The 72089-nt window shown below is 41.6% G+C and overlaps 1 protein-coding gene across 2 annotated transcripts; it reads left to right on the top strand.

Moving 5' to 3' along the window:
- The first annotated feature begins 13897 nt into the window (after positions 1 to 13897).
- LOC114571970 (ribosomal protein S6 kinase beta-2) lies at positions 13898 to 39458 on the top strand. 2 transcript variants are annotated; one of them, XM_028603306.1, is made up of 16 exons: positions 13899 to 14232; positions 14922 to 14976; positions 15876 to 15913; positions 16016 to 16130; positions 16913 to 16981; positions 17228 to 17375; positions 17616 to 17673; positions 20503 to 20603; positions 26161 to 26251; positions 26485 to 26575; positions 29365 to 29472; positions 34775 to 34837; positions 36541 to 36618; positions 38507 to 38614; positions 38837 to 38949; positions 39099 to 39458. In XM_028603306.1, the coding sequence occupies exons 2-16, from the start codon at positions 14923 to 14925 to the stop codon at positions 39274 to 39276; spliced, it is 1413 nt and encodes a 470-aa protein (XP_028459107.1). In that variant the 5' UTR covers positions 13899 to 14232; position 14922; the 3' UTR covers positions 39277 to 39458. The 2 variants fall into 2 exon arrangements, with proteins under 2 accessions (XP_028459116.1, XP_028459107.1); XM_028603315.1 differs by lacking the exon at positions 14922 to 14976 and having other exon boundaries at positions 13898 to 14232.
- The last annotated feature ends 32631 nt before the right edge of the window (positions 39459 to 72089 follow it).

Genomic DNA, 72089 nt, shown 5'->3' with positions numbered 1-72089 from the left:
AGTCGGGTGACAGCTCTTCAACAAGTTCATATATATCCCTCCGACAGAATCGAAACCTCTCTATCAGCTCCTCATCATTGTATATGTCCAATGGATTGCTTCTGTCCCTAATAACTTTCTCCCATCTAAAAGCCCGCTCATTGTAAAATCTGTGTATAAGGCGCGCCATGTCTATACTGTCTTTAGTTATGTGGTTACGAAATGGTTACTATAGAAACATTATCTATCGGATAACGGCTATTAACGCTATTATATGCCTAGATTTTGAATTTATGCCTGCTACTGACTAGGCGTAAGATTTACGCCCGGTCTTAGCGAGAAGAAGACTTAAGCCTGGACGGTGCAACTGTCGTAACTTTTAGGTTGGACTTAGAATGCTGAGTTAAGACCTACTTACCTTAAGACCAGGCGTAAGCCCTGTTGGTGCAACCGGCTCCTGGTGACTAGTTTGAAAAAGTCAACTTATATACAGCTGTATCTTAGTATCTTTGTATCATATAACAATTTTTGACTCTCATGTCAATTTATTTTATTTTTTGTGAAAGGAATTTTTTTCTTCCCTTTTTTGCTTTAATTTTGGTTTTGTCAATTGTTTGTTTTGCCTGTGGGCCTTAATTAGCCTTTCGCCAAGTCCCGCCCCCCTTAGTTACTGTTGCTACGTCTGACAAACAAATGGTCAAACACGACCAGCGCGACAGATTGCCATGACGGGAAGAGGTATACCCGTGCGCGTCAGTGACCTTTTTTGGAGCAATACCTCCGCGATATCCTCCAGATCGAGGAAAAAGGGGTTACAGTATGCAGTGGAGGGATGTATTCAAATGTTCGACTTTGTTGTAAACTGACGAAAAATAAAGTTGGGGAACTCAAAGACCCAACACAACAGCAGCTAATGTAGGTAGCGTTAGCTAACATGTTAACTAATGTTGGCTAAAGCTAAAGGGCTCGTTAAACTTAGCTTAGAGAGGAGGTTAACATTCTGGCAATGATATCCATGGTAATCATAACTTTGGTCCAATTTGTGTTCTTGCCTCTAGTTAGTAGATCTAGACAACACGGTAACTAATTAGCTGTTAGCCTTACCTTTGAGCAGACATATTTATGCTTCGTAATGTTCGACACATTTAACTGGGAGTGGGGCCGTCCACACTGTTTTATCCATTGTAGGCACCGCTCACGTTGGCCCTCATTTATGAAACGTTTTCTCTTGAACGTGAACGATTTATTTCTGCCATTGACTGAGTTATTTTGGCTTGTTTTTCCAGCCACTCTGCTGTCAGGAGACAGGGTCGGGGTGGTGGTCCAGCACGGGGGGCGGAGGACACGCACTCTCCCTTAGCTGTTGCCTCGTTCTGACTCATGAAAAAAAACGAGTAAAATAAAAGACACTACATAAACTCTGCTACTGTGTGTTTATTTAAATATAAGTACACCTACATGTAGACCTAAGAGATTGCAATATAAGCCTGTATATTACCATTAGGACTATAGAATACAGGTGTCAAGGATGTAGGCTATAAATTAAATAAACTTCAGCTGGAGTCCGATTTACTACGGCAGCACTGTTGATCACATCAGTGATCTCTTTTCATCCCGCATTCTTTCTCCAGCCTTTAATACCAGTTTTCAGGCTGCCAAATAGTACACACGTTAGTGCAAATGAACCGGAGATATCAGGGTTCCAATCTCCACTTCTGAAAAGTGCCGCTTCTCAGCCAGATTACGTTTTGCCATGTCGTAAATTGTAGGGGTGAGGCTTCAAAAACCGAGAATAAATTGGGGCGTGATATTTAAACACAACTCCTCCAGACAATCTCTCGGGGTATCCATGGATGTATTAAGAGGGGGTATCTAGTGTCCGATTTACAAACGCCGTGGGCGCACCGCTTCACCATCTTGTTTGGAGTCAATGTTTGTCGGACCTGCTCACATAGTAACGGTTGCTATGATGTGTGATTGGACAATGGCCGTTTTGGGGGAGGGGCCGGCGAGAGGTCAATTGGGAAAGTCATAATAAAAGCCCATCTTTTCTACATCATCTTTGACTCATTCTGAGTGTCTACACCTGCTCATGACTACTCTTCTACATCAACCCTCAACACTCGTGTTGCACTCTCTCTGATGACGTGCTTGATTTTAACTGAACGTCCCAATTTCGGTAACCTCTGACTGGGTCGGTCGGCCCATCTCGGGACAAAATGCTTAATATTTATATTATTATTAATATACTTATTATTCTAACCATAGTGAAACTGTGCAAGCGATAAAAACCTGTCTTTATTTGAAAATAAAAGTGACCTTTCTAAACAGTTGCATTACCAGAGACCCAAAAAGCCGCCGAGTTGGCTAATTTCCCCTTGAACAGGTTAGCATTGAGCTTTACACTTATTTATCATGGCTACTAGTAGGGATGGGCATTTTCAGTAATTTCAAGATTCCTGTACTCACATTTAATTATATAGAGTGCTCAAGTTAGTTACTCAAAAAAATTGAGACACAGCCAGTGAAGTGATCACGAGTGGTACTGGCTAAAGTCGCGATGCTAATTGCTAACGTTACCAGGAGGACCAGGCAAGCGGGCTACAGCTGGTCAACGTTACAACCACCGTGACAGACATATGACAGAAACCACAAGTTTGACTTCCTCATAATTGAAAAATGCAATTTACGTTGGCAAAACAACCATGTAGCCAGAATTGCTGAATTGGGACACAGCTTACGTTCTTTTCATACCATACGTATGTTACGTTATGGAATATTCTTGTGGCTAAAGTTACCATCGCCAGCTTCACGGTTGTGATATGTTGGAAAGTAAGATGATTCCCACTTTGTTACAAACTGACATGCAACCGTAATGTGTAATGTACAGCGTAAAGCTGTTTTTAGTATATTCTTCAGTAGATCATGCAACAACAAATATTTGTGTTCATCTACACAAACGCATACACATAGACAAAGTTATAATCTTTATGGAAATAAGCATATATGTTTATTTAATTTTATATATAACAGGGTTGAGAAAATAGTAGACTCAAAAATCTCCCCTCTGCCCAAATTCTTGCCCCGCTTCTGTTCAGTCTGTCAGTCTGTCAGTCAGGTACAGAGGATCGTGAGGTCCCGGTCTTTTTAGTGGTTGTTATTATGTTTAGCTGATAAAAGGTGACTGTCAGCCGGGTACAGAGCCCTGCGGCAATGGGAGACTAGCATCTAGCCAACATTGACATTGTAGGACGTTGGGTTTAGCGTTCTCAATCTGAACATCCGAGTCTGGAGGAGACGACTTTCCAGTATTTTGAGTTTGAACAAAGAATTTCTAATAAGGGAAGAAGTTTCACTCTCTCGTTACTTCCGGCATCTGAACTGGTTGCAGCGAGTGCAGAATGAATGGGACTCTATGGAGCTATACCCCTCAAAATCCACTTTTCTCAGGATATCATTTTTTGTCTAGTAATTTGAATGTTGCATTCAAAAGGGGAGGCTAAGAAAATACAACCCGCTGGGTGTTAGATTTTTTTAAAGTGGCTTTTTTGTTCGAAAAAGCTTTTTAAAATGTCAATGATGTCATACACATATACGGCCAGATACAGAAGAGTCACTTCCTTTGTTCTCTCGAGGCATCGCCAACACAGCTGACAGGTTAGGCTCTCCCTGTCAATACACGTGCTAGAAAGAGGTTTGGTTTGCTAATGTTTTAAAGACCACGCTGAAATATTCACTCCAATATTCTGGTTCTGCTTCTGATGCCGCCTGATCGTAATCAGTCCTTCAATGACCAATCAGCATTCATTAGCATGTTATGGGCAACAACGACTCAACCTGTAAGAAATCAAAAGGACATAAGTACTCGTTCATTCAAATTTCAACCTATAACCCATGTTGAACTTGCAAAAACTACAATGAAATCTGAGGTTTCTCAACAACAATCAGGCGAAAGAGACACATTTAGCTGTCTAGCTCCATAGACTCCCATTCATTTTGCACTGGACCGCGATCACCCCCAGTGGAACTCTGGTGGAACTGCAACCAAATTCGGTACAATGGGGCTGAATAGGGAGTGGAACGGCTTTCTGTAGACCAGCTTTGGTTTGAACTGCAGTAACCAGTTATATTTAAATGCTAGCTGTCAGTATTACATATTGCAATCTAGGAGCAATGATTCGCCAAACCAACTTAACAAACTGAACAATGAAAGAAAATGTATCGGTGTAATATTATACATTTTATTTAGGTAATGTATTGAAGTAAAAGTGAAAGTTTCCAGAAATATAAATAACAAAGTAAAGTACAGATACGTGAAAAGAAATTCTACTTAAGTTCAGTAACAAAGTATTTGTACTATGGGTGAGGAATAGCGGACTTGGACCCAAAAGTGCAGAGACGAGTAGGCAGTGGAATGTTTAAGGATTTAATAAAATAAACGGTAAACAACAAAGGGAGTCCTGAGGCAAGCAGGCAGGCAAAACAAGGTCCAAAAAACACTGAGAAAACTCAAGACACAAAAACCACAAGGACAGCAGAGACAGGAGGAGGATGCAACAACCACAATGATCTGACAACAGACAACAAAAGCACAGAGACTAAATACACAGGTAACGAGGGTAAAACGAGGGGCAGGTGACATGAAGGCTGAAGAACAGAGGCCTGTACTACGAAGCAAGATTTGGCGTTAACAAGGTAACTGCAGGTTCAAACCGGGGTTTTGGGTCTCTAGCTATGTTTCCATCCACACGTTTTTATCCGAATTAAGTGATATCAAATGAAAAATGCCTTATGGAAACAGTAAAATTCGATAGAATTTTATGAATATCAACTCAAAGGAAATACGTTGGGTCTCATTGGATTTTCTCTTGATCGATATACGGCTTATGCGATAAACGCTGATGGAAACGTTATTTGCCGCATAAATTAATGAATTGTGATTAAGTTTTAGGTCATTTTATGGTTGCAACCTGCCACAAAACGAAGAAGAAGTTCTATTTCATTTCCGCCCAGTATTTCCGCTCTGTTTGCACACATGACAGGTGTCAACAAAGACAGAAGTAAGTGGACGAACGAGGAGACAAAAGACTTTTTGAATTTAATTTACGAGCAAAATATAACGGCTATTTTAGATCGCAAAAATCTAAGAAATGCCATCATTTATCAGGAACTCGCGAAGGAAATGACCAACAAAGGTTACGACAAGCCGTGGGACGTCCTCCGGAATACATGTCTCAAAAAAGAGGTGCCGCAGCGATGCCGGAGGGAAAATAAAAGGCAAGTTCCACCTTTTTGATGAGGTGGATCAGATCCTCGGCCAATGGCCCATCGTAGCTTCCTTGGCTTCTAATATTAACAACTACTTTTGTCTAGCAAAACTTTGTTCGCAAATGTTTGCTTGAATGTTGTGCGATTCAGTGCGAAAATGAATGGAAACACCTTAAAATGTCTCAAATCAATTCGATATACCAATTTAATCGCAAAACAGCATGAGACGTCAATACGCACAGGTTTTTATTCACTTTAAAGCTGTTGGATGGAAACATACTTTCACCAGCTTTATTTGCATGAGTTTTTTTACCGAACTTAAGATAATTCGATTGACAAGTGGATGGAAACTTAGCTACTCTCTCCAACATATCTCCAACAATTTCCAACATAACCTGAGGCCTGTACTACGAAGCAGGATTTGCCGTTAACGAGCTAATTTAAGGTTCAACCCAGGATTTTCTGTACCACGACGGTGGATTAGTTGTTACCGGGTTCAATCGCCGTGGTAACTCATGCTGAACACCTAACCTGGTCGGGAGCAGGTTAAATTGGAGATTAGAGATCAACCGGTGTAAAAGCACCGCCTACTGACCAATCGATACTCGATTGATAACGGCGTCACCATTCCTTAGAAGATCAGGCGGAGCTCGGTGCGCGGAGAGAGAGAGAGAGAGGTGCGCTCATAAAAGTTAAAATATTTAGAGACCGACAACCCCGTTAACATTCCTTGATGGGTATTTTTATGAAAGATATAGATTTTCAGCGGAGGGAATTACGTATAGGCTATTAGTCGGCTTGTTGAGCCGTGTGTTGCCAATGCCACACATCGGTTTGAATTATGTTTTTATATTTTTTATTTGCTCTCACGATGGCTTCCCACTGCCAGGGTTGCAACTGATAATATAATAGGCTAAAGCAACGGCAGTTTATGGAAAGCATAAGTGTAATTGTAGTCAGCTCTTGTGCCTGACTGATGGGGAAGTGATATTGATAAGAGTTGTGATTTACACTTTTTACCTGTTTTAGGAAGCAGCGACTGTATTGCGTTTTTGTTTTGGATGAAACAGGGTAGTAAACAACAAGGAAACAGGGAATACATGAACACAATAAAACAGGATAAACTGCAACTGAAAACCACAACCATGACAATTGCAACACTGGTTCGGTATTAACCTGCCAAAGTAAAGGTAGAAGTTCCAAAATAGTTTCTTGTTGTGTGACTTGATTACCACCCAGGCCACATCCAGATGAAGTAGGCTAGCTTACTTCAGAGACCCCAAGAACAGCAGCATTATACATACCTGTTATGAGCAAAAGCACCGTCTGAGATCCTCAAGGGGTTTTCTCGGCCCTTTCATTAACACACCTGATTACCAAGGTGGATTAGATTCTCTCAGGATGGTGCCCAAAGATCTGAAACTCCCTTCCTGAGTACCCCAAGTCAGACAATTCAGTAGCATGCTTTAAATCTTTTCTTAAAACTCACTTGTATATAAAAGGCATTTTTGCAGTTTTGTTACCTTTCTTTTATTTACACTTTAACTTTGTTTCACTTGGTTTTTTAAAACTAATTATAGCCTATTATATTGTTTTATCTTTCCCATATTTCTGTCATATTGTAATCTATTTTCTCAGACCAGAATATAATAAAACTATGATTACATTATCATCACTTTGCTCCCGTTTAAGATTTGAAATGACCAAAGAGTCAACATAAAACCGAACCATCCTTCTGCTACCGCCAGAGTCCAAATTGAGCTGTGATTGTGTCATTCTAACCATTAGTCGCTGTCTCATGTACTGTACGTCGGACTCAACCTTCGTCTAAGGGAAAACATTTTCCTCACCTACCCCTTAGGATTGACTTTATCTGTCTATCCAACATTATTCTATATTTACTCACCAAGAAGAATTGCCGTAATCCAGTAAGACTTCATTTCTTGTAGATTTATTTTTTCCTGTTCTTGACGTCCGTGACATTATGGTCTAACAGACCACAGACTTCCTTTGTAGCTGTCAAGCCCCTGTTTCCACTGAAGGCCCACTTCTATATTTGGACCCAGTCTCTTTATCTGTTACCACTTTCGCTTTGGCTATGAGAGAAGTTTGCCATTTAGTTTTAAGCTTCAAGCATTTGGATCAACCTGCTTGAGAATCAGAGGGAGCTAAACATATTTGAACTAACTGCTAACTTAAAACCTATATTTAAACCAATCTTTTGCTTGAAATGTATTACATAGCAAATACTTTGATTTCCATCTTTTACTAATGCAATAAAATATCCTCATCTGTATTGTGCTATATATTCTAGTTTGATAACCTACAGCTTAAAATACATTACATAGAAAGGTGTACTATAATGATGTTTGTACTGTGGTAGAAGGGTTATTTTCCGAAATGAGCGTGTTATTTTGACAGGCCTAGTTTAAAAAATAAAAGAATCTTCCCTGTCTTATCTTTGTTATTGCTTTATATTGTTTTTACTTTTATTTTAAGTTACTTTTAATCATATTGTTGTGCATTCATTTCATTGTCTTACTGCTTTGATAATTCTACTGTTTTAGTTTTACAAACACGTAAAGCACTGAACTGTACTAACAGGAGTGAAATGTGATAAACAAAGAAGGAGAGACTGATCAATTCAGGTTTGAATGCAGTGTCAATACATCCGGTGTGGACTGACTTCAACTTAAAAACCACAAACACCAGGTAATCTAAAGCCACATTCACCCTGACATCAGAACTGCAAAACATGTCTGACTTCTGTGTTAAAACTGAACAATGTAAAGGGTGAGGTGAAAATGTATGTACAAATGTGATCATGTCATCACCAGTTAGTAGTGGGCTCCAGTTGTGAAGGAGGCTGTCAGCCTGTCAGACCGAGGAAGGAGCTGTGCCATGGACTGTTTTTTGAAGAAGACTTGCATTTGAGACCAGGTTCTACAACGAGAGCTAAACAAGATGAAATGAGCAGAGTGGACCTGTACGTGATCACCACAAAGACCCAGCAGCGCTTCTACCCCATTGTTTTCACCTGAAGAAGGAGGCCTTTCGGAGGCTTGGGTGGCCCAGGGGGTCTCCTGAAGCAGCAGACTGGTACCAAGAGGAGAGAAGAGCTGTGGCTGATTTACAGATGTCTCTTTCGCCACGTACAGTAAGTCTATGGGGGGGGAAAAGTCTTTTTTTGGGCCCCATGGCATCACATGACAAACACGGAAGTTTCAATTCCACTGTGTGGCCGCAATGTGAAATTGGCTTTAAAGGTCCCATGGCATGAAAATTTCACTTTGAGTTTTTTTAACATTAATATGCGTTCCCCCAGCCTGCCTATGGTCCCCCAGTGGCTAGAAATGGCCATAGGTGTAAACCGAGCCCTGGTCCTGCTCTGCCTTTGAGAAAATGAAAGCTCAGATGGACCAATCAGGAATCTTCTCCTTATGAGGAGAAGGAGCAAGGTTACCTCCCCTTTCTCTGCTTTGCCCGCCCAGAGAATTTGTCCCACTCATGAGAGAGAGACATCATGGCTTTCAAATGAGCAAAGTGGCAGTTGGTCAAGGCCACACCCCCACCCTCCACCTTGCCCCCCCTCTCTCCTCCTCAATAGCTACAGACACAGAAATGGCACATCCTAAGGAAAGCTCATTGTGGGACTGGCTCTAGTGGCTGTAATTCTGCACCAAGGCTGAATTTTGGGAAAGAGACTTCAGATACAGTATTAGGGGACCACTAAGGTCTATATAAAAGAGACTTCAGATACAGTATTAGGAGACCACTAAGGTCTATATAAAAGAGACTTCAGATACAGTATTAGGAGACCACTAAGGTCTATATAAAAGAGACTTCAGATACAGTATTAGGAGACCACTGAGGTCTATATAAAAGAGACTTCAGATACAGTATTAGGGGACCACTGAGGTCTATATAAAAGAGACTTCAGATACAGTATTAGGGGACCACTGAGGTCTATATAAAAGAGACTTCAGATACAGTATTAGGAGACCACTAAGGTCTATATAAAAGAGACTTCAGATACAGTATTAGGGGACCACTAAGGTCTATATAAAAGAGACTTCAGATACAGTATTAGGGGACCACTAAGGCCTATATAAAAGAGACTTCAGATACAGTATTAGGGGACCACTAAGGCCTATATAAAAGAGACTTCAGATACAGTATTAGGGGACCACTAAGGCCTATATAAAAGAGACTTCAGATACAGTATTAGGGGACCACTAAGGCCTATATAAAAGAGACTTCAGATACAGTATTAGGGGACCACTAAGGTCTATATAAGAGAGACTTCAGATACAGTATTAGGGGACCACTAAGGTCTATATAAGAGAGACTTCAGATACAGTATTAGGGGACCACTGAGGTCTATATAAAAGCATCCAAAGATATATATATATATATATATATATATATATATATGTATATGTGTGTAGCTCTAATCAGGTCAAGGCTGGACTATGCAAGTGTAGTATATGGGTCAGCTGCCAAATCCGTGCGTGGGCCTGGATAGGATTCAGGCTCGGGCTCATGTGTCTGGGGGCAGTTAGAACATCACCAGTGTGCGCCTTGCAAGTTGAGGCAGGAGAAATGCCATTAGAGCTCCGTCGACGTCAACTGATGGGACATGAAGAGGCTCATCCAGCAAAAAGCGGACTACAGAACTGCTGGGAGAGAGAGAGAGAGAGAGAGCACAGAAACTGAGCTTTGGTTGGGTGGGGCGTGCAGTGGCAAGAGACATAGGAGTGCATGGACTTGAGTTTGCTCAAACTGTGATATGGCCTGTGGTGCCTGTGTGCATGATAGAGGATATGATAGTGGATGTGGAATTAATTAAAATCAAAGCGAGGAAAGAGAGTACATCTGGTGAGTGAATTTTATGAATATGAAGAAATGAAATGTAAGGAATATGTGCAAATCAACACAGATGGATCAAAGTATCCAGAAACAGGAAACACTGGATCTGCTATTGTAGTCCCGAATTACAGAGGGGAAGTTTGTAGAAGAACATCAAATTTGTTAAGTGTATTTACAGTGGAGCTATATGCTATATTGATGGCTCTGGAATGGGTGGGAGAATATAGACCAAAGAAGGCCCTGGGGTCTCATTTATAAACGTGGCGTATGCACAAAACGGGGCTGAAAACGTGCATAGGCCTACGCCAATTCCCACGCAAAGGTTGTGATTTATAAAAAACAAACTTGACGGAAACTCTGACCCATGCGTACGCACATTTTGGAGACAAAATAGGAATTGGCGACGCAGATGGTGAGGTGGTGAACTGAAGTCAGACAGCAGAAAGTACACGTGGGAATAACGATTAGGCTACTCTTAATGGCCCTCATTTATCAACCTAACGTAGAAACCAGCGCAGATATGAGCGCAGAAATCCTCTTACGACAGGCTTCACGTGGGATTCATGAAACGTTCGTATCACACCAATCAGAGCGTAAGAATGGTCGTACATTGATAAATGCGGCGGCTGGAAACGAGCGTCATTTAAATATCACGCCCCAATATATTCTGGGTTTTGAGGCCTCGCCCCTACAATTTACGACACGGCGAGACGTAATCCGGCTGAGAAGCGGAACTTTTCAGAGGTGGAGACTGAAACCCTGATATCTCTGGTTCATTTGCACTAACGTGTGTACTTTTTGGCAGCCTGAAAACTGGTATTAAAGGCTGTAGAAAGAATGCAGAATGGAAAGAGATCACTGATGTGGTCAACAGTGTTGCCGTAGTAAATCGGACTCCAGCTGAAGTTTAGCCTATTTCATTTATACATCCTTGACGCATTTTCTATAGTCCTAATAGTAATATACAGGCTTCTATTACAATCTATTAGGCCTACATGGTGTACCTATATTTACGCACAGTATAAATGAGACCCCTGGGGTGTGTGTAGGATCCTTACTATAAGTGTACGTGCGCCCAAAAGCCCAAATTGGCGTACGCCGAAAAAAAGGCAGCTTTATAAAACCGTGTGTACGCACACCTGTAAGCAATGTTCCCTTTATAAATCACAGACTGACTACAAGTGTGCGTACGTGGATCAGCCTCTTATCCCGCCGTGTACACGCCCATTTTTAACCATAAATAGTCAATGTAAAGCACCTCGTGAATGCTGATCAGTATGTTAATGACCCTGGCAGTTGTTCTTCGTTACGCCGAATCATGCCGAATCATGACGACTGGTGGAGAAAACCAACAAACAAAAAAACCTATCAGACGCTCGGGAATTGCTGCCAATTGAATTATAATGTCGGCCGCACAGTGTAGGGAAACCGGATCTATAGACTACCTTTATTCATAAAATAAACCGAGCCCTGGGTATCCTGCTCTGCCTTTGCGAAAATGAAAGATCATATGGGCCGATCTGGAATCTTGTCGTTATGAGGTCATCAATAGCATTTAAAGGTCCAATATGTAATATTTGTACTGTAATAAATCCAAAAATGACACCAATGCCTCATCAGATATTAAGGAAACATGTTAAACTGAAATACTATCTTTTCTGACAACAATGCTAATTTCAGTATTTTTTCTTTTTTGAAATTTACATTCCGTGACGGAATTTATGTTTATGTTTTGATCTGTGTGTTGTTATCAAAGGCCCAGTTTGACAGGCAGGCCGGGTTGCCAGATATACCTGTAAAAACGTAAACCCAGCGCGCTACAGCTGTAACGGTAGTACAGCCATGAAAGCAGCACACAAACGAACAGGATCAACGGAGATAGATTCTACATGACATAAAAAAAAGAAAACTGCATGTTTCTAACAGACCAGAGACGTAACAACCCCCTGGTAAATATTGGAGATGTATTTGAAAGATGGAGACAGCTTAAAGCCCAAAAGGACGCAGAGTTGGCTTATTTTCTCCTGAACAGGTAAGCATTAGCTTCAGGCTAATTTATCACAGCTACTAGGGACGGGCATTTTTTGTCATTTCAACATTTGTGTACTCACATTGAATTATATAGCTAGAGTAACCGAGTTGGTTACTCACAAAAACAATTGAGACATAGCCAGTAAAGTGATCCCGACTGGTCCTGGCTAACGCCGCCATGCTAACCCTGCTAACTGTTAACGTTACCGGGCAGCCCATGGCTGTTTACAGCGTGTAGCCTCTTCAGCGGCTGGAGCCAACAACGGTGAGTTATTTTAAGCCACGAGAGGGGGGCTGTAAATCGGAAAGAGAGGACTGTGAGTTTGCAGTGTGTTTAGCGATTGTTGCCGTAATTCTAAGCCAATGAAGTGTGTTCCGTCGGCAAGGTAGTGGTATTTTTAGCGTTTCGTATTGTAATTCTAAGCCGAGGAAGTGTGCCTGACTGGCATGTGGAGACGACAGTGAGGTTGTTGTGTTTTTAGCGGTTCATACTGTCATTTTAAGCCGAAAAAGTGTGTCTGTCAGTTGGTTACAGAGCTCTGCGTGAGCACAGGCTTTTATGACTGTCAATATAGCCAGCATCTACCGTTAGCTACTCCTCTGTGCTGTGGAGTAATGTCTGGCTATGTGAGACTAGCATCTAATGTTAGCTACTCCGCTGTGCTGTGGAGTAATGTCTGGCTATGTGAGACTAGCATCTACCGTTAGCTACTCTGCTGTGCTGTGGAGTAATGTCTGGCTATGTGAGACTAGCATCTACCGTTAGCTACTCTGCTGTGCTGTGGAGTAATGTCTGGCTATGTGAGACTAGCATCTAACGTTAGCTACTCTGCTGTGCTGTGGAGTAACATCTGGCTATGTGAGAAAAGCGTCCAGCTACATTGTTGTGAATGCTGCGGTCTCAGCCTGGCAACCCCCGTGAACTTCGAGTCTGGGCAGGAGGGGGCGGGGGAGACGACTCTCCAGTATTTTGAATTGGTAGTGCAGTAACTATTTTAACCGCTAGCTGCCAGTATTACACACAATATTACATATTGCACCTTTAAAGCTACAGAAATGGCACATCCTAAGGAAAGCTCATTGTGGGACTGGCTCTAGTGGCTGTAATTCTGCACCAAGGCTGAATTTTGGGAAATAGACTTCAGATACAGTATTAGGGGACCACTAAGGTCTATATAAAAGAGACTTCAGATACAGTATTAGGGGACCACTAAAGTCTATATAAAAGAGACTTCAGATACAGTATTAGGGGACCACTAAGGTCTATATAAAAGAGACTTCAGATACAGTATTAGGGGACCACTAAGGTCTATATAAAGATACTTCAGATACAGTATTAGGGGACCACTAAGGTCTATATAAAAGAGACTTCAGATACAGTATTAGGGGACCACTAAGGTCTATATAAAAGAGACTTCAGATACAGTATTAGGGGACCACTAAGGTCTATATAAAAGAGACTTCAGATACAGTATTAGGGGACCACAAGGTCTATATAAAAGCATCCAAAGAGCACCATGTCATACCTTTAACTGAATGTAGGAAATGTTAGAAAGAAAGATCATGATGGAGGGAATGAGAAGAGCAGGACTGAGGGGAACTGGATTGGGAAACATACTGGAATGTGGAGGAGGTGAACAAGGCAGGAAGTTATCTGATTAGGTGTTGGACAGAATCTGAGTAACTAGCTGGCAACTGTAGGTGAAATGTGACACCGGTAGTTGGCGGTAGTGCAACGCCATGGATGCAAACCACCGTTAAAATACACAGAAGAAGAATAAGATGACGTAGAAGGTTACAGGTCCGCTCTCGGTGCCTATGCTCGGTGCTCTCGGAGTCGGCGACAACAAGCGTCAACTCGGACCATCTCTGGACCATCGACTACAGTCTATGTGCTAGAAGGGTTAGCTAGAAGAATGAAGGGAACCTAAATAGTTTCGTGCGTTGTTGCTGGCTAGTTGACAAAAGTGTAACAAAAGAAATGGCGGTCGCAGCTGTTTGTGTATAGAAAGTGCTTTGGTTTTTAAACTATTTTACTGCGTGCTGAGATAGCTAAGGAACCCCCGGATGAAGGAGCGGTCACAGGTGAAACTCTAGCTAGCACTAACGTTAGCATGCGTGTTAGCGCGCTACCTGTCAAAACAGCTGTCAACGTGACTGTTGGCCCACATTTAGCTACTGTTTTCAGCCAGTTTTAATCAGTTTGGGATTTTACGGGAACAATAAGTGACCTTACAAACGCTCAGTCTAATTGTGGGCGAAAACTTAAAGCAGTCTGACGGAACATTTGTTACACTAACGTGTTGTTTTGATAACCACCTGATTAGCTAGCATGCGATTGTGAAAAGTTAAGCTAGTTTAGGATTTGATTATGAGACGTATTTAACTTGTGTAACCTGAGATAAATAACACACAGACAGAGACACGGTTGTCAATGCCTGTTTTAACCTCAAAGGTGTGACGTTAGCTGTGTCATGTTTACAGGACAACTGTTTGGTGGAGAGGCTAGGCTGTCGTTATGTTTTGGGTACCCACATATTTAACTAAAAACTCAACCAGCAGGTTGGGTTTCAACGTTTCTTGGATCACTGGGTCACTTGTTTGTTTGTGGTCCTATAATTTCAGTAGATCCTTAGAAAAAAAAAAAAACCTTAGGTGGTAAAATAGTGAGTAAATTGTCCTTGATCAGCATGATACAATAATAAGATAAAAGAAATGCTACATTCCTCATTGGATGAAACACCGACTGTTTGACTTTACAATCTCTGTTTCAGGATGGCAGGAGTGTTCGACATAGACTTGGAGACTGAGGACATTAGTGATACAGAGGTCTGTATCCCCCAGTCATTGATAAAGGCTGTTTTATGGTTGTGCGTCGAATCGACAGCGTACCCCCGCAGACCCCTCTGCGTCTATGCCGGACCCTACGCCGTAGCCTGACGTGCACCTCTCGAAAAATTTAACTACACGTGGCAGCGACGCACGTCGCTCGGCCGTGGCTTGGTAGCGTTGCATTTCCCCCGACTTGTTTCCTGGTTCTCCTTCTCCATAAACAACATGAAATCAAGGAGAGTGTTAACTTTTCCTGCCACATATTTCCTAATTTGGCCAGAAAACACAGGGGACTCTAAAGTCGGTACTCTCTCACTTCTCCCTCGCTCTATCACCCGCTCCCCACACACACACACGTGCCGGCTCGACGCACACACCAGCGCACAAGTATAAACATCGGGCCACTTACGTAGGCTACGGCGGAAGTTCTGCGTGGAGCCTCCGCAGAACTGTAAAATAGGCTTAAGGCTACTGCTGATCAGTTACCTGAAATACACAGGTCATTCCTGCTTTAGAAAACTTTTTGACTGCATAATACTTGTCTCTGTGCACAATGTACACATGTTAATAAAAGTCAAGCTTGGGTAGGTTGCCACAAACGCATTAGTTATACGTGAAATACATCCCTGTGTTTTTAAGGGACATTTGGCTACGGTGTACAAAAATGTAAGCTATTTTGTTGAGTTAAATCCAGCTCTGTGTCATAGCAGTGTGGGCAATTTGTGTAGCTGAATGGTGCACTGAGGCGAGGGAGGGAAGCCAAACACTGTTTATCTAAACACACTGCCCACACAAATATGACACAGAGCTGCATTATAAGCCTTAACGAGTATCCCTTTATGAAAAAATGTACTTACTTTTCTAATACTCATTATCTTGCGGTTTCCCATCTGTAGGATGATGTCTGTGACTTCACTGTGACCGAACCAGAGAAGTAAGTTTATATTTATATATAAATCTTTAAAAAAATGAATACTGATATAGTACAAATGTTTTTATACCAATACTGCTACTTTTCTGTGTCATGCTATCCCAGTGTGCAAACAGAGGAGGTGGAGTTGACCAGTGAAAGTGTCAACAGAGACAGTGAGAGAGTGGGACCTGACTGTTTTGAGCTTCTTACTGTGCTGGGAAAAGGAGCCTATGGGAAGGTGTGTGTGATTGAGCACCGTGGTGTGAACGCTGGTGTACACATCTTTATTCATAACTACTCTACTACTAACAGTAATTTAAAAGCACAGCATTATATAATATTCATTGTTTTATTCACAATTGTTTCAAAATATCTCTTTCAGCACAGTGCTAATCTTAGTTACTTTTTATGGTAAATAGCGCCTTTCTAGTTATCCAACCACACAAAGCGACACGCTACGTACAACCACTGATGGTAAACGCTGCCTTGCAAGGTGCCAATCTGTTCATCATGATTTAATAATTTAATCATTAACATGCACATCGATGGCACAGCCTTTGGGAGCAACTCAGGGTTCAGCATCTTGCCCATGGACACTTCAACATGCAGACTAGATGAGCCGGGATCAAACCGCAGATCTTCCAATTTGTGTACTGTTTAATTTTTTTACTTTAACTTGCCGTACTGTACCATCACTGCACTACATGCTTACATGTAATACATGAAATTAATTGATTGATTTGATATTCACATTAAAACTAGAAACCATCTTGTGATGGGATGGGACACCAAGTCGTGCCAGTGTCGTAAAGTGTGGGGAGGCCAATGGCTCCTTCTTTACTTCCAACCCCCTACTTCTGGCTCCCTTGCTCAGATCCCACCTATTTTCAAACTCTGCTTTAATTTTCATGTCAACTACACACACACCTGTAAAGTTTTGTGAATGCATCTTGCACGGTTATCAGGCCATGGGGTGTAAATTGGGAGGGCCAAGGCTGGTAACAAAATGTCTTTTTTCAGGTTTTCCAGGTGAGGAAGGTTCAGGGTGCTCAGATGGGGAGCATATTTGCCATGAAGGTCCTGAAAAAGGTACTTTGTCTCAGTCCACAGTTCCCTCCTTAGACACAAAATGTAGGATAAACGGAACATGATGTTGCTCTCTTATCAGGTTTTCTTCATGCTTTTCTCTCCATGCCATGCTTTGTCTGCCTCTCGTTCTCTTCCCTTCCTTCTATTTGTCCTCCTTTCTTTACTGGTCCTGTTCTTTATATTTCCCCCTCCTTTGCCTTTTTCACTGTTGTACTGTGCTCACTTGTCTTGTTCATTGGTCTTTAGGCGAAGATAGTGTGTAATGCTAAAGACACGGCCCATACACGAGCAGAGCGGGAGATCCTGGAGACGGTGAGACACCCATTCATCGTGGATCTGCTCTACGCCTTCCAGACTGGGGGGAAACTCTACCTCATACTGGAGTGTCTGAGTGGTAAGACGGAGGCACTGAGAGAGGAACTGATGGAAAACATAGGAGAGACCAGTGTTTGTGCCTATACACCTATTTATGAGATACCTTCCTTTTTAGCATTTATAGCCATTCGGTTGTTTGAAGGTATAGAAAGGGAAGAGGTGGAGGGAGAAAAAGAGGGATGAATGGAGTAATAAAGAAATGGATTTGAGGAAGATTCTCTAATGCCACTAACCCATCTGTACTGTTGTTGATCACCAGGAGGGGAGCTGTTCATGCAGCTGGAGAAGGAAGGCATCTTCATGGAGGACACTGCTTGGTAAGGACACATACTCCCGGGGAAATGCTTGCACATAATCTGGAAAACCAGCAAATGCTGGAAATTAGCTATGTCTTTTAATGCTTAGAGATATTTTGCTGATTTCAATCCAGCTCTGTGCCATAACCGTGTGAGCAGTGTGTTTTAGATGAACAATGTGTGCCTTCCCTTTGTGGCACGGAGCTCGGAGCAGCAATGTCTGCTGAATCCAGCGGATCTCAGCAGACCTCCATGACACGTTTTGCGTAATCCGGTAGATTTCACAAACCTGACCCAGAGCTGGATTGTTTGTTTGTTTGTTTATTGATTTGCACACATTTATTAAAAAAAAAAAAAAAAGTATTTCACATAGAAAGAGAACAAGTGTGTGCTGGAGAGGTCAGAAACCCATGGGGGGACTTATAGTGAAACCTCACCAGGTCACTAGAATGTAATTTACAATAAGAAATAAGACTATAAATCATAATCAACTCAATATGGCGAAAATAGAATAACAAATAATTACAGGCTTAAACACATTTTGGTGAAAATAACAAAATGATGACAATAAAGGAATGAAATGGCAAGTCTTAACGATTACAGAAAAAGGCAGGAGATTTGGATAATAAAAGCCGAAGAAGAGTCCAAATGGCTGGTAAATCATTTCAGTAGTTGCCAGTCAGGAAGCTAGAGCTATTTATTTTTTATTTTTTTGTATACAGGTAGGGAGGATGAGCTGCATGTCAGGTGTAGGTATTTGTTCCATTGTAAAACACCTCTGTATTTTATATAGTGCTGCCCTCTGCTGGTACGAGAAGGAGGAAGGTACAGCAGGCTTGTTTGTCTCGTTGACATACAATCCCCAATTCCAATTAAGTTGAGACGTTGTGTAAAATGTAAAAACAGAATACAATGATTTGCAAATCATTTTCGACCTATATTCAATTGAATACACTACAAAGACAAGATATTTAATGTTCTAACTGATCAACTTTATTGTTTTTTGCAAATATTCACTCATTTTGAATGTGATGCCTGCAACACGTTCCAAAAAAGCTGGGAAAGTTCAGGAATGCTAAAAAAAAAAAAAAAAAAAAAAAGACTTTTTGGAACATTCCACAGGTGAACAGGTTAATAGGTCATGATTGGGTATAAAAGGACCATCCCCAAAAGGCTCAGTCGCTCACAAGCATGAATGAGGTGAGTTTCACCACTTTGTGAACAACTGCGTGAGCAAATAGTCCCAACAGTTTAAGAAAGTTTCTCAACATACAATTGCAGGGAATTTAGGGATTTCCTCATCTATAGTCCATAATATCATCAAAAGATTCATAAAAACTGGAGAGATCTATGCACGTAAACAGCAAGGCACAAAAAACAGCATTGAATACCCGTGACCTTGGATCCCTGCATTAAAAACCGACCTTATGTAAAGGACATTACCACATGGGCTCAGGATCACTTTGGTAACCATTGTCAGTTAACACAGTTCGTCGCTACATCTACAAGTGCAAGTTAAAACTCTACCGTGCAAAGCGAAAGCCATCCATCAACACCACCCAGAAACGCTGCCGGCTTCTCTGGGCCCGAGCTCATCTGAGATGGAGTGACGCAAAGTGGAAAAGTGTGCTGTGGTCTGACGAGTCCACATTTCAAATTGATTTTGGAAATCATGGACGTCATGTCCTCCGGGCCAAAGAGGAAAAGGACCCTTCAGATTGTTATCAGCGCAAAGTCCAAAAGCCAGCTTCTGTGATGGTATGGGGGGGTGTTGGTGCCAATGGAATGGGTAACTTGCACCTCTTTGAAGGCACCATTAATCCTGAAATGTACCAACAGGTTTTGGAGCAACATATGCTGCCATCCAAGCAACGTCTTTTTCAGGGAATCCCTGCTAATTTCAGCAAGACAATGTTAAGCCACGTTCTGCATGTGTTATAACAGCGTGGCTTCATAGTAAGAGAGTGCAGGTACTAGACTGGCCTTCCTGCACTCCAGACCTGTCTCCCCATTTGAAAATGTGTGGAGCATTATGAAGCGCAAAATACGACAACGGAGACCCCAGACTGTTGAGTAACTGAAGTTGTACATCAGACAAGAATGGGAAAGAATTCCTCCTACAAACAATAAGTGTCCTCAGTTCCCAAATGCTTATTGATTTTAGAATAGGTGATGTAACACGGTGGTAAACATGCCCCTGTCCCAGCTTTTTTGGAACGTGTTGCAGGCATCAAATTCCAAATGAGTGAATATTTGCAAAAAAACAAAGTTGATCAGTTTAAACATGTAATATCTAGGGCTGTGAAGAAGGGCTCGATTTAAAGAAATTCGTAGTCGACTAACGCTCATTCATTTGTATCGACTTATCGATTAGTTGATTTAATCAACAGATTAAATCGACAGATTAAATCAATGGAGTTTCTCCGCAAAGAGTCATGCAGAAGCCCCACTTTAATTCTTGTGTTTACCAGAGATGTGCTCGTACGTTTCTTGGAAATAAGTGATTCAGCATGAAAAAAAGCATCAAACATGACTAATCGACTAAAGAAAGTTGACTAAGACCAAAACGACCGATTAGTCGACTAATCGACTAAGAGGGAGCAGCCCTAGTAATATCCTGTCGTTTTAGTGTATTCAATTGAATATAGGTTGAAAAGGATTTGCAAATGATTGTATTCTGTTTTTAATTACGTTTTACCCAACGTCCCGACTTCATTGGAATTGGGGTTTGTAGAATTATGGAAATATTGTTGGAAATCCCTTGAAGCATGAAAATGATTGTTTCATGCCTAGTTAGTTTAGGCCACCTATCTCATATCATTAACGTAAATCATTTATGTCTGTGTGTAGTTTCTATCTAGGAGAAATCACTTTGGCTCTAGGTCACCTCCACTCCAACGGGATTATTTACCGGGACCTCAAACCTGAAAACATCATGCTTAATCACCAAGGTAATGTTCATTTCAATTCAATTTAAACAATTTTATTTATCCCTAAAGGGAAATTCAATTTTGCAGTCACATAAAATACAAACCGAGCAGAATAAACACCATCGCAATCATTCAATCAACCAACATGTCAGTAGCAGCAGGTCAACAAATAGGTAACCCAGGCAAGAGCACACACAGGTTGCCAAATGTAAGTTAAATTAAATAAATCATAATCCACCTGAAGTGAAGTAATAAATACATAAATTAAAGCTTTATGCTTCCCCAGAATTACAAGCTCTGGATGTTACAGGTTGCTGCCATCAGCAGCATTTGAGAGCCTAATGGCAGCAGGAATGAAGGAATTTAAGTATCTGTTGGTTTTACATGGGGGAGCAAGATAGGGCCGCCCTGCTGGCATTAAAGATAAGCTACAAGAAAGAACATGGCCAGAATTACCCATGATTCTCTTAGCTTTCTGGACTACCTGTTTCTTCCAGAGGGAGCTCAGGTCTGCCAACAGAAGTCTAGTGATCTCAGAGCAGACCTTTACAATGTTAATGAGGCTATTCTTGCTCTTCACAGGCAACCCATGAAACCAGCAAATCAATGAAAAGTTAAAAGACTTCCAATAAAGGAATGCTAAAAGCTATATACAATTTCCTCAGAGACATTAAAAAAGTTCAGCTTCCACATCAAGTGAATTCTTTGTTGTCCTCGTTTGACAATTGACTCTGTATTCTTTTTAAATCAAATTTTAAGATTAGAGTCGAATAGGATTCCCAGGTATATGAGTCAATGATTTCAACCTTTCCACCATGGATGCTGGCATGAGGCTCGAGACAATTCCACCTAAAATCAATAATTAACTATTTAGGTTTTGTAACGTTGAGGTAGGTTGTCATCCCACCATTGAACAGATGCTGATAAGCTGCAGCAATGCCCTGATTCTGCCCCTGAAGAAGAGACAGTAGGGCAGTGGAACGAACCGCTCAATGAGCAAGGATTGGAAATTCTCACCGCTCCGCTTGGCTTGCATGCACTGGTTGGGGGTGCCGACATTTTTGGCTTTCATAATTCATGTGTAGTGTGTAATTTTTTTTGGGGGGGGGCACAAACAGGGATAGATGCATAGACCTGCGTAAGTAAAGCCGTAATGTCTCAATCGCCCCCTGGTGGTTGGCTGCCGTATCTGTCATAAATGCCGCCCCCTCCATGGTAGTGGATAGGACATGGGCCAATCAAAAAAGTCAAAGTACACGTCAAATACATTTTTCCCAAAGATGGTTTCCGTCATTTAAGGTAGTTGTTATCATGCTGCTGTTTGTTCACGTGTTTATTTTTCTGCTAAGTTTGTTATTTTTATTAGTTATTTGATGCTATAGAAACGGAGTGAAACGTCAGGATTGACAGCTGGGATTGACTTGTGATTGGTCGTGCGGGTGTATGGGCGGGACATCACTTTTGTACTGTGGGAGGAGGTGGAGACGCTTTATATACTGATCGACTGAATCACTTGTAAAACATCCAATCAGTGTTGCCACAGTTACTTTGAAAAAGTAACTTAGTTACTTTACAGATTACTTGATTTTAAAAGTAATTTAGTTACTTTAAAGATTACTTGATTTTAAAAGTAACTAAGTTAGATTACAAGTTACTTTATAAGTTACATTCAGCAGCTGCCGACAACACCCCGCCACCTCAACATAAACATGACAACCATTTTTGCCAACACTCACTTTATTGGAAGTGCATTTTTAACAGTAATTTCAACAATGTATCTCTTCCTGACATTTTAAAATGAACTTAAAAACTATTTCCTGAAAAAATACATGTTTATAAAAAATAAAATAGTCTTTCTTGACTTCACTTAACATAAATAATTTTTGTTTACACTGTAATGGCAAAACCTTTTGCCTTGATCAAGCATTTGTGTTTTTTTTAATCATTAATTTAGCCTAATTGGGTGGGGAGAAAGCTATGCCATAATCAGAACTAGTATCTATATAGGCTATATTTAGGCCAAAGTAACAAATGTGTCCAAAAAGTTACACAAGTTGGACTACAGTTACAAAATGCTACATGTGTCATGCGCGGAGTCTCCTCCTCTCTTGCAACATGGAGCTTGAGGATGTAAAGAAAAAAAGAAAAACAGGAGAATTACCTTTTTGTGTATAAATGTAACTATTAAATTCTTTTTAACATGTTTTATGAACATTGATCCTGTTGTTCACAGCAGCAAGGAGTGGTTTTACAAAACAAAACAAGTGTATAACACCACATGTAGGCTGATATGTCTACTTTTGTTACTTTGGCCTAATCTTATGTTGTAATCGCATGTTATGAGTGGCAGTGGAGTGGGGCGAGTAAACCAGTGGTTGTACCTCATTAACAGAAGCTTCTCAAACCTCTTGTCAGAAAGTCTATTTCTTCTAAGCGTGAGCACCAAACCTCCCAGACTGAAAAGCCGCTCCACAGGAGCACTTGATGGGGTTGGAGTGTTATACTTCAAGAAAATGTTCTTTATGTTTGAAAACTGATGCAGAATCTGAAGGTCATAGGCTGACCTCAGGTAGTCCATGACTTCATTTTCTGCTGAGTAGGTCTCCTCTGGCTCTGCCTCAAAAGTGAAAAAGTCCATCTCACCTTGGCTGGCAGATGTGGTGGGCACACTGGCAGGGCTCTGTGCTGCAGGAGCAGTTGTGTGGCGGCACTCTGCTGTCAGAAGCTCTTTTACTCGCTCCCTCCTACCTGCATCTCTCAGCCATCGGAGTTTGAATTTTGGACAACTGACAGCGGCGAGAAGGGCATCTTTGTCGTCCAGCACACCGGCAAAACGAGTCTGGATAGCCTGAAAAATATAATTTATGTTATGTTTATGCCTACAAGGCCTTTTTACTTTAATTACTTGTAAACAATGCTTAATGTGGAATCAATATTATTTATTTAATTTTGTTTTAGGTTACTTACTTACATTTGTATTTGTTTTAATCTTCTTTTGCAATGATAATGAATATTCTGTTCCATGTTCATGAATAGTGTGATGCAAGAAATTTTAACTAGCTTAAAAGATGGAACATACCTGCACTATGGCATCAGGAAGGCCTTCAGTCATCCTGGAGAGGGCACCTTTCACAGCCAGGGTCTTCTGCATCAGAACTTCAAGAGTGAGTAGTAAAGTCCCATAAGGACAGTCACCTTGTAAAATGTCCAGTGCTGCAGTCAGAGGCTTCATGGCGGTGCAGTACTCATGCAGGAACTGGTACTCTTTGTCTTTGAAGCACTTAACTCCAAGCTTGGTGCACAGACTATTCAGCTCACTCATGGGGATTTCTGCAATTCTCTTTACAGCATCACAAATTTCTTTTGCTGACTTCCTCCACTGTTTCGGATGCAAGGGTAGATCTACTTGATTTGGTCCAAAGAGCTGTGCATTTTGCTGTGCTGTTGCTATACACAGCCTTGGTCTCTGCATTGGAAGTTAAATATTTCTCGACATCATTTGTGGAAATGAGGTTGATGGTTTGTGAATCACTTTCATCCTAAGCTGAGAGGATTTCTAAAAAAGTGTCATCAGCATCTGTGGGGGTGGACTCTCCCTCCTCCGCTGATAAACTTTAAACGCATTGACAAAGTTGGATCCATTATCAGTCACTGTTGCAACTACTTTGTTGAGTAGTCCATATGAAGAGTGGTTTTTCGATTTCTGCACCAATAACATCGTACGTGTGTCTACCATGAATTCTCCTACATGCCAACGCAGCCTTGTTGCGCTCTAATGTGGATCTACTGATCCAGTGGAGCGTTACTCCCATATAACTTTTGATGTTAGCAGTCCAAATATCTGCGGTAGTTGACACAAAGTCGACCTTATTTGGCCTTCAGATTTCTCTCCATCACTGCATGCTCATTCTCAATGTAAGAAGAAAAAGCTGTTCTGTGAGGCAACTCGGCATTGACAGTAGTAGGGATCTTGTTTATTATGGCACGAAACGAAGGCGAGTCAACCGTGTTTAAGGGCAGCATTTCCTCTACAACATACTGCCCGACCAACTTCTTCAACTCTCCCCCACTTATTGGTTTTGCACCGAAGTCCAGCTTTTGTTGTTTGGGTGGTGGGGGACCTCCTGCTCTCTGCTTTGCACCACCTGGCGGGACTTTCTCTGTAAATTTGACTGTGCGGTGCTGCGACTCCAAATGCTTCTTCAAATTTGACGTATTTTTGTAGCTTGTTATGGAAGTTTCCTTTGCAGCAGGGGGGGAAATTTCAGAGTTTAGTAAATTGAAACAAATAAGACAAACTGAGACTAAAACCAATTTGGGTTTTCCTATTTTATTAAAAAAGATATATTTGCAAATATAGGATCAACATGATTTCACAAAAGGCCTCAGCCCAATGTGTCAGTTCCTCAAATGAGTGCACAAGAACACTAGGCTTATATGCATCTTCAGAGTGACAACACACACGCACTTGGATTATTATGACGCTACAATTTTGACAGGCAATCTGATACACATGAAGACAATCAGATGAATACAAGAGACATCTCGGAGCCATCTCACCTCCTCCTCCCTGTACGACTTTCACCCCCCCCGTTACATCTTAACTGGCATGGAAAAACATGAGATAGTTTTAGGGTGACCTTGTACCTTTATCGGTTCATGCTCACATAATGTTCCAGACTGGATGTCTCACAAAGTTAGAATCAAAATCTGCATGTGGGAATGAGAGACTCTTTCAGCATTTGGGAGAGAAGTAGAAATAAAACATAAAAATATAAGGAATTGTGCTTAAATGTAATTTTGCCATTACAAGCTCGATAGCACTTTGTTGCCACCAGCACAGAGTGTACAACAAACTTTAATATTGTCCTCTTTAGCTGACACAAACTCTAAATAGTGACTGGATTTCCAGCTAGAAAAGGCGCCTCTCTCTCCTCCCTCCATTGTTGTTTACATTTGTGTCGCTGCATGGTACACAAACTGTCCACATGCTGAAAACGTGACTTGTCGCATACGTGACTTCGCTCCCTGAGACACAAGAATTAAAGCAAAAACAATATATATTTTTACTAAGGAAAATGACAAAAATAGTAACGCACAGTGACTTGGATAAGTAACTTTAATCTGATTACTGGTTTGGAAATAGTAACGCATTAGATTATTCGTTACTGAAAAAAGTTGTCAGATTAGAGTAACGCATTACAAGTAACGCGTTACGTGGTATCACTGCATCCAATACATAAAATGTGACCTTGTAGCTGAATTTATTTTGGAGTGATAATCGATTTGAAGTTTGTGTATTTAAAAAATAAGTAAAACACGCTCCTAAGTGTTTCCATTAGGAAGATATCTCGATTTATTGAAATTAAAATATTTCTCTCAAAATCTTTAACCCTGCAGCTTTCAAATTTCAAAGTGTGACCTTGAATTTTGATCTCGTCACTCTTTAAAATACTTTGGAATATTTCAGTTTGATCAACCATGACCCTAAAATGCGCTAATGATTCTGTTCCCCTTTCTCCCGTCATTATTGCAACATAATTCTGTGATAGTGTTATGTTTCTTTTTCTTCATGAAGGACACATCAAGCTAACTGACTTTGGCCTCTGTAAGGAATCGATTCATGATGGATCTGTTACACACACCTTCTGTGGCACCATAGAATACATGTGGGTAACACTACACGCACACACGTGTATCGGATACAAGATAACATTGTTGTAATATAATTTATACACTCTGTAACAATAATGCAAAGTTTTATAATTCAATTTCTAATACATAAGTTTAGAAATTGCAGTTTTAATCAGTGTGTTTTGAATGCCCCGCTCACACACATCCTCACACATTTTTTTACCCTGATAACTAACTAACTTTGTGTCTGTGTCTTTTTCTGTACCAGGGCTCCAGAGATCCTGACCAGGTCGGGTCACAACAGAGCAGTAGACTGGTGGAGCCTCGGGGCCCTGATGTACGATATGATGACCGGATCAGTAAGTTCCAACTGTGAGAAAGAATAGTAATTAATGATGAGGAATCTGTGTCTGGAGATGGCGGTGCACTGTAACAGTTTCACTTTTGGGCTTTCAAAGTTATATTTGTGAAATAAGAACTTGCTGGAAATCTCCCAGCAGACCCACGCCCAAAACACCTCTAAAGGAAGGCAGACGTATTGGGTGCACACATCACCCCAATCTGCTTCTCTTTATTGTGAAGGAGTAGCTGGTAGGGATGCACCGAACCCAGATTTTTGGGGTTCTGCCGAATACCGAACCGAACCCTACTCCCATTCTTAACACAGTAAACCCATTAATGAAGTAAACAACGTCCACAGCAGTGTATTTTAACTGTAAAAATAAAAAAGAATTGGCAACATTATGCCTGGCACACAAGTGGGAAAAACTATTTTTGACAAGGCCTATGTTTACCCTATCTCAAGATCCAACCAATATCCAAAATATTAGCCTTTTAGATTTATAATCCCATAAAGTAGGCTACCCCCACGCTCTATTCACATCGTAGGAAAGTACATCGCTATCGCCAGATGAGTGACAATTTTGTTTTGCAAACTTTGGCTAACCAGTGTATGATGAAGGCATGTTGGCTGGGTGGAATTAGAAAGCTACCGTTAGCTAACGAGCAGCAGCCGGCCGTTCGGTCGCTCCCGCTGTAGGAAGACTCCTTTCCAGAGAGAACAGCTGACAGCCGGGAGAGGCTTGGTCTGGTTAACACCAGTTTTTAGCTGGGACTGTCCTTCCTTTGCTGTACCTGAAACTGCTGCATTTTGGCTGCTGTCTGGAGATTCCTTCATGCACAACTCGTATTCTTTTGGATGTTTCATACGCAAATGTCTTAACAGCGGCAATGTTGTGTATTGTTTAGGGTCCTCGCCACCACGAGACCAATCGGCATTGCAGATTGAACATCAATCAATCAACAATCGCCTTCTTTTGACTGAAAGTACTGCCAAACAACACTTTTTCTGCTCACAAGTTCCATTTTCACTTTCTCACAGCTTACTGCCGTTGCTAGGTTGCTACTGCATTCAGTCTAGCTCCAACTACGTCATTACGTTGACCATGTAACTCTACAAAGAGTAGTGAAGTAACAAGATAGTTCAGTCCAAGATGGCGGAGCTGCAGCTCTGTCATGGGTGCGTTTGTTTGCAATGGAACGTTCTATTGAGTTTCGCCTCTTGTTACTTCTATACTCTTTGGCAAGAACAGTAACTCAACACAACGTTCGCCTCTTTTTCTCGAGTTTCGCCTCTCGTTACTTCTCTTTGGTACTGTTCGGTTCGGTCGAAAAAAATTCTAACGTTCAGCAGTACCCGAACTCCGTCAAAAAGCCCAAAGTTCGGCCGAATTCCGAACCGAACTCTGGGTTCGGTGCATCCCTAGTAGAGTTTAGATTCTCTGCCCGAGCCCGACCGATATTTTTATATTTTTTTTAATCATTACTTTAGCCTAATTGGGTGGGGAGAAAGCTATGCCATAATCAGAACTAGTATCTATATAGGCTATATTTAGGCCAAAGTAACAAATGTGTCCAAAAAGTTACACAAGTTGGACTAGAGCTACAAAATGCAACATGTGTCATGCGCGGAGTCTCCTCCTCTCGCACACATCCCACCGGGGCTGCGGGCTGTATTGTGGAGCTTAAGTGCAACATGGAGCTTAAGGATGTAAAGAAAATAGAAAAACAGGAGAATTACCTTTTGAGCAAGTTTGAAGGAAAGTCGGAGGTATGGAACCATTTTAAACAAGTTGTGGGAAGTGACAACATATGTGTCGGCTTTGTTGAGTGCATTAAGTGCGGCCGCTGTTCGCCTATGACAGCAAATAAAACGGAGAAGTGGATGATGAAGAGACACATGAAAAGATGATAGTCAGCCTTCAATCTCCTCTTTTGTTACTTCTCCAAGCGTAGGCTCCCCCTGAGGGCTAGGCAAGCCCTCCCAGAGAAATAGCCTACGTTGAGTTTTTTTTTACGTTTCTTCATTCAGATCCATTTGCGATCCGTTCTAGTCTGAATAAACAAATAGAGCAGTTTACATGCTTAGCTCTTATTGCATTATTCATTAAGATCATTTTAAACAGATTTCTGAAGTTCAAACAACTCTGAATTGTAGTTGAGAACGTCACTTATGACGGCCCAGGGATTAAAAAAGTGTCGGGTTGAAATCGGGCTCGGGCTCATAATTCCACTTAATGTGGCGGGCCGGGCTCGGGCTGGGTCGGGCTTGATTTTTTTGGGCCTGATCTAAGCTCTAATCCCTAGTAGCTGGTGGAGCTTGAGGTCTTCACCCCTCACCCTATCACACAGAGAGAAATAACTTCCAAATGATTAATTTAAACTAACACAACTCAAGTACAGAAACTTTAAAAGGCTCAGTAAATGTCTGCCAGTGCTGGATTCAGTCGTATCCAGTCCAGCAAATTCGTAATGCTAAGTGTTTATTTCTTGCATTAGGCCGGTTACACACTGCACGCGTCGCGCAAGCGTGTCAGCTGCGTGGCGTGTCCGTTTATATTTCGGCTCCCATGTTAACAGGTTAGAGCTTACACACTGGGGGCGTGAGACGCGCGTCTTGTAGATTCAAACAAGTGATTTAACCCTAACCCATAAGCCTAATATTACTGTAAAATGTTAAGTAATGCTTTATTAGTGATGGTGTTTATTTCTGCTGTGATTAGTTTTTCTCCCTAATTACAGATAAGGGAAACCAGTAGTTGTGATCTGCTTTAGTAACTGCTGCCTCCCTCCTGTGATTCTCCTCCAGCCTCCATTCACAGCTGGAAACAGGAAGAAGACCATCGATAAGATCTTGAAGTGTAAACTCAATCTGCCCCCATACCTGACCATCGATGCCAGGGACCTTATCAAGAAGGTCTGTAAACACACACACACACACACACACACACACACACACTCTCAAACTTGCAGGTGTAAAATTATATTTGGAACCGTTCATTCCAACAGATTCCGATGGAATCGGTTCTTAATGCCCAACCCTAGAAAGGACCAAAGCTACTCTTATATCACCATGTTGCCATCAAAACATTTATATGTGAATTACCTAAAAATAAAGTGCAGATTCCAGTAAAATGTACCCCAGAGCTGTCAGTCACACCGCTGCACCTGTAGGGGAGACTCTTCACTATAAATCAAGAGACCCGTTATCGGCACCTTTCTCTCATCATCTTACTTGAAAAGCAACAAATCCAGTCTCATATGAGCTGAAACGGAACAACCTTTCCAGCAGCAGTAAGATCTAGATAGCCAAGCTCTATTTTTACATCTTTTTTTCCTGACATTGGAACCAGAGACACTTTATTTACCCACAGGATGAATACGCACCTAATTTACTAATTGGCTTTAAATTTCGTTGATTGTGGAATCTAAGCTCACTAGATCACTAGAGATGCACCGATTACAACTTTCTAGGCCGGTTCCGATTTCTGATTTTCATCAAGATAGGCCAGCCGATACAGATTTTAGTCAATTCCGATTTCATTTTTTCTAACCACTTTACAGCAGACGCAAATATTTACTTTCTATCTTTTCTTTAATAGAACATTTTGCATAGAACATTTTTTGAACAGGTAATGGATCACTATAAAATAGAACTATATAAATGAATCCTGGTGTGGGAAATTCACACACACATCTAAAGTGCAATGTTAGAACCATTTCCTTCTTTTCACATCCAATATCAAATTAAAAAAAAATTTGATTTTGGTTTTTGGTGTCATCCCTCCACGCCCTACTTTCTCCTTGCAGGTGTTGCATATTGCAAACTTGTTATCTTCTGCACACGCGCTGAAGAATTTCCAAACAGCTGACATGTTGCAGGTTAATTCACGAGGTTCCCTACGTGTGCGAGAATTAGGGATGTTAACCGATGACCGTTTGACCGGTGGTTGACCGTTTCAACGTTAACCGGTCAAAATTATTGTTAGTCGGTTAAAAAAAAAAAAGTGATCTCTAAATTAGGCAATTATAGATATTGGAATAAACGCTACTACAGTTAGCCATCTCATTCCCATATTTTTTTTTCTGTGAAGTGAAATAATCCCTCACCCAAAATTTTTCATAAGGCATAAAAAAAAAATTTGTTTGGTTCCGGTTTGTTGTCTGTTGAGGTCATGGGTCGATAGGGAATTTATTTTATTTTTTATTTTTTCCCCAGTGGCAGCAAGGGATAAGTAGCTATTTGCAGAGTAGAGCTTTGTTTGCACAGCGCGGTGAACAAGAGTGGACAGCGCATGAAGAGCAGACTGAAATATCGGTTTCTACATGTTTAAATTTGCCTGTAGAACAGGTAGGTGGGTATTGATAAATATTGACTCTTTAATCATGGAGGGTTTATTGTAGGCTTCTTACAGTTAACGAGTGTACCGTTAGTTCATCTGCGCCAACGGAAGTAAATAATGTATAAGCTGTAGCTATCGTTTCCAGCCACAGTTACATGTGCTGCGTGAAGTAACGTGTGTGTGTGTGTGTGTGTGTGTGTGTGTGTGTGTGTGTGTGTGTGTGTGTGTGTGTGTGTGTGTGTGTGTGTGTGTGTGTGTGTGTGTGTGTGTGTGTGTGTGTGTGTGTGTGTGTGTGTGTGTGTGTGTGCGTTGCAGACAGAGTTGAGAAATTGCAGGCGCGGCTCGAAATGGCTGTTATTTCAAATAGCGTAGCATATTTTAAACTAAACGGTTAACCGGTTTCAACCGGTTAATGAGGCTCGGTGACCGGTCAAGAACATTTTTAGTTTTTGCCATCCCTAGCGAGAATAGCGCAGACACGCGCTTCACCCCACGAGCGGGTACGCGCAAAACACGGTGGAAAAGAGACTGTGCTGTCGCGTAGGTGTGTGCGTGCATCCTTGAGAACTAACTCGTATAACTTATGTTGTCAGTTAATTGTAGCGTTGACCGGCATGAAATCAGCGTATGTTAGACCTGCCGGTCTATTGGTGCATCTCTAATAATCGCTAACAGCCGATTATGTAATAATCGCGACCTACCCATTGGCAATATCCAGGAGGACATGGCAATGTGTCCTTTTTTGCTCATGAAAATAACCTTCAAGTCATGGTTCTTCTCAGATGATCTGTTACACTACGAGTGAATCAGTGCAGAATAGAATCCTTTAATCTATTTGCATTTATGCATCATTTATCATTGTCACCACATGTGCTTGTTGCCATGTTTTCATAATCTATTACAAAACAAAAGCAATATGCAAGCTAAGAATTATGAGAATTATGAATGTTCTGTCAGTGATGGTTATATAATGTAAGTCTGAGAAAGGACTATGAGGAATGGGATCCTCTTTGATATTTAATGCTATGTGGATGTGTGCTCTTTACCAAAATATGAGTTTTAGATCAATCATTAAAACAAAAAAATAAATAAATGAAAAGCCACGTAAAGTTTAGACATCAGAAATATAACTTCATTTGACAGTTAACTATTTATTTCTCGGCTCTGCAGTTTTGTTGAAGTCACAGTGAGTCACGGAAATGCCGATAAAGGGGTTTCAAGTGTGGTTACAGTTTTTCATAACTTCACGCAGACAGCGTTTGCTGAAATATGATATTAATGGCGAGCCGAAAGCGGTCGCGGTGCTGTTGACGTTACACTTCCTCAGAGACGAGCAGCCAGGCACAACAGTGGTTACTATGCCCTACTGACTGACTTTATTTCTACAGCACCTTTCAACAACAAGGCAACTCAAAGTGCTTTACATGAGACATTAAAGAGCAATTAAAAACGGTCATGATGAAAATAAAACAGGCTAAAAAATAATATACAAATACAATAATAAACTATATATATATATATATATATATATATATATATATATATATATATATATATATATATATATATATACACAATGTATGTATATATATATATATATATATATATATATATATATATATATATATATATATATATATATATATATATATATATATATATATATATATATATATATATATATATATATATATATATATATATATATACACAATGTATGTGTGTATATATATATATATATACACACACACATATATATACACATATATATATATATATATATATATATATATATATACAATGTGTGTGTGTGTATATATATATATATATATATACACACATATATATATATATATATATATATATATATATATATATATATATATATATATATATATATATATATACGTGTGTGTGTGTGTATATATATATATTTTTTTTTTTTTTTTACTGTCATGACAGCAATGGGGCTGTCAGTTTACCTTATATGTTGCATCTTCAAAAGTGACACTGAATTTGAAACAGCACACTGTCTTAGTCGACTAAGATTTCTTCAGTCGATTAGCCATTTTTTATGCTTATTCATGCTTAATTACTTATTTCCAAGAAACTTATGAGCACATTTATGGTAAACACAAGATTTAAAGTGGTGCTTTTGCAGGATTAATTGTGGAGAAACTCAGTTTTACAGATGGTTAATTAACTACATTTATATTGTGCTTTTCTAGTCTTAACCACCTCTCAAAGCGCACAGCTCTGTCAATTAAATCAACTAATCGATTAGTCGACAAAATCCTATAAGTGTTAGTCGACTAAGAACTTCTTTAGTCGAGGACAGCCCTACTATTATCAAAGTATTTATTAGTAATACAGTGGAAATTAGTAGAAATGTGAATATTTGGTTAGCATGTTGATTTACGGTGTGCGCCCCTAAATTTTCTGGTTGCGCCCCTAAAATTTTCAGTTGGGGGCCACTGTGCTCCTAGTGAAAAAAGTTAGTCTGGAGCCCTGCTTTCATTGCAGTACAGTCAGTGGTGACAGATTCATTAATCTGTCCCTCTCTTTTTTGTATTTTCTTGGTATGATTGCTCATTGGAAACAATGTTATGAAAATAGATTTATTCTGTAGATTAGGGCTGGGCGATATGGACCAAAAGTCATATCCCGATATATTTTGGCTGAATATCGATATACGATATATATCCTGATATTTTTTTCTGCAAAGTGAGAGCAGTTCAGTCAAAGTCAAAGCCAAATATGACATGTCACAAGTAGTTTCATAGAAACCGGCTATTTCAGTGAACAGTTGCAAAATCAAATGAATAAATAATAAACAGGTTTCTTCACCTTGTTCATGATTAAATGCTCAGCTGTTCAAATAACAATATAATGTAAACATAAATACTGTATAACAACAGGAGTACCTTTTTTAAAATCAAAACTCCATAAGGTGCACATTTAAATAAAAAAATATCTTAAATAAAAAGCCTATGAAATAAGAGGCCAATCCAAAAGGAGTCAGCAGCTTGCTTGGAGCAAGGATCAAATTTGAACTATATTGATATATGTATGGTCTAATTCCTTATCTCATTTAAAAATATATCAATATATTTTTTATATTGATATATCGCCCAGCCCTACGTTGACTTTAAGACATCAGTAAATATTGTCGTTGGTAGGGCTGGGCGATATGGAGAAAATCAGACATCACGATATTCTTGACCAAATACCTCAATATCGATATTGTGGCGATATTCTAGAGTTGACAGTTGATGCTTTAACAAAATATCTTCACACTTAGATTTTTGATAAATAATCATCAGTAATGTGGATATAATGACTAAGTGGGTAAAGGCAAATAATAGAACAGTTACAACAGTCTGATAAGTTCAGAAAATGACATCAATTTACTGTAATGTAGCCTTTAAAACCAGGAAAAGACACTTATGTCATATCACGATATTACGATATCCAAAATCTAAGACGATATCTAGTCTCATCTCACGATATCGATATAATATCGATATATTGCCCAGCCCTACTGTAGATTCAAACAAGTGATTGATTATTTTCAAAACTTGGGTGCTATAGCACCCAATCATCAGTCTTTATAGGCAAGGCAGCTTTATTTGTATAGCACATTTCAGCAACAAGGCAATTCAAAGTGCTTTACGTGAAACATGAAACATTAAAAACAGTTAGAAAACAATTAAAAACAATTTCAAAGCATTAAAACAATTAACCACAATTTAAGATCATTAAAAGACAAGAATAAAATGTACAGTGCAGTATAAGAATTTTAAAGAAAGAGCAGTTAAAAATAAGTTATTTTTATAGTGACATGTACAACTGTTTTTTTTTTTTTTTTTTTTTCAGCTGTTGAAGAAGAATCCAGCCCAAAGACTTGGCTCCAGTAAGACAGATTGTGCTGAAATCCAGGTATCTAACGGCAGTAACTTCTTCACTCCCACTCATTCTCCAGTAGACCATGTTAGCGTTCTAAATGGTCTTAACATGGGTTATAAATAACACGCTGTAAACAACAATTATTTTCATTGTCATTTAATCGCTCTATTATTTTTTCAGTTAATGGAATAGTTGTTTGGTCTATAAAATGTCAGAAAATGCTGAAAAATGTGGATCAGTGTTTCCCAAAGCCCAACATGACGTCCTCAAACGTCTTGTTTTGTCCACAACTCAAAGATATTCAGTTTCCTGTCCCAGAGGAGAGAAGAAACTAGAACATGTTCACATATGAGAAGCTGGAATCTGAGAATTTTAACTTTCATCATAAAAAAGGACTCAAACCGATTAAACAATTACCAAAATAGTTGGATATATATATATATATATATAAAATTAATTTTATTATAGTTAATTAATAGTTGACAACTAATTGATCATTCTTTGCTCCTCTAGTTATTTAAAACCAACCTTCACAAGTGGAGGTTATCATTAAGTATAAGAGCAATGTGGAATTCACATAGATGCACTGGCCTGATATAAATGGCTGTGGAGAAAGACAGAGTGCCAGTTAAAGGTCCCATGGCATGACAATTTCACTTTGTGAGGTTTTTTAACATTAATATGCGTTCCCCCAGTGGCTAGAAATGGTGATAGGTGTAAACCGAGCCCTGGGTATCCTGCTCTGCCTTTGAGAAAATGAAAGCTCAGATGGACCAATCAGGAATCTTCTCCTTATGAGGTCATAAGGAGCAAGGTTACCTCCCCTTTCTCTGCTTTGACCACCCAGAGAATTTGACCCACCCATGAGAGAGAGAGAGAGAGAGAGAGAGAGAGAGTGAGAGAGTGAGAGAGAGAGAGAGAGAGAGAGAGAGAGAGAGAGAGAGAGAGAGAGAGATATCATGGCTTTCAAATGAGCAAAGTGGCAGTTGGTCCAGGCCCCACCCTCCACCTTGCCCCCCCTCTCTCCTCCTCAATAGCTACAGAAACGGTACATCCTAAGGAAAGCTCATTGTGGGACCGGCTCTAGTGGCTGTAATTCTGCACCAAGGCTGAATTTTGGGAAAGAGACTTCAGATACAGTATTAGGGGACCACTAAGGTCTATATAAAAGAGACTTCAGATACAGTATTAGGGGACCACTAAGGTCTATATAAAAGAGACTTCAGATACAGTATTAGGGGACCACTAAGGTCTATATAAAAGAGACTTCAGATACAGAGGGGACCACTAAGGTCTATATAAAAGAGACTTCAGATACAGTATTAGGGGACCACTAAGGTCTATATAAAAGAGACTTCAGATACAGATAGGGGACCACAGGTCTATATAAAAGAGACTTCAGATACAGTATTAGAGAACCACTAAGGTCTATATAAAAAGACTTCAGATACAGTATTAGGGGACCACTAAGGTCTATACAGACTTCAGATACAGTATTAGGGGACCACTAAGGTCTATATAAAAGAGACTTCAGATACAGTATTAGGGGACCACTAAGGTCTATATGAAAGAGACTTCAGATACAGTATTTGGGGACCATTAAGGCCTATATAAAAGCATTCAAAGAGCACCATGTCACGGGAGCTTTAAATAATGTACAATATGCAGTATTGAAATGACAAAACCAGAGCTTGTAAACAATATAAATATGAATGAGGCCGTTTGTTCCACTGCAGAAACATCCGTTCTTCAAGCATATCAATTGGACTGACCTGCTCAACAAGGCAGTGGAGCCGCCATACAAGCCACGACTGGTAGGTCAATATCAGTTGTCATTTTGTGCCCATAATGTTATCGAATAGGGTCCTTCAACCAGGAACCTATTTCCCTTGTTTCTGTGTGTTGAGTGACTGATGGTCTTTGAAATTGGTCCAGTATAAGATCGGTCCAGACTAGTTTAATGATAGCCAGACAGATTATTTTAAGAGGATGGAAGAATTAAGGGGTGCTGTCAAAAAAATTATCACAAAATAAAATGGTCCAGTATTAAGCAAGACCACTGAAGTAGGCAAAAGCTGCAATGTAAAGTTATTGGCCAAATGCGCACCGTCAATTTATGTCCACAAAACGTGCTGTTTACCACTGACTCCCTACAGAGGTCGACCTTTTTGTTAAAGGACCAGATACTTTTTGTTCATCGTGAAACTGAAAAATTGACATCGCAAAACCCACCAGACTCCATTTAAACAAACAGTAAATTTATCATCGTAAAAACACATCATTCAAAGTGGACAGAAACTAAATAAAACTACCAAAAGCAATCTTGGTTCATCTTTCCACTGTTTCAACAATCACCACTCTGGTTTGGTTGAAATAAACTAGAGATGCACCGATTACACTTTTCTAGGCCGATTCAGAGTTCCGATTTTTCATTGAGTTTGACCTGCCGATTTCATATTTTCTAACCACTTTACAGCACACACAAATATTTATTTTCCATCTTTTCTTTAATAGAACATTTTACATTTTCATAGAACATTTTCTGAACAGATAATCGATCACTATAAAATAGAACAATATAAATTACTCCTGGTGTGGGAAATTCACACACATCTAAAGTGCAATGTTAGAACCATTTCCTTCTTTTCACATCCAATATCCAACTAGATAGATAGATAGATAGATAGATAGATAGATAGATAGATAGATAGATAGATACATACGCGCACACACACACACATATATATACACAGTACAGGCCAAAAGTTTGGACACACCTTCTCATTCAATGCATTTCCTTTTTATTTTCATGACTATTTACATTGTAGATTCTCACTGAAGGCATCAAAACTATGAATGAACACATATGGAATTATGTACTTAACAAAAAAGTGTGAAATAACTGAAAACATATCTTATATTTTAGATTCTTCAAAGTAGCCACCCTTTGCTTTTTTATTAATAAGGGAAATAATTCCACTAATGAACCCTGACAAAGCACACCTGTGAAGGTAAAACCATTTCAGGTGACTACCTCATGAAGCTCATTGAGAGAACACCAAGGGTTTGCAGAGTTATCAAAAAAAGCAAAGGGTGGCTACTTTGAGGAATCTAAAATATAAGACATGTTTTCAGTTATTTCACACTTTTTTGTTAAGTACATAATTCCATATGTTTTCATTCATAGTTTTGATGCCTTCAATTAGAATCTACAATGTAAATAGTCATGAAAATAAAGAAACACATTGAATGAGAAGGTGTGTCCAAACTTTTGGCCTGTACTGTATATAATAAATATAGCCTTGCAGTAGGCCTATAAAGATATTTCTCAAAACACACACGCAGGTCTGTTCAACAGTAAAGTTACCTGAAAACATAAACGTCCCCACTCATTTTACACACAGTTTAGGAACAAACTAAACACTGAGGGAAGATTACTACGTTTTTAATGTTGGTTTGGAGCGGTATGCATCCCCACTAACCTGGAAAGCGTTTTAAACCGTAACGTGTATACAGCGTGTCGGAGGAATACTCTAAAAGGGTTGTTTATTTACATGGAGTCTGGTGGGTTTGGCCACGGTGATTTTCAGATGCTGGTTATTCTGGGTTAGTAGAGTCTCTCTCTCACCTCTTTCACATTCACAATGCATACTTGCACCCCTAACCTTTTGGATACCTCTGTTCTCCCATCTGTCTCTGTAGCAGTCGGACGAGGATGTAAGCCAGTTTGACACCAGATTTACCAGACAGACACCAGTGGACAGTCCAGACGATACCACACTCAGCCACAGTGCAGAGCTTGCCTTTGCTGTGAGAGTCTCTTCTTCTTTATACTGAAAAACCACAGTCTACTGGAAACAAATAGTTCATTCATAACTTGTCAATGCCTATTTAGGGGCACTGCAGTCCTCCTTTTTTTTTTTTTTTAAATATTGTATTTAAAAAACAAACAAAAAACAAAACACCTCATTTAATGAGAGCTAGTAACATGGTTCTATGATTGACTGTGAAGGAATGATCTTTTTCCATCAGGGTTTCACCTATGTGGCTCCATCGGTCCTTGAGAGTCTAAAAGAAGGCTTCTCATTCGAACCCAGAACACGAGCTGTACGCCGACACAACAGCAGCCCACGCACACCCATCAGGTAACACACACATCAAGATACATTTTATTCACCTTTGTGTTTCATAAAGAAGTTACAGTATTTAAAAAAATTTATGTATCTTCTTTCTTTTCAACCATCTTATATTTCCTATAATTTCTATCTTTTTTTTCTTCATCTATTTCTTTCAGTCCTATGAAATTCTCCCAAGCCGGACCATTCAAGTCCAGCACTGAGGGAGAACCAGACCTTTTCTCTCCCATCTCTCCACCGGCAGCTACAGTTCCTATGACGCTGGAAAATGGCGGTACCAGTCAGCCGATAAAGACGCCTGCAAGGAACAAGAAGCAGAAGGGACATCAGAGATGAGAAGGAGATCTTAAATAGAGATTTTTCATAGTTTATAGTAAGTTTGAGGCACAGAGCTGAAGTGTTTTTGCTGGTTTTAATGCTTTTTTTTTTAAGTGGTTTAAACTAACGAGGTCCTCGAAAAGCCATAAATCAAAAGCAGAAAGCTCTCCATTTGCGCTTCTTCTTTCTCACCGTCCTCTATGAAAACAGATACAGTAGTAGGCTTACTGTTCAGGACTTCCTGTTTGTCATAGGAATGTCTTTCTAGAGGGAAATCGCTCTACACAGATTCACTTGATCAACATGGGAGGTTTCATGCTTTTACTTCCATTTGTCTCAGATTTTCACTTTATTGCGTAAAGCTTTAATTTACAGCTTCCATATGTCTGCACTTAAAGTTCACACTGTGGCACTAATATATAGGAAACCATCACTTCATATAAATATTTCTATAAAAAGCACTGGACAGGGCAACAGAACCAATGATTCTTCTTCACCAACTTTAGTGAGTTTATCGCGATGATGGATTGATTGGTAGCAGGCAGCATTTCATTTTGTACCTGCATGCTAGTACAATGACAGTAAAGGGAAGCTGTGGTACAAAGCTTTTTGGGTTTAATTAGTTCACCAGCTTTTAATTAGTTTGCCAGAGTTTGTGTAAAGACAGTCCCTCCAGAAAAACATGATTATGCGATCGCATAATTGAATGCATAATCAGCCAAAGTCCGCATATTTATGCGGGGGGCGCATTTTTTCAAATACGCCGCACTTTCGCCACATAAATTGCCGATTTATGTGCACAATATGCAGGGCTTGCATGATTTCATAATCGCTGCATTTTCGTTGCAAAAAAGTCACATATATCTTAGCAGAAAGTTGACTTTCTTGAGTTCACTTCACACAAGAGCAGCCATTTTCCCCTGTTGCCATGGGAACGTTATGAAGTGACGTAATTAGGCGACGTGAACATCATCGAAAAGCAGGGTGTTGGGGGAATCTTTTTTTTTTTCTCTCTCTTTTTCATCAAACCGCAATTGTTGAAAGTTCCCGCAATTGTTGCAAGTTCCCGCAATTTCATTGCATAAAATTGCATAAATATCCCGCATATTCCATCGCATTTTTTAAGAAAACGTGACACATAATCAAGGATTTTTGCCCGCAACAATCACAAAAAAACTCTGCATTTTTCTGGAAGGACTGTAAAGATGCTGGCTTTGAATTGGAGAACTGATGAGGGATCACTTGATTGTAGTTCTGATTCTTTTCCATTGCGGTTGAACTGTGAAACCTTCAGCCATCGGGTTATTAAGTAAATCTTGACCGCACGGGATAGAATAGAAACTACTGAATTAAATGCTACATCGCACACAGATAACTCACGAATGTCACATCTTAAGTGAACATTTCTGTGTGGAAATGTGGTGACATTCATCAGTGTTTTTCATTTCTCTGAGCCTCTTAACAGAGAATCTTCTTGACTTTTGCCAAAGCTTTTAACCCAACCTATCCTCATATTGTACAAATGGACCAATCACACTATCTATAATGGAGTGACAGGAGGGATATTACTGTGTTATTTAATTTGGGTAAATAAGGAGGTTGTGATTGTCATCCATCAAAATGGTTCCTGTATCGTAATCAATCAAAATCTTAGCATGTGTTCACATAAACACATACCTCCATGTAATTGGTACGATCTTGATGACAATACAGTCAAAGCAGGCTGTTAAAGTGGTGCTCTCAGAAAACAAATAATATAAAAAAGTATTTTTGGGTCACTGAACAAAACTATTTTTACACATGGAATCTAGCTCAGATAAATAAATAAATTAACATCCTAGATATTTTCAAGTGTTTGATTGTCATTACCCTGACATACCTGTAAGGGGTGATGCTGGGTAAGGTCACTGCAGGCATGCTTACTGTACGTACACACCGCCGCCGACTTGAGCTGCAAAGAAGCTCTGGCCGCCCTGTCGAGGACTGTTGTCAGAAAGTCCGGGGAAGCTGTTTGACACTTTGGCTGCTCTGACGTGGCAGCGTTCTTCCATCATGTTCAACACACGATTGAAGACAAAGCACAAGCAGCCACTGCACGGCCAGTACACTGACACTAGAGACCTTTTATAAATGACATATATAAGGACAGAATTTGTATTGTTTGTTGGTCACAGCGGTGTCTGTTAGCAGTTAGCTCGCTCGTTAGCCGCTGAACCGCAGCAGCATGCAGGCAGAGCGAGCAGCCGCCAGCTGTTGACCCGTGCAGGACTTCACCGTGAGGACTGGTTAGAGACCATGTGACGGCACGTTAACTGGTCCCTATACGCAAACAACGTTACATCATAAATGATAGGGGAACCCAGCAACGGCGATTATGAGATTTCCCTCCATTTTCATGGAACTAATGTCTTGGTAGGAACAAAAGTTTACATCGTATGTTTCTCCAGAATCAGCCAGCGAGAAGGACGTCTATATTCCGATTGGTTGCTGCCGTTTGCCGCTGCTTGCCTCTGAACCGCGTCATAGCTCATTACCATAAAGTTGACCAAAGTTCAAATTTCTGATTGACGCTCAAAACGCCCAAAACGCGACGCCGACAGATTTGCTGCTCCTTGCAGCTGAGGGAAGCCAGCTTCCATTGAAAATGAATGACTTCCAGTATCTTTAGAAGCTCAAGTCGGCGGCGGTGTGTACGTACAGTTGGCCAAACACTAATTTAGCACTCAGATGTATCACAGAAACGTCATGAGGTTCATTTTATTGCCAAAAATCTTTGCGCTTTTTAAGATTTTTTTCCCTTAAATAAATGACTTCTAGGTTATAGAAAATTTAACCGAATCCTCGCCGTGTCACCATATCTTCTTACAGGACAATATAAAAAAACTGTTGAGCGTACACAAGTCTTAAACACAGGCAGCTCTTCAAGGCAACAGAGACAAACTTATTTTGAGCAGGGATTGTAAGTGCAAATATTATAATTTATTTTAGGTTAAGAAAATATAATGCATTCTTGGTTAAACAATCTATAAACTACCGTGTACAGCCTTCAATCATTGCCCTCAATCCAGTGAGGTATATACAGTTAGAGGTAGTGGAGATAGAGAGTATTCTTTGGGAGTAAAAAGGGGGCAAAATGGTAAAGTTCTTGCGCTGGAAACAATCAAACAAATGGATGTTATTACAGGGTTTCCCCTAGAAAAGTTGTTAGGGCCAGTCACGAGCATCTTTTTTGACAGGGGCCTGGCCAGCGACAGACTGATGGCACTGTTAACGTAGGGCCCTATCGTTTCCGTGACAACAGAATCACAGAACTGAATCGCAAAATTGAGAATTTAAAAAAAGCTATAAGAGATTCCATAGGGGCCTACAGTACATTAAGTTGGTGCTAAAAGCTGACTGGAGATTTTGAAAATATGACTACGGCTAAGTTTTCAACCATTGGGGGAAAAAAAAACTTAATTTCTGTCTCTCCCATGAGGAATTCTAAGTAATGACAACAACACTGTCACCGTTTCCACATGATACGAGCCTTCGCAGTTGCTAGTAGCCAAGGAGGACACGGAGGATTAAAGAAACATGATGGACTCTTCAGAAGAGGTCATTCTCTTCACTCGAGTTTCTGCGCGGGAAAGTCGCCGGACGCCACAATCTTGTGAACATAGTCCTACTGAGAGATCCAGAGAGAGTCGTGTGGAGCTGATAGTCTGAATTAGCTTTGTAGCAACTCATTTGGCAACGGCTTGAATGGAACGGACGTTTATTAAAGGTGCCGTAGGTAGGATCGCAAAGATCCAGGACTTAGCCAAAAAATTTGAACATCGACAACTTCTCTTTTTCCCTTTATTGCATTATATATCTTTTTTGTGCATGTTCTAGGTTTACAAAGTGAAAAAGCCCAAAGTCCCCCCCAAAGGGCCTTACCATCTCCAACAGAAACCACTGTTCACAAACTGCTCCAAACAGCTCTATTGTAGTCCAGCCTTTACTTCAGAGACAGACGTGGGTCACTTTGGAACACACGTTATAATGCTCGCCTAGCTGCTAGCTAGTACTCATACTCTGCTTCTGACTGGCTAGTAGTCCTTACCTAGCTACTGAGCATGTGCAACTCCCAACAAAGATGGAACAGAAGTGGGATGTCTCACTCTGTAGCTAAAACAGAGAGCTCAACACACAGGGTGAAAAGAGGAGCTGCAGCAATGTGCAGTACAACAAAAATATGGTGTATTTTGAAAATTAAACCACATAAACCTTTTCTGGTACAACTTCTAAATACAATTATGAACCTGAAAATGAGCATAATATGAGCACTTTAACACTGGCTGCAGAGTCTGTATGGTGCATGTTTGATGCTGAGCTGTAAACAACAGTCTGTGTCACCACTGTGTGAATTGTACTCGGATACCTGGGTAACTCTTCACACTGCAGTTTGTTTCTGGAATGACATTGTAACTGCTAATACATGATTTGTATTGCAAGATAACAGGACACAGGGCTCTGTTTTTTTTGTTTTTCTTTTTTTTGTCTCTTGCCACCCTCTTGTCATGAAGTTTACAATTGGACAGCTGGGACAACTGTTACATTGTGTTCAGTTTTGTGTATTTATTTACATAATTAAGAATCATTATAGAGTGATTTATACAGGGCTGTGAAAAGGATTCTAAGCCTCAGGAGTTGATGGATATTCTTGCAGATTTATTTTCTTTGTTTTCCTTCTGCTAACTAATGAATGTGTTAAGAATAAAGAACCTTATTTGCTGAATTGTTGCTTTGAGAATTTTATTTATGCAGGTTTCAGCTAACTGACCAATGGTTGAATATTTGAAACATTTGTATATCCCCTAAATGGACTGCTTAAGTGCATATTAAGCATGGAAAGGATGCATACTCAAATGTGTTTTTATTTTTTTATTAGAGGTTCAGTAAAGCATGCATTCTTAAAGGAACATGTTGACTTATTGGGACTTATTCACCGTATCCTCCAGAGTTAGATAAGTTCATACATACCCTTCTCATCTCCGTGCGTGTCCCAACTCTGTCTGATGCCCCCACCGCTAACCTAGCTTAGCACAGATCCTGGAGGTAACCGGCTCCATCTTGCATACTGCTCCCAATAAGTGACAACATAACGCCAACATTTTCCTATTTACATGTTGTGATTTGTATAGTCACATGAAAATCACTCACCTTTTTGAAACCAAAATAGGTGACCTACGTGAATTGTGTATTATCAATGAGAAAATGTTTAAGGAGGGGTGGGTCTGGTTTGTTTCGATGCGCTGGATTCAACCAATCATCGAACTTCCACCTACCAATGAAACGAGTTCTAGCCAATCGGATGCAAAGTAGGGCGGGTCTTTGCCGAAATGTGAGAGTGCGGTGCCCATAGGATAGAACAAGTGCCGGTGTGGTCTCCGTGGTAACGCGGCTAAAAAAATGGAGGCAAAGTTTATCAAACTTGGAGCATGTAGATACAGGAAGCTTTAGTTGAGAAAGTAGTTAAAATAAATGGCGCTGGGCATGAATAGAGGACAAGAGGAAAAGAGTGGAGACGGGAAGCCGTTTAGCACTTGGTGTCTCAAACTGAGGGAGCCGGGTGCTGCCTCAGGAAGACACCGTACGACAGCAGCGGTAAGACAGGGCTTGCTAGCTAGTCATTAGATGCTAGTCACAAAGCTCTGTCATAACGAGTACGTTACCGGCAACGGCCGCTACCGTTGCGACTGCGACTGTTCCTTTACTGACCGACCGTGATACAAACAATACGTGTGTGCGCGTTCATAGCGGAACATGATTTGTCATTAACGATGGCCACTGTTTAAAGGCTATCTGAAGCCCAAACTGCCTTGATAAAGCTGTCTGTTTGGAATCAGCATGGCAGGTATTTAAACATAACGGAGTTTAGACGTCTAGCTATATGAAACGTTTTTAATAAATGTACATGACAACTAATATATAAATTCTCTTTTTTGATGATGACCTGGCCAAAGTAGTAAAGTTTAGTTTTCACAATGATTCATTGTAGGATTATGATATTATGGCAATATGTAAATCCACATTGACTCTTTATTTAACATAGGGTCGGAAGAAGTAAAAATTGATCTTTTTTTTTCTTTTTTAGTTTTTAAAAATTATGACTTTTATTATTGTGTAACGTCAGAAGGACTTTAACTGTTTTGCCAGTCAAATTAACTTTAATGAGTGCATATTGAAATATTACACTGTTGGTTGGCAAAAACTGCATTTCAAAATGCATCAGATTGATTCTTTAAAATATGGAATATTTAAAATTTTCTTCCTGGGGAGCATGCCCCCGGACCCCCCCTAGAGGGGTTATATCCTTCTCACCTTTTTCACCCCTGACCCGTTTTCATGCCTGGTGTACAAATAACAAGGTAAAATGAGACACAGCCATCTTCTAACCGTATACATGCTGGGGACTATATTCTCATAAAGGCGAAGCACTGCTACTTGGGTGGAGTGATTAGCTCAACACCTGAAAAGCCCCGTTGTTACTCTCTGCTCCTCACCACGGGGCTTCTCAGGTGCTGCGAGCAAATCACTCCGCCCAAGTAGCAGAAGTAGCAGTGCTTTGCCTTTCTGAGAATATAGTTCCCAGCATGTATACGGTTAGAAGATGGCTGTGTCTCATGTGACCTTGTTATTTATACACGCTGTGACTATACAAATCACAACATGTAAATAGGAAAATGTTGGCATTATTTTGTCACTTATTGGGAGCAGTAGGCTAGATGGAGCCGGTTACCTCCAGGATCTGTGCTAAGCTAGGCTAGCGGTGGGGGCGTCAGACAGAGTTACAGCACTCACGGAGATGAGAAGGGTATTGTACTGTTCTCGCTGAGGTGTAGCAACTCCAACTAAACAGTGAGCTAAACTCTCTCTATTCATGAACATGAAGAAATCCTGAGTTCTTTTTATGCAGATTTATTTTCTTCACATTGTGCTGAATCCATACACATGAGATGAGTGATGAGAGACGAGAGAGTGAAACTAGGAAACAAACAGCAAAATACTATAATTAGCTAAGCCACCTAGCTTACATGAACATTACTTTTACAGCAAAAAATCAATATGCTTCAAAGTTAACAATGATTAGATACATACAAGCGATGCTTCTGCTGGGGAGTCAACGGACATGATGCATTTTCTCTGGCGCAATGACTGTCTGCATTTCTAATGCGTTTTCTAACGTGGTGAATTCTAACGTGGTTTCCTACTTCCGGTTTTAGCGCAGTAAACAAACGTCAAAATAAGAGTCTGCATGAACTACTTCCTGTTTTAGCTCAGTAAACAAATGTCAAAATAAGAGTCTGCATGAAACTGAAAGTATGCCAAGTTAAATGCCTAAAAATTCAACTCAAATGCCTGAAGGGCAGAACACTCCCCGTCTGACCTTAAAGGTCACTATTAACTATCAAATGTCTCTGAACCCTCAGTCTTTGGACAGAAGAAGAACAACTTCTGACACTGGTCTCAAGAACACCTTCACAGAACCTTGGTCCGATGTCTTGAGTTCCACCTTCCTTACTTTGCCGTCTCTCCCAGGGAAGACAGCTGTGATCCTTGCCATAGGCCACACGTTACGTGCAACTTGACTATTCTTCAGGAGCACAATGTCCCCTTCTTTCAGGTCCCGTTGGGCATCTCTCCATTTGCGGCGGGCTTGCAGAGTGGGGAGGAACTCCTGACGCCAGCGACGCCAGAATCTGTCAGCGAGAGTTTGAACTTGTTTCCATTGTCTGCTGAGAAGATCATTGTCTGTGAAGTCTCCGTGCGGTGGGGTAACGCCAACCTTCTGGGTAAGTATCATTGCAGGAGACAATATAAACGGTGACTCTGGGTCAGTGGAGACTGGAACGAGAGGCCTGGCATTGATTATCGCAGTCACTTCCATCATGAGTGTGCACAAGACATCGTGGGTAAGTTGGATGTGCTCTTGGAGCAGGATTCCATCGAGGATCCGTCTTGACAGGCCTATCATACGTTCCCATGATCCTCCCATATGGGACGCATGAGGAGGATTAAACACCCATGAGCACCCATGTTAACTCAAGAAGTTCTGCACTGTGATGTCAGGTTTTTGTTGGCTTAGTCCCAGTTCCTTTGCAGCGGCTACAAAGTTTGTTCCGCAGTCTGATCTTATCTGCCTTGCAGGTCCCCAGATGGCAAAGAAACGTCTCAATGCATTAATGCAACTGGACGTATCTAGGGAGTCGATGATCTCGATGTGCACGGCACGAGAGCTCATGCAGCAGAAGAGCATCGCCCATCTTTTGCTTTGCGCCTGTCCACCTCTTGTACGCCTGGTGACTATTTGCCATGGTCCAAACACATCCACTCCTACATAGGTGAAGGGTGGGCATGTGTGCAAGCGTTCTGGGGGTAAGTCTGCCATGAGTATTTCCTTCGTTCTTCGGCGTAACTTTCGGCACACTACACAGTTGTGCAAGACAGAGGCAATAAGTCGTTTTCCACCTATGACCCAGAAGCCCGCTGCTCTTAGGGCCCCTTCGGTGAGGTGGCGGCCTTGATGCTTTACCTCTTCATGATACTGTCGCACCAACAGCAAAGAAATGTGGCTGGTCTTGGGCAAGATGATTGGATTTTTTTCTTGCGTACTCAAGTCAGCGTGTTTTAATCTGCCGCCAACACAAATCAGATCACCTTCAAGAACAGGTCTGAGCTTGTGAAGGGAACTGTCTTTGGATACAGATTGTCCAAGCTCAAGAGATGTGAGCTCTTTTGCAAAGACATCTTCCTGTGCGGCTCTGATAATGATGTGTCTCGCCTGAGACAACTCATCCGGAGTACGTGGGAGGTTGCAGTGGTGCCATCCTTTACATTCACTGGACTTGTTGTGTCTGTAAGCGCTGGCTATATGGATGAGTAGGGCAATAGCCCTGGTGAGGGAGCGCATGCATGAAAAGCGCTGTAACCGCGTGGCGGTAAGGCCCCGATTCTGAGTCTGAGTAAGAAAACTACTCACTTCAGGTCGTATTTCCATGTCTGATTCTGGATTAACAAGTTCAAACGTCTTGTCTTGAATCCGTGTCAGATGGATTTGGTTTGTGCAAAAAAGCTGGTCCAGTGAACCACATAGTCTTTGTCAATTGGGACGCAGGAACTGACCTGGATGCGTGGTCAGCCGGGTTGTCCTCTGTGTTGACGTAGAACCACTGGTTAGGTCTTGTGGACTGACGAATTCGTCGGACTCGATTGTGAACGAGACATAGAAGCGCGTTTTGTCTGATTGTGAATATATCCAAGCACGACCTTGCTGTCACAATAGAACTTGATCGCATCAAACTTCAGGTCCAGTTCATCTTGGATGAGTTCAGCGACTTCCACGGCTAATACTGCGGCACACAATTCCAACCGAGGAATGGTAGGTTCGGACTGTGGGGCCAGCTTAGCCTTTCCTAAGATGAATCCTACTTCGACTTGTCCCTCAGCTTGAATGGTCCTGAGATATGCCACTACTCCAATGGCCTTTGTGGACGCGTCGGAAAAAACACATAGCTCTGTGTGTACAGCATTGGGAAGTGATGTTGCTGTGTATGAACGTGGGATATGCAGCTTGCTTAAGTCATGCAGTGACTCGCGCCATGCTTCCCATTGCTTCAGCTTTTGTTCTGGAAGAGGAGCATCCCAGTCGCATGCGTTGACACTGAGTTCCCTCAAGAGACTTTTGCCTTCAATAGCCACCGGTGCGACCATGCCTAAAGGATCGAATACACTATTCACTGTTGACAGAACTCCCCTGCGAGTGAAGGGTTTCTTGTGCTCTGAGACTACGAAAGTGAAGGTGTCTGTCGTTGTCTCCCACAACAGTCCCAAGCTGCGTTGCACTGGTGTAGCTTCACCACTAAGGTCAAGGTCTTTCAGAACTGCTCTATCCTCTGGTGCAAAAGCCTGAAGGACGGTTTCGCTGTTTGAGGCAAACTTGTGAAGCCTCAGGTTCGATTCACTGAGAGAGGCCTGCATTCTCTGTAGGAGACTGATGGCTTCGTCTTCAGTTGGCACACTGATGAGCCCATCATCCATGTAAAAATGATGTTCGACAAACTGGACCGTGTCTTCTCCATGTTTGTGAGCACCTTCATGGATGGCTCTCCTTAGTCCATAGATGGCTACGGATGGTGACGGACTGTTGCCGAATACATGGACCCTCATCCTGTAGTCGATGATGTCCTTAGACATGTCATTGTCTCTGTACCACAAAAACCTCAGATAGTTCCTGTGGTCTCTGCGGACAAGAAAGCAGTGGAACATCTGCTGTATGTCAGCCATCACTGCTATCTGTTCCTTGCGAAAGCGGATCACCACCCCAATGAGTGAATTGTTGAGGTCTGGGCCTGACAGAAGAACACCATTTAGAGATGTGCCAGAGTATTTTTGCGCTGGAGTCAAACACCACGCCGGATGCTTCCAGGCTTTTTGCGGGTGGTAGACTCCGAAAGTGGGCAGGTACCAACACTCTTCGTTCTCCTCTAGTGGAGGAGCCACTTCAGCATGTCTGTTGTCGAATATTTTCTTCATGAATTCTAGAAACTGGTCTCTCATCTCAGTTTTCCTCCGCAGCGTTTTCTCCAGGGAGGTGAAGCGAGTGAACACCTGTTCGCGGTTGTTGGATAAACGTTGACGGGGAACTCTAAAAGGGAGAGGAGCGACCCAGTTGTTTGACGTGTCTCTATACATTTCTTGGTCCATGATTTCCAAAAAGATTGTGTCCTCCATGGACGGGGCAGGTTTGTTGTCGGACTCAGTCTCGTTGAAGACCTGTAGTCCGAGAGCCTTCAACGATGCCTTGTGTGGTTTGTTGTTCTGCTCACTGCTATGGGACACATGTTCAGTCAGCTTCATGAAGCCTTCACATGGTCTGAGAATAGAGGGTCGGCCATTCTCCAGCACACTTGTCTTGAACGTGCTCACGGCTGGTTTGTGTGCGTTCCCTAGGCACATGTCTCCTACCAGGACCCATCCCAAATCCAGTCTTTGTGCAAAGGGGGCGTTGTGAGGTCCGTTCACTTGCTGTCGGACTTTATGGACCCTCACAATGTCTCTGCCTAGCAAGATGAGGATTTCCGCCTTGGGGTCGAGTTCTGGTATGTGTGCCGCTACACTTCGTAGGTGTGGATGGTGACGGGCTGCATCAGGCGTTGGTATTTCAGAGCGATCAATGAGAATGTCGTTACACTCAATTAGCGGTGGTAGCAGTAGGTTAGTCTGCCCATCAAGCGATTCGACCTGAAAACCCTCTGCCTTTCTGCCTGACGTCTCAACCAATCCGGCACAGGTCTTCAGTGAGTAGGGGAATGGTTGGCCCTTGATGTTGAAAAGCTCAAAGAAGTCTGATCGCACCAGCGAGCGGTTGCTTTGATCATCCAAAATGACGTACATGTTGGTTGCCTTCTCACGTTGACCTTGAGGGTATATTCTTACCAGGCAGATCTTCGAGCAGGATCTTCCTATTTGCTCTGGACCACATACCTGGGTACAGTGTGAGGAGATGGCTGTGCTGTTGCCAGCATGTTCCTCTTCCTCCCCGCCATTGTCTGGTGGGGGTGTAGACCTTCTGTAGACTTGAGGTGGTGGGCCTGGATGCATAGCAGCATGATGTCGGTCACTGTCGCACTCCATGCACTTTACTGTTGCCTTACAGTCTCTTGCGAGATGACTGGCTGATGTGCAGCACTTGAAACAAATTCCATTCTCCTTGAGAATGCTCTTTCTTTCTTCAAGAGTCTTACCTCTAAATGCTCTGCATTTCCTTAGCGAATGTGGTTTGTTGTGAATGAGACAGTTTTCCTCTGGCCCGCCGGGCTTTCTCTCAGGTGAGATCGCAGGTGGGTTTTCACCTGAAGAGATGTCTGTCTTGTGAACGGATATTTTTCTTCCATAGTTATTTGAGACTACCTTGTCTGACTTCGGTCCGTTGGCGTTGGCGCATAGAAGGATGAAACTGGGATCATTTCTCCGGCGTGCTACATGGCAGATGAAGTTGGCAAAGTAGTCGAATGGAGGAAAGTAGCCATTGTTATCTTCTTTAAACTTTGAGCCGACTGAGAGCCATTTCTCCTGTAGCCCGTGAGGGAGTTTCTCCACGATGGGACCAATGCCTCTGGCGGTATCCAGGTAAGTCAATCCTGTGAGGTAACCTTCTTCTCTGGCACCCTGGAGTTCCATAAGAAGATCGCCTAGGTCCCTCAGCTTCCCGTAGTCTTTGGTTGATATTCTTGGGAATTCATCCAGTCTCTTAAAAAGAGACTTCTCCATTACCTCAGGTGCAGCGTAGCACTCTTGGAGGCGTTCCCAGGCCTTTTTAAGTGCTATATCTGGGTTCCCGACATGCACAGAGCGAATCCTTTTGATGTGTTTCACAGATTCTGGTCCGAGCCATTTAATAAGCAAATCCAACATTTCAGTGGAGGTGAGTCCTAAGCCTGTAGTAGCATTGCTGAATGATGACTGCCATGCTAAATAACTTTCAGGTTTATCATCGAATTGGTAGAGACTTGTACTTACTAAATCACGACGAGCCAGGAATCGTGCCAGGTGTTCTGTTTCAGGTGTCACTCTTGGGATGGATGGTGCATGCACAGGCACATATGATGGAGCTGCTGCCTTAAGTTGTGATTTGAGAGGATGATGTATTGTCTTGGTTTTTGCCGGGTGTCCGGTGTCTCTAGCAGGTGTTGTGTAAAGTCCACTGTCTATAATGGGTGTTGTATGATGTCCTTCATATCTTACCAGACCCGTATGACCTCCCTTACGTGGTGTGGGTTACATCCCTGAATTTAGCATGGTTGTTGTAGAATGGCTTTTTCGGTGCTGTGTTATGCTCAGATGGTCCATTATGGGTTTCAACCTCTTCTTGCCCTTCCTGTAACTGTAAGTTGCGTCCTCATGGAGGATTCCATGTGACGTAGCTCCCTTCTGATGATGCTGCTGCAGGGAATGTTGCATGGGCAGATGCTTGAGTTTGTGCTACGTTATGTTCGGCTTGTGCTTCAACATATTCTTTAGTGCGTGTTACAATTTCATTTTGTAAATTTGCCTGAGAAGATATGTCGGTCTTGACTGAATCTTCTAGATCCAGTTCAGCCGCTTCTAATGCCTCGGCTTGGGCAATAGCTGCGGCTGCCTCTCTTTGAAGTTCAAGTGCGCCTAGTTCGGCTTCCAGCTTTGCTTTTCCTAATTGTAGCTCTGCTTCCTTCGCTGCCCTTTGTACCTTCAGCTGTGCTTCTTTCTCAGCGAACGCTGCTCGTGCCTTCGCCGCCTCTGCTTTAGCTCGCGCCCTTACTGCGGCACTCGATGCCGATGACTGAGAGCTCTTTGATTTCCTTGTGCACACAGATGCATTGTCAGTCCTTTCTGATTCCATTTTACTTCTCTGCTTGCTTCTCAAGACGTCGAAACTTCAGCTGGATTACGCTTTTTCACTGTACTGTTCTCGCTGAGGTGTAGCAACTCCAACTAAACAGTGAGCTAAACTCTCTCTATTCATGAACATGAAGAAATCCTGAGTTCTTTTTATGCAGATTTATTTTCTTCACATTGTGCTGAATCCATACACATGAGATGAGTGATGAGAGACGAGAGAGTGAAACTAGGAAACAAACAGCAAAATACTATAATTAGCTAAGCCACCTAGCTTACATGAACATTACTTTTACAGCAAAAAATCAATATGCTTCAAAGTTAACAATGATTAGATACATACAAGCGATGCTTCTGCTGGGGAGTCAACGGACATGATGCATTTTCTCTGGCGCAATGACTGTCTGCATTTCTAATGCGTTTTCTAACGTGGTGAATTCTAACGTGGTTTCCTACTTCCGGTTTTAGCGCAGTAAACAAACGTCAAAATAAGAGTCTGCATGAACTACTTCCTGTTTTAGCTCAGTAAACAAATGTCAAAATAAGAGTCTGCATGAAACTGAAAGTATGCCAAGTTAAATGCCTAAAAATTCAACTCAAATGCCTGAAGGGCAGAACAGGTATGTATGGACTTATCTAACTCTGGGGGATATGGTGAATAAGACAAAGTTCCTTTAAATCATTTATTATTAATTATTATTTGATTTAAAAATTGAAATCAAAAGACGTCCATCAACATTTCTTTGAAACTGTGAAGAAAAACCTTCCATGGACGCACCAGTAAAAAAGCATTACATTTGTACCATCTGCCTTGAGCAGTTCTTTAAAACATTTCCTCCACTTTTGATCATGATCAAAAATGTATCACATTTTGATTTTTTTTTTTTTCTCATTTTTTTGCAATTATTTCTTTACACCCCTCTCTTTAACTGTTTGGTCTCACTCTTTCGGCATAGCATGCCGTGTAGCATCTTGGATTTCTTGCTTGTTAGAAAAAGCAAGCCGCTGTTATCAGAGAAAAGCTCTGATTAGTCCACTGTACGTTAATGTTAACTGTCCAACAACGCACGATCAGCTGGGGAACATTTAGAACAGCGTTTGTTCAAAGTCTTGAAAGTTTGGAAAATCCTAAATTTGAACTTCTGTTTTCAAGGTTAGGAATATGCTTGCATTGTAATATATACTCTTTGCTTGATTTTCAACCTAATCTGGTGTGTCATCTACACAGTCACTGATGTGAACCAAAAATCGCTTAATCTTTGAAATGAAAATACCGTCATATTTGTTTATTGTCTCCTAATATATATATATTATTATTTTTTTTATTTTTTTTTCATGGATAATGTAAAATCCATGAAGCTATCCATATATCTGCAATATTCATACTCAATGGATCGCTTCATGGATTTTACATTGTCAAAATCAAGTTGTGGGACAACAGATTAAAACTTTCAACAGTATGTTAATGATGTTAAAGGTCCCATGACATGGGGCTCTTTGAATGCTTTTATATAGACCTTAGTGGTCCCCTAATACTGTATCTGAAGTCTCTTTTATATAGACCTTAGTGGTCTCCTAATACTGTATCTGAAGTCTCTTTTATATAGACCTTAGTGGTCTCCTAATACTGTATCTGAAGTCTCTTTTATATAGACCTTAGTTGTCCCCTAATACTGTATCTGAAGTCTCTTTTATATAGACCTTAGTGGTCCCCTAATACTGTATCTGAAGTCTCTTTTATATAGACCTTAGTTGTCCCCTAATACTGTATCTGAAGTCTCTTTTATATAGACCTTAGTGGTCCCCTAATACTGTATCTGAAGTCTCTTTTATATAGACCTTAGTGGTCCCCTAATACTGTATCTGAAGTCCTTTTTATATATGGACCTTAGTGGTCCCTTTTATATACTGTATCTGAAGTCTCTTTTATATAGACCTTAGTGGTCCCCTAATACTGTATCTGAAGTCTCTTTTATATAGACCTTAGTGGTCTCCTAATACTGTATCTGAAGTCTCTTTTATATAGACCTATAGGGGCAAGGTGGAGGGTGGGGGTGTGGCCTTCATTTTCTCAAAGGCAGAGCAGGACCAGGGCTCGGTTTACACCTATCACCATTTCTAGCCACTGGGGGACCATAGGCAGGCTGGGGGAACGCATATTAATGTTAAAAAACCTCAAAGTGAAATTTTCACGCCATGGGACCTTTTAAGACTCATAAATTACTATTTTATCTACATCAAATACAGCAAATACGTAAATACTACCAGGTGCACCTTTAAGGATAAGTGGCCTGACTTCACTTGTGACCTTCACTAACTGATTAGCAGCCCATTTATTTTAATTTTATCTACATCAAATACAGCAAATACGTAAATACTACCAGGTGCACCTTCAAGGATAAGTGGCAGCCCATTTATTTCATTTCCCAGCCACCAATGTCAGCCGGTGCTACTTTAGGTCAATGACTTGCGTCATTGGTGCTCACATATTAATTGCTGCTCATATTCACAAAAATAGTGCACACCAAACTCAAATCCAAGGCACTGGAAACTACTTGAATAAACACTAATAGATTGAGATCTGAATGCAGACGTGCTGATTAGTTTATCACATACATGTTAAGGACACAGCAGACTGAAATGTGCTAACGTGATGTGGGGATCACCCTGTGGAAGACCGTCTCTCATTCACAGGAACCAGGTAAGCCTTTTTGCAGCTGTCTTCGCCTCATAACTATAAAAAAAGAGTGAAAGTGAATTTTAAGAGCTGAGAGAATAACTTTTTCTTTAATGGCAGGAGCGCTCCATTCATCACCATGAAGTCGTCTCTTGTCATATCAGTTCTCCTTGGTGTTGTTTTCTCTGTCAGGGCTGCATCAGGTATGTAAACTGGAAATCACTGGTCATAATAAACATTCATAATGATCCTGTAGATGAAATGGTAGATGCCTTCAACAAGGAATCGGCTAACACGTGATAAAATTACTCCTATGAAAAAAAGAAAGAAGCTCTCACGTTAAAGCTAGGCCTTGGATGAACAGGTGTTTGCACTCAGGGAGATCTATTTTTTTCTCTCCACTATTCTCAGTGGAAACTCTTTAAAGTTAAGTCAGTTAAATCAGGTTCCCTTTCACTCCGAACAGGCTACTGGTCAGAGATGTGAGGAGTTCGCTAACATTCTTAAATACAGACTTACCTTACTTAAGTCAGACATTCAGTGTTGTAGTCTAATGTATTTTAGCGGGTCTACTAGGGGTGGTACGCTTTATGAAAAAACATCCGAACTGTGCGCTTCGCTTGTCTCGGTTCGGAACGTGTGTGCGTCGCACAGTTCGTCAGTACACTGTTAATGTGCACTAACCACTTACTGCTGTTGTACCCTCTTTCAACACCTATGTTAAAACACTTACCGGAAATGATGAGCGGGATGAGCGTGACAAACGCAACACGTGGCAGATGGGGCTGGCTGCTCTCGAATTTCAAAACAGACTCTAATGGCGTCTCGTGAATACGATCTCATATTTTACGAAAATAGTTCACCGAAACGTGTTTCTGAAAACATTTAAAGCGAGAAATAAACCATACAGTTGCTGAATCTGTCTTCATTTCAGATCGACAAAGGTCAGTTTCAAAGATTTTAGTCAGATTTTGAGAGGCGGCGAGCCGACCACTCCTCAACGGTGGAGTGTGGAGTGCTGCAGGTCACGTCACCTGTATTTTTGTAAGAGCTACACTGAAGTTGTTAGTTTGATGAATGCAAGTTATTTCAATTGTTACTGTAATATTTCAATCTTCATGTGCTAAAAAGGGCACATATGTTCCTGTAAATGGTGATACACATTAATTGTTTTGCCAAATAAATGAAAAGCTTGTTGAAATCATCATTGTCTTCCCTCTTGCTGTATCAAAATCTCACCTCGCTTTCCTCAGAAATGGTCCCAATAATGTCCTTAAAGTCAAATTCTGTTTTTGCATGATTACAAGATAGAACTATGTTTTAATACTGTGTCCTACATTGTGGATAATTAAGCTATATAACATATGCTGAAGTATATTTCTGGAGTGTTAAAGATTAAAGAAAAAATAACAACAAGAACCATACAGAACCGAAAACCGTGACCCTAAAACCGTGATACAAACTGAACCGTAAGTTTTGTGAAGCGTACCACCCTTAGGGTCTACTGTTCTACATAAATATATGACTAGAGTGGACATATCGTCAATTAAGACTTAGTTTTCAGCATTTTGATACACTCGAATGCACCAATTTACAGTGGAAATACCTTGATTCAGTTAATGCAAAGGAAAACACCAATGACAATTCTAAATATATCAAAAATATAATGGAAAATATGTTGTTTTGTGCCATTGCACATTTTTAGGTGGGTATATGGAAATCCCGGAGCTTTCTTAGTGGGTATACTGTATTACGTAGACTACACCACTGCAGACATTAGTAGAACAGCCATTTAGCTTGGTGACACACCCTAAAGCAGCCCTCCGACTAGGGACGGTTATTTAACACAATTAGATTATATTATTATTATTATTTAACAACAGCAAAAGCTATTGTGAAAAACCATTATTTTGCAAATAATAGTTTTTCATGATTCTGTGAGACAATAGGAATTAAATGAGTGTCCCATTTTAATGTCTAGTCTTTCTTAGAGTCTAGTACACTGTGCAGCCTCGACTAAAGCTCTTATTATTCCCTCAGGTTAGCCTAATATTAGCTTCATACTAATATTAATTGCATTTATGTTTTAAAACTGGCAAGACCTGTTGACGTGTGACAGATGTGACTGTAAACATCTTGTATGAAGGTTCGACATGATCTTTTTTAATGAATACAGGCTTTAATTCTTTTCTTCAGTGCATCCTTCTGTAGAGGCTGTCACTGCTACAGCCCCAGTCACTGATCCAGTGACAGGGCTTTACAATGACACTACTGCACACACTGCACTAGGCACTCCATCACTAACAACAACACCAATAACACCAATAACACCAATAACACCAACAACAACACCGACAACACCGTACCGTACAGAAACATTAACTTTTTGTTGTCCCCCTACTACACTTACCTCTCCATCACCAACAATAACACCACCACCACCACCAACCACAACAACTACACAAACACCACACCCTGACACACCAAGCCAGATGATGTGTCCTGATGGATGGGAGGTGTTCCTGGGACGTTGCTACTACTTTGTGACAGAGGGCAGGACCTGGCATATTCAATGCATAATCAGCCAAAGTCCGCATTTTTATACGGGGGTCGCTTTTTTTTTCAAATACGCCGCACTTTTGCTGCATAAATTGCCGATTTCCGCGCAAAATATGCGGGGCTTGCATGATTTCATAATCCCCGCATTTTCGTTGCAAAAAAGTCACATATATTTTAGCAGAAAGTTGACTTTTTTGAGTCTACTTCACACAAGTGCAGCCATTTCCCTTGTTGCCATGGGAACGTTATGAAGTGACGTAATTACGCGACGTGAACATCGAAAAGCATGGTGTTGAGGTAATCACTTTCTTTTCCTCTTTTTCATCAAACCACAGTTTTTGCAAGTTCCCGCAATTTCATTGCATAAAATTGCATAAATATCCTGCATATTCCATCGCATTTTTTAAGAAAACGTGCCGCATGATCAAGGATTTTTGCCTGCGACAATCACAAAAACACTCATTCGCATTTTTCTGGAAGGACTGGTTAATAATCCGTTTATTGGATTCTGAGCATTCATTTCTTCTATGGCAAATACTACATCTTTTACATTACAGTGTTGTCTTTCCTTTACTCTGGTGACTCTCTTAACAGCCATAGATAGCAGCAGGTGTCTGTTCCATCCTGCATCTCCAATTGGAGCGATGTCGCGCACGGTCAAACCACAGTTACCTTGTGGAAATTGAAGTATATTTACAAGAGGCAATTTCTCACGTTGAGCACACAAGTGCGTGTGTCGTTTATTTTTTAGCAAGACAACAACTCAACCAGGAAAAAAGGCGCTGACCAACAACAAACCCCCGTAGCGTCTGACGTCATCACGCATTCAGAACATTTAAAGGGGCCGCCGTCCCTGAACAGTCATAATTACATGAAGTGACTAAGGACAGTAAATTACATGTATATGTATTACGTTTATCACTGCATGTAGAACCATATTAAGAACAAGGTGCTGCGTTAATAATCAACAGTGTGTAGAACCACACTTAACAAATAAGGTGAATTATGTATGTCACATTCCCCACAACCTCACATTTTTCATTTCATTGCAGGTAGACGTTTGTGTGTTACAGAGGGATGACAATTTAGAACCCAAGTGCAGACACAGAACACAAAGCCAGGAGTGTAAAAAAGTTTATTTGCAAAAACGTACGTGTGGCAGAGTACAGGTTTTCATTTGGAGAAGTCCGAGGGAGAGCTGGGTCAGGCAGAGAGACAGACAACGGGAGCTGGACAGAGTCCAGTGATCCAGAGAATGACTTTTTGTCCGGCTAAATTGAATCCTTCTAGATCTGCGGTCCAGTGAGACAGTAGAGAGTAGAGCGGTGACAGGAGTTGGTTCCAGGCAGCAGACTGCAAACACAAGAGAGACAGGGTTTAGAGAGCAATTCTCAACAAAGCAAACAGAAGTACTAAATGGCTAGAACGTGACTGACAGCAGAGTAGAGTCTACAATCTGGGCTCCTGACTGCTGCACACCTGGCTCCATTCATGCATTTAAATAAATATATACATTTTATTTAAAGGCGCCTTTCTGGGCACTCACACACAAGAGAGAGAGGGGGGGAGGGAGAGAGAAACACAGCAGTTCCCTGCTACACAGAGACAGTGGGCCTGACAGTGTGGCTGTGATGAGCAGCATGATGTGATTGTTACATTTTATAGTAGTCACATAGACTGTATAATAATGGACAAAGCATGCGGTTCGGCGAACTGCCTTAAACCTGCATTCTATCTGAATTCCAGCAGTGGGAGACTCCTGAAGGCCGAGACACACCAAGCCGATAATCGGCTGTTGGACAGCCTTCATTTTGGCCGACCTGACATGTTCAGCCGGAGGCAGGGCAGTCGGGACTCACCAGGAAATGGGGAGGGGAATGAGCGTGACTAGAGTCTCTCAAAATCTGACGAAAATCTTCTAAACTGACCTTTGTTGAGCTGAAATGAAGACAGATTCAGCAACTGCATGGCCTATTTCTCGCTTAAAATGTTTTCAGAAACATGTTTCAGTGAACTATTTTAGTACAATATGAGATCAGATTCTGAACGAGCTGCCATGACAGTCTGGCTTGGAATTTCCGGAGAAAACAAACCCATGTGACGCGTTCGTCCAATCAGCTGCCGGTTTTCATTTTTTGGGCAACAATACAGATTAGCGCCGCCTGCTGTTATAGAGACGTATTACGTTTCTCAAGGCAGTTTTTTGGACCTCGGGGACCCGACTGATCATTTCCATCTGGTTGGTGTGTCTCGGCCATTAGACCAGTTCGTTCTATCTGAATTCCAGCAGGGGGAGACACGTGCGGTTGCAAAATGAGGTTTGTTTCTGTAGAAGTCTATGAGAAAGTGACCCACTTCTCACTTGATTGTCTCCTGCAACACAGAATGATGTTCATTTTTAAAAGTATGGTCTTGTTGATTTTAAAATCGGCGATGAAGCAGGGGGTGTTTTAGGGCATGGTTATGATGTGATTGCCGGTGAAAGGGTGTAACGTAACGTAGAGTGTAAAGCAGCGTTGCCAACTCTCAGCTAACGTCACAGTCAGATAGCACCCAACAGTCTATGGCTCCTCCCTCACTCCTCCCTCTCGTCTAAAATCGTCACATCCTCAACCAGGACGGCTGCGCCCGTAACGGCAAACTCCACGACTCATAGCAGATCTCCACAAACCAATGGGTGACGTCACACATGCTCTGTCCATTAATATTATACAGTCTATGAGTAGTCATGGCCATAAATTTCATCTAATAGACGGAGGGGACAATAAACAAAATTGCTTAAGAGCATTTATTGAAGGGGGACACAAATAATACAGCCACAATTGTACTTGTATTGTATATGTGTTGTTGTGGAAGTCAAGTAAGTAGGCTGTCAAGCAAGCTAACTAACTAACTGGCTAGTCAGCCAGCCCGCCCGCCACTAAATTAGTAGAGTTTAACAACTTAATGTCTCATTAACACACTTTTGTCACAGCGTAGAAAAGCACAGTGCTCTCGCCAGATGAGTGACAACTTTGTTAGGATCGTTTTTTTTGTAACTAGTGAGAGCACGTTGGGTGGAATTAGCAAGCTAACACTAGCTAATTAACTGTCCATCAAGCTACCAAACAAGCTAAGTAACTTTATAAATGCTAAAATAGTGTACTCATGGAAAAATACATGGTGGGTCCTTCCCCCACAGCAGTGATATTATGTGTCTGTTACAGATAGAGTAAAAGTTAGAAAGAGAGAGAGACATTTTATTTGAGTTTCAGATAATTCAATACCAGTCCCTCCAGAAAAACGTGATTATGCGATTGCATAATTCAATGCATAATCAGCCAAAGTCTGCATATTTATGCTGGGGCCGCATTGTTTCAAATACCTTTGCCGCATAAATTGCCGATTTCCGCGCAAAATATGCGGGGCTTGCATGATTTCATAATCCCCGCATTTTCGTTGCAAAAAAGTCCCACACATCATAGCAGAAAGTTGAAAAATGTTGCGTTTACTTCACACAAAAGCAGCCATTTTCCCGTTGCCATGGGAACGTTATGAAGTGGCGTAATTACGCGACGTGGACATCATCGAAAAGCAGGTTGTTGGGGAAATCACTTTTTTTCACTTTTTCATCAAACTGCAATTTTTTTAAGTTCCCGCAATTTCATTGCGTAAAATTGCATAAATATCCCGCATATTCCATCGCATTTTTTAAGAAAACGTGCCGCATAATCAAGGATTTTTGCCCGCAACAATCACAAAAAAACTCTGCATTTTTCTGGAAGGACTGCAATACAGTGTACCAAACAGTAAAGCATGTGTATATTTTAATAGTAGTTTTGAACCACTTTGCTTTGATTTCCAAAATGACATCCCTTAGATCCCTTACATAGTGTGAATCCATTTTGATATCAAATTTTAGTTTCAATTAGGAAAATATCCTCATTGCCTGTTTTAACCTCATGTAATTTCTATGCAGGACATGTTCTGTCTTAATAAAGCAGGACCTTTACCATGTGCACTTCAGGAAGTCCGACTTTACCGTGTCTCTTTTTGTCCCTATGTCCTCTTCTCCACCAGACGAACTGTGCCATGCGAGAGTCCATGTTGGTCTCCGTCCACAGCGCTGAGGAGTACGCTTTCCTCCAACAACTCACTATTAATAATGCAGCTCAAAGCGCTTGGCTGCGCGGTTTCTACCTACAGGTACACACCATATCATGATGTCATATTATTAACTATGGTGGCAGTGCAGCACCACAAAGAAATAAAGGCATGAGAGACAAGAGAGGAAGTTGAATTGTTTAAGGAATTTGGAATCTGGAATATCATCATGTTTTGAGATGGGTGTTCCAGACTGAGGTAGTGACATTTGATAAGTGAGAGTTTTTTTTTGTATGGTCTCTTGTGCAGGAATCTATGTTTCTGTCTTTGTGTGGACACTTAATTTATCACACTAGTCTCGAATTGCCAGACCTATCTCCACAGTGCTGTGAGGTAATGTCTGGCTACACCACACATACAATACATTCTGGGATAGGAGGAAAAAACGCTCTGGGTTGCATTTCACACAACACATTTCAAAATAGTCTCGGGAAGAAACTTGTTTTGGTGGAACATTTGCACCCAGCAAGAAAACACCACATACAATATTAAATAAAGTGAACTGGTTACACAATACAGTATAAGGTGAGCTATTTAAATTAGCTGATACATGGTTAAACACAATTTGCTTGTACCAGTGTATCTCTGTGTGTACTTCGACAGCAATCCCACCCATCTGTCCCAAAACGTCCCAGTTAGAGAGGAAATGAGCTAAACATATTCTTTGTAAATCTTTACAATCATTCCCTGAAAGAACCAAGCAGGCCTGCCTTCTGCACAATCCAAATTTTCTTTAAAATTTGCCATTTTCAACGTGTAGCTCGCTAGCTCGCAGGTTGTTGTTTTCAGTGGCCAAGAGATTTTGAGAACGGCAACACACATATAGTGGACATCCTGCGTGTGAGCCACGGGCCGTATGTCAGGCTTTATCCTGGAAATGTAATTCCGTTGATCCAGACTATGATCACAATAACTACGATCAATACATGATAGAAACTTTACACTTGACTACTCGTTTCTAAGATGATCAGAGAGTTTGGAACACATTGCTGTATATACACTCACCTAAAGGATTATTAGGAACACCTGTGATTGGTTGATCTAATCAACCAATCACATGGCAGCTGCTTCAATGCATTTAGCGGTGTGGTCCAGGTCAATCTCCTGAACTCCAAACTGAATGTCAGAATGGGAAAGAAAGGTGATCTAAGCTACTTTGAGCGTGGTGTGGTTGTTGGTGCCAGACGGGCTGGTCTGAGTATTTCACAATCTGCTCAGTTACTGGGATTTTAACCCACAACCATTTCTAGGGTTTACAAAGAATGGTCTGAAAAAGGTAAAACATCCAGTATGCTGCAGTCCTGGGGGGCGAAAATGCCTTGTTGATGCTAGAGGTCAGAGGAGAATGGGCCGACTGATTCCTGCTGATAGAAGATCAACGTTGACTCAAATAACCACTTGTTACAACCGAGGTATGCAGCAAAGCATTTGTGAAGCCACAACACGCACAACCTTGAGGGGGATGGGCTACAACAGCAGAAGACCCCACCTGGTACCACTCATCTCCACTAAAAATAGGAAAATGAGGCTACAATTTGCACGAGCGCACCAAAATTGGACAGTTGAAGACTGGAAAAATGTTGCCTGGTCTGATGAGTCTTGATTTCTGTTGAGACATTCAGATGTTAGAGTCAGAATTTGGCATAAACAGAATGAGAACATGGATCTGTCATGCCTTGTTACCACTGGGCAGGCTGCTGGTGGTGGGGGTGTAATGGGGTAGCGGATCCCTTTCAAGAACTGCCTTAATTCTTTGTGTCATTGATTCAACAAGGTGCTGGAAGCATTCCTTAGAAATGTTGGCCCATATTGGTAGGATAGAGTCAAACACGGTATTAGTATGGTGTTCCTAATAATCCTTTAAGTGAGTGTGTATGCATCAATGAGGATAAACTGATTTATTTGAAAGTGATATAACTCCTATTTGCATATGCCTTTGTGTTTTTGCTCAAAATGCTGTTGCTTTAATGTAATTGTTTTTCAACTGCTCGTTTTACACGTTGCTATTTGATTTTTATTCCTTCATATTTTAGATTGTTATTTTAAATTAAGTCTCCACTGTGCAACAAAGCACTGGTGATGGTCTTGTGCTTTCCCTCCAGGAGCAGTGGTTATGGATCGATGGTTCCTGGTTCTACAACAACAGCTGGAGCAGCGAATCCCAGGACAGCAGCAACCCCTGTCTAATGCTCAACTCTTATGGTAAGAAAACACACACATGAAGGTCCAGGGACCCGAATAATACAGTGTATAAGTGGGTTTTGTAGACTACAGCAGTAGGGGCATTCTGTCAGAAGTTAATCACTTACTGAACTCAACCCTTTTGGTTTGAACAAACATTTTCCTACAGACCAGAGTGTGGTTGTGTGGTGTTTTTCTTTTTTTATTAACCAGAATTACCAACCATTTAGGACACCGAAAGTTGACCCATATTGGACACCCACCCCATCTAAAGCTACGAGGTACAATTGATGTGGAGTCTTTGCCTTGTTAACTAGCTCTAGTTGTCAAACATTATATTGTTCCCCCAGTGCCATCACATGTTAAACTATGCTTGGTCTATACACACTTGTGGCATGTATGGGATGGTAGCTCAGTCCGTAGGGAGTTGGGCTTGGTACCGGAGTCTCGCCAGTTCAGCACCCAACCCCCACCTGCTCGGGGCGCTCATCTCTTTAGTGATGGGACAACCGACTCTTTTACGTGAGTCGGTTCAACCGGACGGTCGTTGGTTGGCCTACCGAGTTAATAGATTCGGTCACCGGTTCACGTGCCCTCGGCGGCGTCGGCGGCGGGGGGGTGATCACGTTCCCCCGACAGGAACCAAGACACCGCGGAAGACTTGAATGGTTGCGGTTAGGCCTACATTCGGTCTCGACAAATTATTTACACACTCATACTGACCGACACTAGACTCACGCACTGGCCATGGTTACATTCGGTAGCATGGTGGGCGGTCTCCTCATGACAGTCTACCATGTAGCAACATTCACTTCTAACATTTAACTTAACATAACTACCAAGATAACATTACGTGTGTTTGTATGTGATATAATACTTTCCCCTTGGTAACAGTAGCGTATGAATTTCCATGAACACAATTCTAAAATGCACGAGACATAAAGGCTTCTGCTATCTGTAACTCAAACTTGCTGAGAACCTAGACACCCGTTTGATTACATGACTCAAGCATTAGGCACGGTTACGGTCTCTTTCAGTAGCCTGTTGCACGGTCTCCTGCTGACAGCCTACCTATCACGTAACAAACCTTAAGATAACATGACGTGCATTTGTATGTGATATCCATCGATAATGTAGTCTATGAATTTGTATGTACACAATCATCTAAGATGCACGAGACATAAAGGCTTCTGCTATCGGTTGATAACTCAAACTTGCCGAGAACCTAGACACCCGTTTGAATATAGATTTGTGCAGTACCCTCGGTTACGGTCCTTATTACGGTCTCGTTCGGTAGCCTGGTGAGCGGTCTCCTTGTGACAGCCTAGCCTAGCTACCACGTAGCAACATTCACTTCTCTAACATTTAACTTAACATAACTACCAAAATAACATGACGTGTATAATGTGATGTACTGTACCTCCCCATCGATAATGTGTGAATTGCCGTGAACACAATCCTCTAAGATGCACCAGAAACAAGGCTTGGTCAATAACTCAAACTTGCCCAGAACCAAGACACCGCTTGATTACATTAGAGTCGAGAGGGCCGGCAGGTTGCACGGTTACATTAGAGTCGAGAGGGCCGGCAGGTTGCACGGTTACATTAGAGTCGAGAGGGCCGGCCGGTTGCACGGTTACATTAGAGTCGAGATGGCCGGCCGGTTGCACGGTTACATTAGAGTCGAGAGGGCCGGCCGGTTGCACGGTTACATTAGAGTCGAGAGGGCCGGCCGGTTGCACGGTTACATTAGAGTCGAGAGGGCCGGCAGGTTGCACGGTTACATTAGAGTCGAGAGGGCGGCCGGTTGCACGGTTACATTAGAGTCGAGAGGGCCGGCCGGTTGCACGGTTACATTAGAGTCGAGAGGGCCGGCAGGTTGCACGGTTAAATTAGAGTCTAGAGGGCCGGCAGGTTGCACGGTTACATTAGAGTCGAGCGGGCCGGCAGGTTGCACGGTTACATTAGAGTCGAGAGGGCCGGCCGGTTGCACGGTTACATTAGAGTCGAGAGGGCCGGCAGGTTGCACGGTTACATTAGAGTCGCGAGGGCCGGCAGGTTGCACGGTTACATTAGAGTCGAGAGGGCCGGCAGGTTGCACGGTTACATTAGAGTCGAGAGGGCCGGCAGGTTGCACGGTTAAATTAGAGTCTAGAGGGCCGGCAGGTTGCACGGTTACATTAGAGTCGAGCGGGCCGGCAGGTTTGTTACATTAGAGTTAGGGCCGCCGGTTGCACGGAGTAGAGAGGGCCGGCAGGTTGCACGGTTACATTAGAGTCGAGGGGCGGCAGGGCCGGTTACATTAGGTCGAGAGGGCCGGCAGGTTGCACGGTTACATTAGAGTCGAGAGGGCCGGCAGGTTGCACGGTTACATTAGAGTCTAGAGGGCCGGCAGGTTGCACGGTTACATTAGAGTCGAGCGGGCCGGCAGGTTGCACGGTTAAATTAGAGTCTAGAGGGCCGGCAGGTTGCACGGTTACATTAGAGTCGAGAGGGCCGGCCGGTTGCACGGTTACATTAGAGTCGAGAGGGCGGCAGGTTGCACGGTTACATTAGAGTCGAGAGGGCCGGCAGGTTGCACGGTTACATTAGAGTCGAGAGGGCCGGCAGGTTGCACGGTTACATTAGAGTCGAGAGGGCCGGCAGGTTGCACGGTTACATTAGAGTCGAGAGGGCCGGCAGGTTGCACGGTTACATTAGAGTCGAGAGGGCGGCAGGTTGCACGGTTACATTAGAGTTGAGAGGGCCGGCAGGTTGCACGGTTACATTAGAGTCGAGAGGGCCGGCAGGTTGCACGGTTACATTAGAGTCGAGAGGGCGGCAGGTTGCACGGTTACATTAGAGTCGAGAGGGCCGGCCGGTTGCACGGTTACATTAGAGTCGTTGGAGGGCCGGTTGCACGGTTACATTAGAGTTCGAGATGGCGGCAGGTTGCACGGTTACATTAGAGTCGAGAGGGCCGGCAGGTTGCACGGTTACATTAGAGTCGAGGGGGCGGGTTGCAGTTACATTAGAGTCGAGAGGGCCGGCAGGTTGCACGGTTACATTAGAGTCGAGCGGGCCGGCAGGTTGCACGGTTACATTAGAGTCGAGAGGGCCGGCAGGTTGCACGGTTACATTAGAGTCGAGAGGGCCGGCAGGTTGCACGGTTACATTAGAGTCGAGAGGGCCGGCAGGTTGCACGGTTACATTAGAGTCGAGAGGGCCGGCAGGTTGCACGGTTACATTAGAGTCGAGCGGCCGGCCGGTTGCACGGTTACATTCGGTCTCGTTCAGTAGCCCTGGCGCGCGGTCTAGGTAGCTCGATCATTTCCTGATTGATTCTACCACCACCAGATCAGTGGAGGCGCTAATGAGCTAGATTACTACACATACAGCTGCAGAAGAATACCAGCTACACACAACGGGACGAATGAAGTAAAAGAAAAAAAACAGGAGTGAGTCGGTTCATTGACATATGGCACTCGAGTCTCCCGGTTCAGTGACACAAGTCGGGTTAATTAACCGGCTCTTGGGTCAGTTCGTCAACACTACATCTATTCACGTGTGTGTATTTCAGGCCTGTGTGTAATGTGTGTAAAAACTGTACCAACTAGGCAAAATCTTTGCACTCACATCTTTCGTTACTGTATTAGAGCTACACTTATGTCAACAACCAGTCAAGAAACCAAGATGTTAACAAGTCAAAAGTGACAGACATATCCTCTTCTTCCATTTCTACTCTGTTCCTTCTGTCTTATCCTTTAAGATAAAACAAAACCCTGATGCTAATTTCGTGACTTCAAAATGCAAATTGGTCACATGAAACAACATCCAAAATGTCCAAAAACAGACAAACAGAGGCCAGACAGCTAATAAGTTAAACAAATATGACAAATAGCAGTACAAGAAAAAGAAAAAAATAGGCATCACTGCATACTTTATCATGTAAGATATTAGTACGGATCCTATTTAAAGTGGCTACTGTCTAAATACAATAACCTGATGGCGGAAGAAATAAAAGATTTGGAGTAATGATTACTGTATATACTGTATGTACTGTATGTAGGATTGCTTTCATTTTATTTTCACATGTGTATCTGTGGGCATGTGCTCATCTTTAGCCTAGCCTACATTTAGGTAACATCTACATATTTATTTAAATTATCACCAATGAATGCAGAAAGTTAAAATGGTTAGAATATAGCTAGCATATATAATAAATATAATGAAATAATTTAGTTTAGGCTATGCATAGTACCTAGGCCTGCCAACAAATGCTTATTGTTAGAAGAAAACCAAACAATCCTTAGACCTATAGACCACTACTGACCTCAATCACACCAGCTCCCTCAGAATCAACTGCTCTGCCAATCTCCTGCTTCTCTTTCTCTCTGCTGAACTATCTTCTAATATCCATCTCATCTGCTCCATGAATTGAAGGATACAACGGTACAACAGTATTAACAGGGACCCTATGACATTTAGTTTTCACTGACAACAACATTCTATGGGGATTGATATTGTTTTAGAATATGCCTACTATAGAGATATAGGCTATATTACTGGCAATGAATAAACAGTTGTGTATTAGCTTGTTAAGTTAACTATTTCTTGTATTTCCCTCATTCACTCTAGCTAGACTTTAGTTTTCCATAGCAAACCAAAATATCCCCTTTCCTTTACCTCAAGAAAACTTAGCTAAAAGGTAAGCAGGTCATTAAAAACAACTTACAATTTCACTCTATATCACTAGGTATAATCAATCTTCCTTTCACCATTAACGTGCATGTATCGGTGTGTGTGTATGTGGGGGGGGAGGGTGCAAAGCGAGTTCAGACCAAAGAGTAGCGACGAGACGAGATGAATCCCCCAGTTACTTGCAACGCTCCGGTCTGCAACGCTCTGAAAGCTGCCAGTTCACACCAATGCAACGAGACGGTGCGGTGCATCATCTTGATAGCACGACTCTCTGTACTTCTGTCTAGCTAAAGATATATCATTTGTTGCGTCTAAATGGATAAATCAAATTTTTATTGTTGTTCTTATTATTATTTAGGGGAGCTTAGGAACATTTTGGGGTAGCTTCAGCCCCCTCTAAAATAGGCCTAACGACATCCCTGGTACCAACAGAGTGAAAATGTGAATATCCCCTTCGTCTTAAAGTGCATTTTTTTTGTTTTAGTTTATTTAAATGGAGTGAGTTTGGTGATGGCGATTTCGAAGCCGTTAAACAAAAGGGATTTTAATAAAAAGGTCTATCTCTGTGTGAATCTTTTCCATCATGTTGTCAGACACTTATAGTAACAATCTGGGGAAAACAGCACTTTTAGTGGAAGAAATTAACGGTGCACATTTGCCCTTTAGGGTTTTGTTGTTCGAGGCTGCTGGTTTCAATGTTCTTGCTCAATCGTGGACCATTTTCAAAGATTTTTGTTCGCATTAGACAGAAAAATATCGTAATTACCCTTTAAGTATTTATGTGTTGGACTGACCTACCCATATACTCAGAAGTCACCCCCAAGAAGTCAGCTGTTGCTCAACCTATGCATTACATTTGTTGCAAATTAAGATTTATGGCTACACCTAATTCAGACCTGCCAACCTTGAAGAAATTTTATGAGTACAAGCCCCAGGGTTATTTTGAGCGTCAAAGACTCCATTTCCTGCATTCTGATACACTTCTATGCACCAGTTTATGGTGGAAATACCTTTATTCATCCTATGAGAAGGAAAACATTCAAAACATATCAAACATATAAAGCAGTGAGGGGGGTTCCACATCAGGGACCTGAGCCTGGATCGCAAAAGTTGACCCCAAAGCAACGAGGGCAAAATAAAATAGGCTACTTATATTTGTCTTAAATGTGTGGTGAAGGGGAGGATACTGGCGTTAGTGTAGGCGGAGCATTTGGGCGCGGTCGCTACGCGCATACTACGCACTGCGCTCAGCGAGGAGCGGGTCGATGAAAGATGTATGTATCTGCATGTTCTGCAGTGAGTTTAGTTTGCTGTCACATTGCTTGATACCCTATTTGTGAATACAAATATCTGAAGTGAAAGTTCTGTCAAAAAACTATGGTGTTGCGTATCATTGCACATTTTTAAGTGGGCATATGGAAAATCTTGGAGATTTCTTAGTGGGTATGCTGCATCCTAGGTTGGGGAGTATTTGTGTGTGGGTCTGTGTTCGTTACCTGTTGGCCCTTGGTGACTGATATTGATGTCTGTCTTGCACACGGTGCAGAACGCGTGATGAGATCTCCCGATAGCTGTCAAAAAAAATCGCTGTGGTATCCGAACCTTTTTTTGAGGCGGTCCAGCCATGGCATGCAAGCCTGCGGTTATCCAGCTAGCTTGCTTGAGGCACTGAATTGAATTAAACGCCAAAGCTTTTGGCTATGAGGGGCAGGTGGGCAGAGGGTTAAAATGCAGCGCTCTGATTGGCCGAAAGCTTTTCACTCCACTTGCACGCTGTGGCTCTGCGGCAGAATCAACGTCATAGATTGCAAAGAAACTGAAACCAGCGAGATGCAGCAAAATGCGTACCTAGAGAGCAGCGAATCATACACGCGTACTTAAGGGTCAAAATGTGTGCCGAGTACGAAAAATGCATACATGTTGGCAGATCTTATACAGTGCAGTATAAGAAATAAACAATTATTTGAAGAAAGGCAGCATCAAAAAGAAAGGTCTTCAGCCTTGACCTTGCAGCAAACCTGCAGTTTTTTTGGTCCAGATTTGTGGAGCATAAAAACTGAACGCTGCTTCCCCCTGTTTAGTTCTGACTGGGGACAGAAAGCAGACCTGACCACCTGAGAGTTCTGGGTGGTTCGTAATGTAGCAGCAGATCAGAAATGTATTTCGGCCCTAAACCTTTCTTAAAACCTGCCGAAGTATTTTGAAATCAATTCTTTGAGGCACAGGAAGCCAGTGTAAAGACCTCAGTACTGGAGTGATGTGATCCACTCTCTTGGTCTCAGTGAGGACTGGAGCAGCAGCGTTCTGAATCAGCTGCAGCTGTCTGATTGATTATTTAGGGAGACCTGTAAAGACACCGTTACAGTAGTCAAGTCTACTGAAGATAAAAGCATGGACAAGCCCGTATAGATTAACATGTAGAAAAAAATGTTTGTTTAAAGGGGCACTATGCAGTTTTGGCCATTTCTTCGCTGTTTTCTGGCTTTTTGCTGGCAGGTTTCTCTATAGAGCTCCCCCTACAGCTTCAGAATAGATATTTGGCAGCTCCGATGTTTACACGTGTCTGACTCCTCGCTCGGTCAGTCTGCCGTTTCCTCTTTCTCTCTTCCTCCGACAATGCTTTCCTAGCTTTCTGCATCTTTTTTGCCGGCTCAGCCATGACGATAGTGTGAAAAACTCCTTCTCTACCTTGTAAGCCGGTTCCTGAGTGGGCATATGTGTGCAGTGCCTCCTCCCCCGGCTCCGTAATTAGTTTTTCCTTCAATGGCCCTAATACACCATTGTAGATTATCCTTTATGTTACGTTGGTTTTTAAACAAACTATCATTATGCACACTTTTGTCCTTACTTTGCCAAGGCATTCATCTCCCTTGTCACCTTATTCAGATCATGACACTAACATGATTGAAGGCCCTAAAAGTTCTGTTAGTTATTAGAACAGCCTGAAACTGTTTAAGAAAATCTAGTAGTAGAAAATGAAAATGAAGTCAGACTATAAAGGATTAAAAAGAGGATTTGAACTGACAGGATTCTTTTCTTTTTGTTTGACATTCCCAGCACAATCCGTGGTGTGTCCTGTTGGCTGGACGGGGTTCCAGGGCCGCTGTTACTACCACAACTCCAATTCTCTGACCTGGCACGAAGCTCATGTACAGTGAGGAAAATAAGTATTTGAACACCCTGCTATTTT

Source organism: Perca flavescens, chromosome 2 (assembly GCF_004354835.1).
Source record: "Perca flavescens isolate YP-PL-M2 chromosome 2, PFLA_1.0, whole genome shotgun sequence".
NCBI lineage: Eukaryota > Metazoa > Chordata > Actinopteri > Perciformes > Percidae > Perca > Perca flavescens.
Note: the sequence above shows the minus strand (reverse complement) of the source record. Positions and strands in the feature narration are given on the sequence as shown.

Bases quoted from the DNA above. Each gene is read 5' to 3' on its own strand.
- LOC114571970 (XM_028603306.1), top strand. From the start codon at position 14,923: ATGGCAGGAGTGTTCGACATAGACTTGGAGACTGAGGACATTAGTGAT. The intron at 15,914-16,015 runs GTAAGTTTATAT...ATGCTATCCCAG, and splicing joins ACTGTGACCGAACCAGAGAA to TGTGCAAACAGAGGAGGTGG. The intron at 17,674-20,502 runs GTAAGGACACAT...GTCTGTGTGTAG, and splicing joins TTCATGGAGGACACTGCTTG to TTTCTATCTAGGAGAAATCA.